The 72089-nt window shown below is 32.9% G+C and overlaps 1 protein-coding gene and 1 long non-coding RNA gene across 2 annotated transcripts; both read left to right on the top strand.

Moving 5' to 3' along the window:
* Positions 1-3375: 3375 nt before the first annotated feature.
* On the top strand, positions 3376-7714 carry LOC127723885 (uncharacterized). Its single transcript, XM_052230601.1, has 4 exons — positions 3376-3582; positions 4625-4802; positions 5438-6295; positions 7702-7714. Exons 1-4 carry the CDS (start codon positions 3453-3455, stop codon positions 7712-7714), a joined length of 1179 nt encoding a protein of 392 aa, XP_052086561.1. The 5' UTR covers positions 3376-3452.
* An 8783-nt stretch (positions 7715-16497) lies between these two features.
* Positions 16498-53804, top strand: LOC127723297 (uncharacterized). The gene is made up of 3 exons (XR_007991989.1): positions 16498-17193; positions 51826-51993; positions 53350-53804. It is a non-coding gene; the product is annotated as an uncharacterized LOC127723297 (long non-coding RNA).
* Positions 53805-72089: the final 18285 nt, after the last annotated feature.

Genomic DNA, 72089 nt, shown 5'->3' with positions numbered 1-72089 from the left:
AAAATGAGTTTGTCAGTAAAAAATATTCATAATTGGACATGAAATAAGTCATTATAGGATTATATTTGGTAGTGCTACATTTTTAACATAAGACTGAATGCTGTTTCATGCTTCTTTGGGACAACATGTTACAGGCTCGGCCAAAAGGGGAGGATTGATATATTCTGAGTCAGGAGCTTGTATTTCAGTACTTTTCGGTTGATTTAGTCTATAATATCATGAATATATGTTTTTCGTTTATTATTGGTTTTTTTTTTTTTTTTTTTGTTGTTGGTTAGGCCGTCGGTTCACCTTTGAGTGATTTGCATTTTGTCATGTCGGCACCTTTTATGACTAACTATATGGTATTGGTGTTACTCACCGTTGAAGTACATACGGCTACTAATACTCAAGTAAAGCCACTTTTGTTGGTATCTATTGGCAATATCATATCTTTTCATTTGAAGTATGCTTTTTTGGCAAATCTTGTTCGTAATTTAACAACAACATTTACTAAATGTTCGTATCGTCATACATTTTATAATACCTTATCCCTGAAATTATAAACGGATCGAATATAGCAAAATTATGACTTGTGTCTAAAGACACATTCACGGATAAACCGTAGGAAGATATTTTTTGTGAATTACTGTCGTGGATTGCCTCGAATGCAGGAAATCGTGGGTTCGAACACCGGTCGGATCAAACAAAAGTCTTTGAAAATTGATACTTGCTATTTCTCCGCTAGGCACGTGGCATTAAGGATTAATAGCAATGACAAGTAGGCGGCTAAGAGTCAGAATAATATGAACGGGTAGGGTGACATGTCTTTCTGCGTGAACCAGTACGTAATAAATCAGGCTCAGCGTCTTGGTCTAGTAAACAACAGGAATAATATTTATCTTATATTAACTTGTTCACGTTCTCAATATGCATTTGATATGTCGCTGAACGTTAAGCAGCCACATGTCATCATCATTTCCAGGGGTAGTAACTTTGTCAAATGAGAGAGCGTTTAGTTCATCGATTTGTCATGATTTGGTACAGTTGGTCATGGTTTGGTTAGGTCACTTCCCAGAAAGATTGCCTTTGAAAGATGTTTTCAAATAAGCAAATACAGGAAAAATAAAATGTTTTAATCTATCATGTGAGTCAAACGATCTACATTGAAATTGTTGCTTTTAAGAAATTAACCCAGGATGAGCATTTTATCGAAATTGATATAATTTGATTAAGCGATTGACATGATTCCGTTAACATGGTTAAGTGTCTATAGATTCGTTATTATTTTGATAATATTTGCCATGGTTAAGATCCAAATGAATACATCTTCGTTCTACCTAAATGTTGATAGTTTATATGAAGGCGCTTTTAAAAAAAACAAAGTTACACAATATACCAATTTACTTACAAGGGCATAATCCTCAAGCGTTATTTGCAAACCGTACAAAATAATCTGTTTAATTTTGTGTGTTTCCTAGGATAGAATAACTCACAACAGTTTGATTTGTATGTAGCCATAATTCTTTTGAACTGTCATTCAGTAAAACATATTTAAAAACACAGAAAGCGTTGCTTCTGATCCGCCTAGCATCGTTTGTTCGTATGACGATGATGGACTCTATCGGAAATTTATAGTCATTGTGAGTGAGTGGCATCACTAGTCAAAAGGTTAAAGAGGGCTACTTAAATTTGTTAAAGCGTAGTTGCTTTTCAAAAATCGTACTTGTTTCATATTTTTTTTTCTAGCAAACTATTCATCAGTTGTTTTTATTTTTAACCAGATATTTTTTTATAATGCATAAAAGGAGATACGGGGTTATATGCCAATGTTACAGTAATCCTACTTCAACACTAACTACGCCCCGAGTTTATATAGTTGAGAATAAATGAAATAGAGACAATGAAAATGGTTTACAACAAAAGTTTGTGTAGCCTTTAATTGCTTACATTTATTTCATTTGATCCCTTGTGTATAATTTGTCTCACTGGACATCATACCACATCTCCATATTTTCATTTAAGACTGGTGCATACGTTCGCCTCAACATCCTTTCTCGCGATTATCTAAACTGTACTTGAAGTGTTTTTGTAACTTGTTGATAGTACTGCATTTGAACAGTTGGAAGGACACAATAATTAGATTAAAGATAAAGAGCAATGGAAACCAAATATTCAATAAAGTTTTGCCTTGGGGTAGAAATATATTTAATCAACGATGAATTTACAGAATATAATTGCATGAACGATAGTTATTGTCAAGAGTGTTGACTACTGGGCTGGTGATACCTCGTGACGAAAAATTTAAATTAACAAAGCAAGATATTTCTTTACACTGTTTGTTGGTTTTTTTTGTCTCGGGAACCTCCATGATATGTTCATGACTTTGTTGTTTTTTTATTCCACGATTTTTATTAGATATATTATAAAGACGGTCAGTTTTCTTAAAAAGTAGTACAGATAAAACTTTTGAATCTGAGTATGACAAGATAGGTTATATATTAAGGAAGAATTTATCTCGCAAACGTGTGTTGATTTATAAAACTTCCGTGAGATATCACCAATGCAATTCAGACCTGCTGAACGTATTGAAGAGAATGTTTATCATATATAAGTCCGAATTTAAAGAACGCACCAGGAAACATCTTAGATCTTCAAGTGATAACTTTGACAACTATAGTAGATAAGATATTTGCATACATTAATAAAAGAGATAATCTTATTTTCTTGTTTCTTTTTCCGTTTAGACAAGAGAATAGGACTAATGGGATGCATTATTAGCCTCCGTTGTGAGTATTCGTATTATTAAGATATATATAGGTTTTACTAATTAGTTCTACCCTTCTTTAATGAGACTGCTTACTGATATCTTATTTAAAAAAAGAATTTCTCACAATAACAAAATCAAAATCAAATTCAAAATTACGAAATCATTGGTTGATGTTAAAATGAATCTTACGTGTTATGGACACTAATTTCATTAGACCTTCCAATGGTGATAGTATATTGATATAGGTAATACAAGTTACTTTAAGGGCATCCGATACAGTTTCAAGGGAGGTAACTCTTGGCGCGACGTTCAACGTTCAAATTCCCAAAAACGTTACTTTCGGCGGGACGTCATGCGTGTAATTTTCCTTAATAAACTTCTCCTTCCCATTTGAATGCCATGACGTCATTGTAACTTGAACAGGTTGCAGGAACCGCCATTAAAAATGGTAAACTCCGGGCACTTTCTTAGCCATAAAGAGAAAGAGAGACGAGAAAAAGTGAAACAGTCGAAGCAGAAAACGTCAAATAATTGTCTATCAGAGCATGTTATAAAACTAGCGAAAACAGAAACGGTCACAGTTGATGAGGAGTCATGGAAAAAAGGAAGAAGAATGATAGATCTTTTTTATGTAGCCAAACAGCTCTTTTGTCGACAATGCAAGGAGGCACTTGCTCTGATAAACATTACATCAGAAAAAAATATGGGGTATGCAAGCCATTTGTTTATACAATGTGAATGCGGGCAAGTTAATAAGATTGAGACCAGTGAAACACATGTACATGGAAAACGTGGCCCACAGGTGTATGATGTAAACACAAAAGCAGCATTAGGTAATTTAATAATAGAGCTCTTGAATTGATATATCTTAGTTGCTCATTCTCTTGCGATTCCATTCTTTAAATATTTTTTTTTAAAAACAACACTGGAACAATATTTAGTATAAACGATTCCCGAATTAATGTTTCTCGAACAAATCAGCTTCTACGTCTTTATAATAGTGCATGTTATTCTTTAAAATGAGAGGAAGCGGTCACAATGGTATGTAGTCAATCTATACAAAGCTCATAATATAACGGCTTTAATTTGAGCTTTCTACATATATTCCATAAAGGTCAACGATTTCGTGATGGCCTCAATAACCAAAATTCGAAGTGATAAACTACTGTGCGGTTTGTGAAAGAGACAGCATCCTACCAACTAAAACAATTTACAGAAAAATACTAAATAACTAATGAAAAAAATCACCGGGAAATCCTCCTAATGTCTTCACCAATCTGAGTTGCGTGTGTAACTTTTACTATTACAGTACCAGTATGTCTAGCTCTAAATTGCAATTAATCTAAGAAATTAAAAAAATCCACAAGTACCTGCGATATTTCTTACTTATTGCATGAACCCGTGACGAGGTTAAGATAGTTTTATTATATGTAAAATCGGTAACAGAAAGCAAAACACCAAACCGAATCGTATAAAATCATACTGCCCTTACATTGTAATATCGGCGACTGAACATCGAAATAGATTTCCTATAACAAACCCATATACAATTTCCAACAAAAAAGGTTCCTGTATATACCAACAGATCTTTCATTTTTATACCAATTTCTTCTTTTCTGAAATTTATAGGACGATGTTATGCTCCCCAAAGAAGAAAAATAACAGAATCAACTGTATTATTTTCGTTTTATTCGTCAGTCCGTCCTCCTCCGTTTTCAAAACCAAGGATACTTAGTCTAGTATTCCGAACTCGTGATGAAAATGTATCTGTAAATAAGTATACCAGTGTTAGCTTTATTGATGTTTTGATTTGAATTAAGTCGACTATAATCTAATTTATGTATATACCTCTATACATGGATATTTAAATTTTAGCAATGATAGATGTTGGCATAGGTGTTCGTCAGCTTTCCAGACTTATGACAATAATGGGTGTCCCTGGTAGTTCTGAAAGAACGATGAAGAAGAGAGAACGCGAGCTGTTTAAACCAATGGTAGATGTAGCACGAGATTCATGTCATGAAGCAATTACAAAGGAATGTTCAGAAACAAGGTAATTATGCATATACCGGGCCGGAATTATTTTTAAGAGTTTAGATTCAGCATATCAAAATAACCATTGCATTCATCTTTTTTTTATCATTAAAATCGAACAAAAATTTAAATGCACAGTTAAAATCAGTATATCAAATAACCCCAAGAATTCGGTTTTTGAAGAAATCAAATAAAGTTTAATTTTGGAATTAAAGGAGGACCAATTAAAGAACGGGCCGAAATTCCAAAATAAAAGTACACAGTTAGATTCAGCACATTAAATAACCCTAAGAAATCAAGACTTTGAATTTAACCACATTGGAATTGGTCAAGAAATAAGTTGATGTCTTAAGTTGTTGGGTTCACTTCTAATTGTCGCCTATACACAGATTCCCTTTATTCCTGTACGAAGCACTTTAAAAGTACATCGTCTTGAATATGCATGAAATAATTGCCACTGGACATCAAGCAATCATCAATCAATCAATCCCTAAAAACTCCACGTAGCTCATAGTTGGCATTAAACGATTTTGCCGCTATATCCAGTTTTGCTGACAATACTAGTCTTTTTTTATATACTACGTAGAATTTATAATTAGAATTATAAAACCAATATAATCAAACATAATAATGTAAAATTAATTATCTTTTAAGAATTGCAACTCCAGGAAAAGGATTGTCAGTAAAGTATGATATGTGTTGGCAGAAGCGGGGATCAGGTCGCTCGTACAGTAGTTCGTCGGGCGTTGGAACAGCAATTGGTCAGCTTACTGGGAAAATATTAGATTATGACCTTCGTGTTACACATTGCGCCATATGTCACAGTGCTGAGAAAGCCAAATTAGACGCAAAACCACACAACTGTCAAAAGAATTGGTCAAAAAGCGCAAAAGCCATGGAATCGTCAACAGGAGCATCACTGATGGAAAATATTGAAGAAGTTTCTGGGGTTCCTGTTGATGTGCTTATTATGGATGATGATTCAGCTACTTTGTCTAGGGTAAAAGAAGCTTTGGACCACGAGGTAAAAAAATGGAGCGATATCAACCATTCAACAAAATCACTCGGTAATGCTTTTTATAATTTGAAATCTAAACACAAAACACTGAGTACAGATATCATAGAATATTACAAAATGTGTTTTTCATATGCTATTCAACAGAATAAAAACAATGCAACTAAGCTCAAAGAAACATTAACAGCAATTGTTCCACATTCATTTGGTATTCATGACAAATGTGGCAATTGGTGCAATAAAAGCATTGAAAATAATTTTCATAAATATCTCCCTCATGGTAAACCGCTAACGGATGATGCTTTACGACAAGACGTCCAAATCATATTTGACACAGTCGCTAACAATGCTGAACGTCTAGCACCGGCTGGATCAACAAAGGATGTTGAATCTACAAACAATATATATGCATCTAAAGCACCTAAACGGTTTTGTTTCAGTAAAAGCGAAAATCTGAAAACACGGGTGAGCGCTGCAGTGTTGCAAAAAAATATAGGGTATTCTTATATCTCATGCATAAATACACAAGCTAACCTTTTAACGGATGCAATCACTAATAACCATTCTGAAAAATTGTCAAAAGAGAGAAAACGGAAACGGAAGTACTCCCAGCAACCAATTGTAAAAAAGCGGCGTTTAGAAAAGAAGAAATTTAGGAATAAATTAATACAGACAGAAAAAAAATAGGGTGTTACTTATAAATCTGGATTGTCTCTTAGTTTAGTAACTGAAGATAAAGAGATCCCGGGAATCAAACAGAAACCAGCATTATTGCCCTTTTCATCTTTTACTGGTAGTTGCATACTTTTTGACCTGGAAACATCTTCGCTGAAATTAGATTCCGAAATTCTGCAAATAGCTGCACTAAACATAGTCTCTGGTGATAAGTTTGATACGTATATTCAGCCGAATAAATCAATAGCGCCGAGTTCCAGTGCTGTTACTGGTTTAACAGCAAATGGAAATATCCTTTTTTACAATGGAAAACCTGTTCATGCAGTTACTTCGGAATCAGCTTTCCAGAGTTTTGTACTTTGGTTAGAACAATACGGTCAGGTCATGCTTGTTGCACATAATTGCAAATTATTTGATGCAAGGCGTTTGATTAATAACATGTCCAAACTAACCTGCTATGCAGCTTTCAGGAAATATGTTTTTGGATTCGCCGACACGCTTCCGCTTTTCCGGCAAAAATTTCCAGGCCTAAATAGCTACAGTCAGCAAAAGTTATTTGAACATTTTTGTAATGAAAAGTACAATGCACATAATGCCGTTGATGATGTCGATTCCTTACATAAGTTAATGACTATTTCCAAAGTAGAGAAACAAGATGTACTTGAATTTTCTTTTAGCGTTGAATCGATTGCTGAAAACATGAAATATGATACAATCGTAAAGGTTGATGCTGAGAGTTTTGGAGATCTTGTTAAGGGAAAATATATGTCTGCTCAGATGGCTGTAAGATGTGCCCAATCCGGTCTTAAGAAATGTCATCTGGATCTAGCGTTTCATAGAAAAGGCTTTCAGGGTTTACTTGATTTGTTATCTCAAAGAAGACAGGACGGTTCACCTCGTGTTACGAAAACAGCGGCCGTCATAAAAAAAATAACTGGATATTACGATAATAAGTAATTGAAAAAAAAACATTGTTTGGAATTCTTAGTTATTCATTCAAATAACAAACATTTTTTAGAACTATCATCTATTTTTACAAAATTTAGCTTTGTAATCACAAAGTCATTGAAAATTGATGAACATTATCAGATAATCTTAATTAATCATGTTAACAAAATGCGTTTGCAGTTCGTAATTCTCCAATAAATAGTTTTATCGCCTTTTTTTAAAGGAATGCTAGTTTATATATAGTTAAGAAAAAATAATGTAATTTTGATTTGTTTCTTAGGGAAAATATATAAGTATTGTGCTTTTATTAATGTGTAAAAAGAAAAAGGAATCAGCTTCTTTGATAGTAACTGATAACTTATAAATCTTGTTTGAATGATCTTTGTTCGTTTATAGTACATACAATATTTTGTACTGATAAATGTATAAACACATTTATTTCTCGTGTTGTTTTACTTTTTTTTCTTAAAAAAGAACCCAAATAATTCTAGAACAATAAATAATAAAAAAAACAAAGGATACGGGGAATTAATGATCCATCACAAAATCAGCACATGCGCAGTAAAAAAACCCATTAAAAGCAAAGGAACAGCGCTTTTATTGCTGTTCTTCATCTCAAAGTCGCAGTTTGCTTTTTATACTAATCATGAGAAGACTTGTCGGTAAAGTACAAGTGTGTATAGAAATGCTAAATAGTCCAAGGTTGGTAAGTCGATCAACATGCGGGAGGGTAATTTTAATAAGTTATCAAATATAATTGTGCTACTATATATACACAGTAAGTATTCATACAAAATCAAAAGGTGTACGTTTGAAAATTCCGTGACGGAAGAGGAGTTTACTAATATGCATATGGTGTATAGCTAAAGAATATTTAAGCTAATATTTTCTCGTGGATTGTTTGGTCTTGTGTTTGTGACACGCGGCATAATTCTATAAGTTTTGTATCTGTTTGGAAAGAAATTATAAAAAAAACGTACACACCCATTAGTTCATATTGATTACAGGCTCCTGGCCGGATCAAACTAAAGTCTTTAATATTGGTATTTGCTGCTTCTCCGCTAAGCACGCGGCAAGGAGTAAGTAAAACTAGTAAACTTGGATTCAGGTTAAAATGTAAGGCTATGGTGACATGTCTTCTTCTGTACGGTTACTTTGTAAACTAGAACGTTAAAACTAGAACGGCCCATAGTGCATGTCTGTCTATAGTATAAAGCATGGTTAACACTCATATTGCATTAACATTTCCTCGTTCTGATTAAAAAAATAAGAACATGTGGTATGAATACCAATGAGACAACTCAACACGAAAGACCAAAGGACATAAATTAACAACCATATGTCACCGTACGGCCTTCTACGAATGCATTTGATTTGCCACTGGACATAAAACAGCCATACATCAACATCGTAGCTAATACCAGGTATGTATCACTAATCAACTAATGAAGTGTATAGTCACTTTGTAGCTTTTCAAAAGGTGAATGTGCATCTGTCTGTCCTTCCGTCCATTTCTCTTTTTACATTTCTTTGCTTCTGAATAACTGGGCGTAAAACATCAAATCATGTATACAAGATCTAGTATGAAAAGTTTCAAATAATTTTCTTCATAACCATATGCTTGACTGCGGTTTGTAATTCTCCTATGTCGATTTTCAATGTTTCCGTTGACTATAAAACTTTATTACATTAAAATGGAAAAAAGATGGTTCATTTTTTGTAATCACTTGATAATTCTCCTGAACACCAAAATGATTAAAGGAGTACTCAGGTGCGGATCGTGGTTTTTTAAGAGAGGGCACTATAGAAAGTCACCAATTGGAATGATATTTGTAAGAAGTTTATATATTTATCATATATTTAGCTCCTTAAGGATTACCCGGACCCCTGCCCCCTAAATCCAAGTCTGGAGAGGGTACATGTAGGAGGATGTCATCTCAATTCACGATAATAAATTAACAAATCCTATTTCTAATGAAGATAATAAGTTTCCGCATCACGATATGAATAAATCTCGACTTCCTGTCGATTTAACTTTCTGTTCTTAAACTCCGTCAAATTAGATGTATCTATCCTAAATTCATGAATATGGCCCTTCCACCCCTCGAAGTAGAGAGAAATTATCATTATACACCTTAAAAACGACGAAGATGACCTTGCATTGGTATAATTGGCGGGAGATGTCGAAATCTTCAGCCAGCGACGTCGTGCATTTTCGCGCTAATGGCGAGGTTACCAAAGGGGAACGCAATTTTTAGTATTAATTGCGTTTATCTTCGAATCCAGCACGGTGACATATACTTTTCATTTGAGATTTGGAGAAAGCATGACAAAATGCAGTTAATGTAGAAAAATGAGAAAAATGACATTTTCAGAACCAGTTTATTTCCATATTTTTCGGTTAAAAAATATGCCACTTTGAGCATCTTGTCCGCAATGTCAAGCAAGGCTTGAATAAATATACAATCATTCTTGTAGGGTTTTATTTTTCCCTTATTGTTACTTACCACAGCTTCAGATTGAACCCATTCTTACTAATTTACGACGAAGAATATCTTCTCAAAAAATTTTATAATATTGTCTAACTTTTTTACAAATTTGCACAAATCCCCAATTTTCAGCCTCAATTTTCTCGAAAACAAGCACGGTGACCTATGTTTTATTTTGTGTTTTTTTTTAAAACTCGCCAAGGCCTACAACATATTTCAAAATTATAAAAATGACATTATATCGAGAAACTGTATCGGATGCCCTTAAACTATGAAATATGTTTGTGAATTCGATTTATCAACCGCGTTTACAAATGAGTAATCAATACATCGGATAGTAGAATTTGCTGCATGAAAAAACTAATTATTCCCATAATTTACAAATCAAATTTATTTTAAAAGAATGAGAATATTTTTTTGAATAAAATTACCATAACAAAACCGGAAATATGTTAGTAAAAAGGTAATACGAATCATTTGAATGAACTAGTATACGCCTAAAGTAAAACATAGGAAGCATGTGTATGTCATCGGAGACTGGATATACTCAATATATATGATTGGGTAATGATTAATCATGATAATGCTTTTTTTTTTAAAGTGTCAAAAGTGAAAGAAATGTATTGTTGTATGCTCGAAATTATTTGTGTATGTTGTATGCTTGATTATTTTTATTTACTAGCACTGGACCGATACCTCTGCTGGTTGACTGTTAGAACGCGTCGATATCATCTTTTCATGCAATACACAGTGCTTTGATACTAATATCATTTAAAACACACTTTTTTTATTCCACGTGGCTAAGATTCTAAATGATTACGAAGCTAAGCTTCTGACTTCCTTATGCAAAAATGACTTTAAATGAAATTGGGTACCTCTTGGTAATTTATCTCCTAATGTACCTACCAATTTGTCATATCGGCTTTTAAATTGTAATGTTAAACAATTTCTGTAGAAGATCCATTCCAGAACAGTGCTTCAGCTGAACGAAATGTTTGAAGTGTTCTTTTCTTTAACTAGCACTGAATCGATACTCCTGCTGCTGCCTTACTTGTCTCCTTATATCCAATATTTTAAGTTTCAGGATTTTTAGAAGGAAATCCAGATATATGGGGGGAGGGGGGCCAAGAAATGTATTGATTGTTAATTTTATTATAGCAACAGCGAAAAAAAAAAATATTGATAAAAAATCAATAGGTTACATAGCATACTTTTTTTCTGCAAACAAACTTATAGTCATTAAAACCATATGTGTTGGTATCACGTATCTGCCTGCATATATATGCGCAATGAACAATATTAGAGTGTCGTGGTTATCAACGATAATGAGTACATATATATATACACTTATCGAGCAACTATTAAATGTCTTACATTATTATTTAATGTACAGCATTTCATTTCCTGTATACAGTAATTTCCAAATATGATATTGTCATATTTGTTTTACAAGAGAAATAAAACAATGATGTCAAATCTTGAGCTTAGTATAAATAAACATAAGTTCTCTCACCTAAAACAATTTATTGTCGGTAATTTCTATAACAATGAAAAAAACATAAATATATCTCCAGATTTATTGCTTGCGATTTTTTTTAATAAAGACAATTCTACGCATACAATGAATTGTATAAAGGTAGTATGTACCGTTATTTTTTAAATCTCATAATTCAAAGTAAAAGGCAGGCATCATGAAAGTAGAACAAGGTCGATAGGGTTTGATAAAAGTATGGTATGCTATTGTTTCTGTACCCTATTCTCCAGGGTAGGAGGGTCTTTATCGCATAAACAAACATTCTTAGGTTTTTGAGTTGTGTTTTAAATTGATGATTTTTAAATCAAACGAACTAGTAATATTCGAGTATTTTCTTTTTCTTATAGGATAATGCTGCTTTTATTGCTTTCGGTAGTATACCTTCCAATTAGCCTGTTGGCACAAGGTATGTTCGTCTAATTTATTTCATGGACTATTGTTTGTTTCTACAAAAACGTTTTAAATAAAGGCAACAGTAGTATACCGCTGTTCGAAACTCATAAATCGATAGAGATAAAAACTAATCCGGGTTACAAACTAAAACTGAGGGAAACGCATCAAATATAAGAGGAGAACAACGACACAACAAAAACACAACATTAAAATGTAACACACACAGAAACGAACTATAATATAATAATGGCCATTTTCCTGACTTGGTACAGGACATTTAAAAAAAATGGTGGGTTGAAACCGGTTTTGTGGCAAGCCAAACCTCCCGCTTTTATGGCAACGTTAAACACAACACCAACACGACAACATCACATGACAGGACCATAATAAAAATAAATGGGAGAACATATAAGACAAAGAAACACACAAATAATAGCTAACAAAAGGTACTAGGCTTAACATTCAATACGCCAGACGTGCGTCTCGTCCACACAAGACCAACCAGTGACGCTCAGATGAAAAAAGTTTGAAAGCCAAAACAAGTACAAAGCTGAAGAGCACCGAGGACCAAAACTTCCAAAATGTTGCGCCTAACACGGCCAGGGTTTTCTGCCTGGGACAAGAACATCCTTACTATTTAGAATAATTTATAATTTTGCAAACAGTAAATTTTATAAAATGGCTATATAATAGATATACATGATGAAACCGAAGTGGGGACTAACTACAGAATAAAAACGGATACATTACATAAAACAACTTAATACAACACATAAAAATACACAGCCGAGTTAGCCAAAGCCTCAACGCACAAAGTGACGTCACATTTGAAATTCTAAAAAAAACACACAAAGTGACGTCACATTTGAATTTGTAAAAATATTTCCCAAAATAAAGATAGGATTAGGATTGATTCAAGATTAGATTTGTAATACTGACATTACATTTATTAATAACAATGAAAATTACAATACTTATTAATATCAAATTGTGGTAGTATTTAGATAATTAATTGTATTATCTAGCTATGTCGGTGTTTCTTCTGAATCAAACTGTAAACCAAATATATCGTATAAATGTCGTTGAACCAAACTATCCCATCGAACTAGAGATAAAGGATACTACAGATACAGTTAAGTCTGCCTCATATCTTGACTTACATCTAGAAATTGACAATGAGGGTCGGTTGAAAACAAACTTTTACGACAAAAGAGATGATTTCAGCTTCCTAATTGTGAACTTTTCATTTCTATGTAGCAACATTCCAGCAGCGCCTGCATGCGGGGTATTATCTCCCAATTAATACGATATTCCCGGGCTTGTTTTTCCTATGATGATTTCCTTGATAGAGGATTGCTGCTCACAAGAAAGCTATTAAACCAAGAGTTCCAAATGGGGAAGTTGAAATCATCCCTTCGTAAATTTTACGGACGCCATCACGAGTTGGTTGACCGTTATGGAATAACCGTGTCACAGATGATATCGGATATGTTCCTTATGTCGTAACTACAATACCCTTCCCTTTTCACGAATGTGACCTACCGACTATTTACCGGATTTGTAATAACATAAGCAACACGACGGGAGCCACATGTGGAGCAGGATCTGCTTGCCCTTCCGGAGCATCTGAGATCACCCCCATTTTTGGTGGGGTTCGTGTTGCTTAGTCTTTAGTTTTCTATGTTGTGTCATCTGTACTAATATTTGTCTGTTTGTCTTTTTATTTTTGGCCATGGCGTTGTCAGTTTGTTTTCGATCTATGAGTTTGACTGTCCCTCTGGTATCTTTCGTTCCTCTTTTAAAAGAAGTCCGAGTCCGATGTCTGAATAGGTAAGCAAAACGACAATGATACATAAATTAACAAAGGACTACTAGCAGTTACTGACATGCCAGCTCCAGACCTCAATTAAACTGATTGAAAGATTATGTCTTCATCATATGAATATCAGGTACAATCCCTACCGTTAGGGGTTTAGTATCATACCATCATAAAATATATGAGAAGAACATAACCCGTATCATGCCAACAACTGTTTTTAGATAATAGCATACTCTTGTACAATAAAAAATAACTTTCCAGACAAGTACTTTTATATTTTAGATAACATACGCTTAGCTGGTGGGGGCAGATTAGAAATTTTGTATAACGGCGTATGGGGAACAGTATGCGATGATTACTTTGACGACAGAGACGCAGTGGTAGCATGTCGACAGCTTGGATTTCGGTAATTGCCATTTTACTTTAGATAACAAGTCGGAAAAAATACAGATACCAGAGTCATGAAAACATATAAAAACAAACAAAACGATGAAAACAAAAACGCTAACCAAAAACTTTTCCGACAATTAAAATGGAAAGACTAAAGATGAATTTGGATGTTTTTCAAAGAAATATTCTCTTATGGTTGTGGCCTGTTATCTATTTCTTGCCCGAATAGATATTTCTCGTATCACACTGCACGGAGTGTGATACGAAAATCTGTGCTAATTTGATTAGTTTGTCCAGCATCACAAGATGGTATTACGGCATTTCCATTGGTTATTCGTCAGGTCAATGATGACTTTCAAAGGTTAAGACGATATACATTTCGTCCATGGCAATGGACATTGTGATTTCTTCAATAATATACAAAACACTCACACATTTCACTTGACAATCTTCTTTTTGTCAAATTTTATTACATTCTGAAGCGTATGAAAAGTTTTAAAATGTCTTATGTTAAAGTTTGACACCGGAAAAGGACATATGACTTCATACTGGAATGTACAAAAGACTAGATCATCATTTTGCGGAAATTTTAATTTGAAACTCTGACAGTGTTAACTATAAGAGAAATAGGTTTAACAACTTGTATAAATTGGATATCGCTTGATATCAACTCTCGTAATTTAATTAAAAAGGAACTAATAAAGGCTCGTTTATTTTTATATTGAAATTAAATAACTCGTGTTGATATCAAGCGATATCCCATTCTCACTCTTTATGAAACCTATAATTCTCCTACCCATGTTATAACATGCAACAATATCAATGTTGAATATGACATAAATCCGTTAATATATATATACATATTTTTAATGATTGAATAATCTCACGGAGTTCGATTTGAAAATTTATGTTAAACTCTTTGAAAGTTAAGGATCTGGGGTAACATTTGAAACAAGAAGTACGTCATCGGCATCTCGGATGGAATTGTAAAAAGTAGAAAAACAAAAATAATTTATTATATCATTGCGTTTGAATGTTTCAGGAAATATTTTGCACCAACAAGCACAAAAAAAGTCACAATTTTTGTATAAGCAAAAATGTTGAGACGTCAGTAAAGATTCCATGGCAGCATTGAGTCTCAAACTGGAGAGCAAAACTCCCTCTCAGAGATCAAATTAAAATAGCTTTTCAAGACGTCGTATTTATTTGGAATAGTGCTGAAATTGAGAGTATGAGAGTATAATTTCAGTTTTCCAACTGCATGATTGTGTGAACAGTGAATTAGACCAAACTTTAGTGCGCTTTTGCGGTTCTTATGTTGATTGAACCACATTCACAAAAACTGGACATGCTTGTAAAGATGATATGTTGGAGATTGCAAGGAGCGATGAATCCCTTTAAAAATATCTTAAAAGGGGTATCTTTTTGTTGAAAAACTCAAAATCAATTCAGTTTCTTTTTAAATCAGACCCCCACTCGTAAAATTGAATTCAGATACATACAAAATTTAACAATTTTCAACTTCTTGATACAGCATGCAAAATGTTCATGTTTGTTGACATTTCTATAAACAGCACGAGGTCACGACAGATTATTACATGGTTCCATAATAAACTCATCAAAGTTATTTATTGAGAAAAATAAACGTTATAGTATGTGTCACGAGGTTCTCATTGTTATAAGCTTTAGATAAAAAACAAAGCTAATCTGTACCACTTTAAGTCTAGTTTAAAGAGCTAAAATTTAAGTTTCCTGTGATATTAAATGGTGAAATGAAATCGATTGAAAAGGGCTTTTTTTAACCAACGTCGTGAACATACAAACATCCATTATAGCAGAAATGAGTTTGTTGACGTTTATCTCCACTGTGTCCCTACTTTTACACAAAATTGTAAAAACTTGTAAAATCTCATGAGAACTAACTGGCAGTTTGATTATCAATTTTAAATATTAATACAATTACAATATTGTAATATTAGAATTTTTTTTTTAAGTATATCAAATTTATCTTTTAATTTAAACTCAGTCCTACAACTCGATTAAAATGTTAAATTGCATACATACACAAATACTTAATTATCCTACCTTATCTCTATGTTTATAGATGTTCTCTATAACTATGTATTTTGTAATTTTATGAGAGATCAAGTATGTCGTTCAAAATTTCATAAATCACCTGTCCCCACGAGACTGAAGAGAATAAATATACGTAGCCTTAGTGTCGGATATTGTTTCCTTCCTTTTGGACATACGTTTTATAATCTTCCGGTTTTTAATTGCCACTGAAGTTTTTTGCTGAACGAATTCCCGTAATGTACGTTGGCAAAGGAAATATTGGAAATAACATCTCATGTAAAAATAGTGTATTGCAGATACTTAAAATTAAATGAACTTCAAACCCTTAATAATACCTTTAAAGCAAGCAAATACGGTCTGTTGGATAATGTTCTATACAAAACGGACTTCATCATTTGTTATAGAAGATTGATTCTTGACCTAAAAGGTTAGTTTTAAACTCGTAAATTATTTTGAAATATACAAAACAATTGAAATAACCGGTGTTATCAAAAGAACTCCAAACGGAACGAGACCTGTTTGACAGTGCTTACGTCTGCTACTATAAGTATTGGCTACTTGAGAACTATTCTAAATGTTCGACTACAAACATATTTTTCGTAAGAAACAAGTTTACATTCAAGATAAGGAACAAAACTTTTACAAGAAAATAGCACCCATTTTTCAACCTTAAAGAAAACTTAGCATTCAGTGATCATCACACAAAATAAGAAAACACATCAAATATAAAATATAAATATCAACTTTTGTACATTATTGTTTATCAATTTTGTATTCTTCATTAGAGACTTAAAGTATTATTTGAATACTCATTAAATGTTGATCTTTCAACATTTTGATGAATTATGATTATCTTTTTCTATATATTTTACTTCTTTTTTATAAGAGGCGGTATTTCCATGGGCAGCTCCGTAAATGATGGCAGCGGCAACATTTGGTTGGATGATCTCAGGTGTAAAGGTTCAGAAAAGAAACTGGCCGAATGCAGAAGAAATGCTTGGGGAAATCATGATTGTCATCATTCTGAAGATGTTGGGATACGTTGTGACAGTTTTGGTCGAGTACAAGACGGTAACGAGATCAATTACAAGTTATTTGCACTTTCTATATTGCCCGGTCGTAAAAAATCCGTACGTTAAATTCCAGTTAAATCAATGTCATGAATATATATTTACCTGTATCTAGAACCCCAAAAGCAGATATTTGAAATCCAAGAACGTATAGGAAACTAGACAGTTGAAGAGCTATATGATAAAAAAGAACATAACATAAAAGCCAAATCCGTCTAAAGTAACCTTTGCATGAGGAAGTTTAAACCACGGTAATTTTATAGTTAACTAATTGATAATCAGAAAATTTTAAAAAGGTATGTTATAAATTTTGTCAGTATTGACGAACGGACAACTAAGCTGAGGATACTTTCGGAGACTGATAGTCCACCAGCAACATTATCGAACAGGCACTGTAAATATTAAGGCAGCACTTTATAAATGGCATGCGTTTGATGTGCTTTTCTGGATTTATCTTCATCAGGAACGCTCGAAGCCGAATATTTGAAAGCAAAAAATGCATGGGAACTGAAACAGTGGAAGATCTATATGACCAAAAACAACTTAAAAATAATAGCAACATTCATCTAAGCTCAACTTTGCATGGAGGAGTTGAAATCTTGGTTTCTAGGTAATTTCAAAATCTATAATCGAACAATTTTAGAAATGTATGGTTTAAATCCTGTCAGTGCCGACGCACTGACTACTGAGCTGATGATACCATCGGGAACTGATGGCGCACCAGCAGCGATATCGATCCAGTGATGTTAAAATTAAAACAACACTTAATAAATTCCATGTGCTTTTCTAGATTAACCTTCACCAGGAACGCTCGAAGTAAAATATTTGAAAGCCTAGGATGTATCGGAACCGAAAAAGTTTAGAAGCCTTAGCTTCTCAACTTTTTTTGGTTCCGATACATCCTTGGCTTTCATATATTTAAGCTTCTTAACTTTTTCGGTTCTGATACATCCTTGGCTTTCAAATATTTAACTTGGAGCGTTCCTGGTGAAGGTTAATCCTTTAGAGATCTAAAATATAAAATAGCAAAATGTATCTAAGGTCAACTTTACTTGAAGGAGTTTAAAGCTCAGCTTCTTAATAATTTCAAATTTATAATCTGACAATTTTAGAAAGGTATCTTATTAATCATTTCACAACAGAAAGAAGTTAATTGTGCTATGATTGCAGACAAATTGTATTTCTGAAAAATCCTCGTGAAATGATCAAATTGTTGGAAAAACAGAAAACAAAATATATCTTGGGGGATCAATATTTATAATAGAAGATAAAAAAAATTGTCGTTTAGGTGGTACAAAACACCTTGATTAAAATTAATTTGGCTCGTTTAAAACATAAAATTTTGACAAAATATTAACTGTGACCCTTTGACAAAAATATAAAATTTCAAAAAACTTGAACCACACACTTTCTAGGAAAAATTTCATTGGATATATAGCAGTTTGACAAACACTAATTTTGATCATTGAGAAGCTTAATATTTCCTTAACAATAGAACATGATTAAAACGTTCAGCTGATTTTTACAGAGTTATCTCCCTGTAGTGTTATGTACCTACCAAACATTGTTTTACCTATTTAGACTGCGGTAATTTGTGGTATATTGTTCTGGTAACAGGCGTTCATTTAAGCTTTTGAAAATGCAAAAAAAAAATCCCTCTGCAAATAGGGCTTACTTTATATTTCAATAATACATCGATCTTTGTAAAATAGCAAAAATAAGAAGTTGCTATAACTTAGATAGGTGCTATAAAATTGCAAAGAGGAATAATATGTTCACATAAAATGCCAAAACGGCCTTGCTTTTTAATTGGAAGCAATTTGAATCAGTTACTAGGTTTGAAAGTACGTCCTTTTCAATATATCAACAAACCATATACACCAGTTTGTAATCCAACTGCTGTTTTGCTTTAAAAAGAAGGTGTACTATATGTTAAGAAGTTTTAACTTGTTTCATATTCGAATGAATACTGTTTGGATCATGACCTTTAAAACCACAAATCTTTATAAGTTTGAATGTTATCGCACTAGTTTATGATTGTTTTATCACGTATGACTGAAACATCAAAATGTGAAGGATGGAATACCCTTTTCAGCACCTCGGATCAATCCTTGTTAAAATAGTGTTCGTTTCTTTATTTCATTGGAGAGTTTTGCGAACTGTTGGTTGTCTGTTCAACTTGTTTGCTTTTATAATGGTGTTAGAAATGTTTCTTCGACAAACATTTGACTACAGGGTTGAGATTTTTTTTTTATATCTTTCTTCTTTTTTTAAACCAAGGTTAAAGATAATCAGTTTGTTCAAAGTTCACTAGTTGATAACACGCAACGGAAATAAAAACCAAGATATATTTGTGTTTTTTTATTTGTTTTGCGGAAATGTAGAAATCATCTCTTCCCTTCATCAGCCTGTCCTGAATTTTAAATAGATATGTCCATGTCTTTGTTAAGACATGTTTATAATAAGCAATACTCCTACTACAGCGCTTTCAAAAGTTTTGTTAACGTTCACAATTTTAAGCTGCGCATATCAAGATGTACTTGAAGGGATGTCATTCAGCATCAACAAATTCAAAAAGAGTAAAATATGAAAACAATTTAATCCGACCGTGCAAGACTCTCATGGGTAGTCAAGGTCGTTAAAAATCCCCCTCGTCAATTTAAATTCACCATAACAGCCCTGCAACTGACATTTTAAGTAAAAAAAAATGTACACCTGACTCCATATTTATGCATCCCTTCTGTTGACTTGTTTATGTCAATCTCATGAGGTTTCTGTTGCTGAAATGCAATTAGCACAATAAATGATAGGTTAGAAAGCATTACAGTGTGAAGAATAGTTATTTTGGTAAAGATCACATACAACCAATTCAAAAGCATGCAGGATTTATCCGCAATTTTCAATAAATACAGCTGTCTAAGTTTAACTTTATTGGAAGCATAAAAATTCTCATTGTTCATGTATAACATATAAATAAGCCAATGCGCAATCAATGTGTGATAAATATCCATCTGTGATTCACCTACATTGTACTCGAAATGGTTAGAAATATACACATTTGTAACCCCGCCGCACTTTCTATGTGCATATTCCAAGTCAGGATTCTGTAGTTGAGTGGTTGCCGTTGTTGGATGTTTGTCATATTTGGGTTTCGTAAATTGTTTTGTTATATATTAAGCCGTTAGTTTTCTCTGATAAATTGTTTCATTTTTCTAAATTAAATGTATTTGACTTTTATAGCCGACTATACGGTATTGGTTTTCTCATTATTGAAGGCTGCACGGTTGCCTAATATTGCTTACATTCACCTCATATGAACTTAAGTGGATAGTTGGCTCATTTGCAATCATAATGCATCTCCTTATTTTCATACCATTACATCTTTTGTTAACGTTTCCTTTTTGCAAATTTTGTTGTAACCTTTAGTTTTATCAAATAGAAGCATAAGAATACTATGTTTTGCAACAAATGGGGCAACTGGTAGATTGATTGACAGTTAATAACTAGCGTTGATGCGGTCAATTTTTTATGTCAAAAACTTCATTTGCACTTTTGTCGTCTTTAGCCTTTTGCCACGGCGTTATCTGTTTCTTTCTGACTAATGAGGTTTGAACGTCCCTTTGAAATCTTTCGCCTCTTTTTTATGTTGTTTGTCATAATTTAACAACGGTTGTTCTTAATGCTACATGACTGGATATCATACGGAACGACTTTTCTATATGCTGTTACTTACTCTTGTAGTGAATTTAGATTGTGCATACGTCAGTCGAGGCAAATAGGAAATTGCATAATATTATGAAATATCCTAATTAAACACATTATTATGAAATTCAATAATATTAGTTATTCGAATAATTTTGTTGCTATATTATGAGATTTCGTAATTCATAAAATTATGGAAATCCATAATATAAGAAGAAATTTTGATTTTCAATTAATTTTTTCGTTCGTTTTTTGGACCCCTTGACTATTTTTGGGAAATTCTTCGGAGAAAAAAGTTATTTCTGAGTGGCGTTTATATCAGGGCGTTAGGAACAACTGTCAGATTTTCTACGAAACGCCTAAAATTCTCCCGAATCCCCGCTATATGAATTATTTCGAATATTTGACAATGGGAGGTAATCCATATCGACTAAATGGGCAAATTGCGGTTATTGCTCTTTGATAATTATATTTTGATCTTATGTTGATGATGTGAATTTTTAAAATGTCTTTATTACTTTGCAGTGATTTACATCTGTTTACATCTGTTTACTTTAATTACTTTTATTCATCTTAAATCATATAGTTAGGCCACACCAATTAAATTCCTTGTTCGACAGACCTGTCTAAACAAATTTTTATTTTTTTTTTTTTAATATTCCCGCTTCTAGCATCTGGAAATGTAACTGGGTGTATTTCCCGCGCCTGTTTTTTTTTGTAAACATTTAAGAAATGACTTTAATATGTTTTCTGTCTATTCGAAATAACATAAAAAATGTGGTGCACACTGAATAACCCGCGTAGCGGGTTATTTAAAAGTGTGCACCACATTTTTTATGTTATTTCGAATAGACAGAAAACATATTAAAGTCATTTCTTAAAATTTAATTCTAAAAAGAAGTAAATCATGATAAAAACGTTGATAACGTCTCGGTCGCATGACAAAATTATGTCTATGAGCTGATAGACAAAACACTTTCAGCCAATCAGAAGACGTGTTACATCCAAAATTAAATTATTACTAAATTAATTAGCGATCGTCAGAGCGTTTTAATCTACGTCAAATCGCGATCCTTTAAACTGTCTCGAGCATAAACACATATTTCTTATCAAAGTCACGACGAAGAAACACACAACCAACATACATGTATAACACAAAAAACTAAAAAGTATACACATTAACGAACACAATAAATCCCTAAAACCTTGGGTGAACTCAGGTGTTCGGGAAGGATAAACAACTCCTGCTTCTTGCAAGACACCCGCCTTGTTTCTAATTATAAGTCAGGTCTTGTGAATGAGGAAAGACATCTATGAAAGTTCAATGAAAATCATTTAAGACAGTTAAAATAATTATTGAATTATTCAGTTCGATATCTGATGTTCTTAGAAAGTAACAGTAATACAAGAAGCCATAAATATGATGCAATTAAAAGTGGGCATTACATGTTGGTGAACAGAAAAAAACACATCAGCAGTTGATATATTAAAGAAATGCCAAAGTTCAAGTTGTAAATCAAATTTCATACCATCTTGATCAATATTGTATGAACCTATGATTTTATTTTTCAAAAAAAAATATAATTGGTCGCCTTTACTTTTGAAGCTTCTCTTCAAAAATTTGTAATTTTTTTTTTTTTTAATTTTCAAATCGCTCGCTCGCACTAATTTCTGGAGTGGAAAAATCCGTAGAACAAGAAATTAAATTGTTGTGGCGTTAAAGACGTTAAAAATTAAACGTAGTTGTTAAGACAGTTGTCATTTTGAACAATAAAACATTGATAAAATAATAAATACATTTGGTGATAATGGTGTAATTTTTCCAAATAAAATAACGACAATTAACAAATGAATTTAACAGTTAAAAGTATATTTTGTTATCAATTTTGTATATGCAGATGTTTACTTTATTTATTGCGTGTATAAGACACTCTGATAACAACAAAATAACGATAAAAATGGTTTCAAGTTAAATTATAAATGACATTGCCTTTTCCCTATTTTGTTGGGGTAATACATAACCTTTTGTTAAATGAATCATTGGTTAAACTAGGATTCACACATTTTGAGGAGATTCAAACCAGTTTTCAATCAACAAATAAAGTTGTAGACATTTTTCTTGTACATGGAAGAATCCTAAAATATAGCTTTGATTTATCGATAAACTCCAGATTTAGCATTATGTCTTTTTTTTAAACTGAGCCCTATCCGTGATCAAATGATTTCCTAAATAGTATGCAGTTGTCAAATTAATGGTCATAATGGAACGTTAAGAATTAAGACACATACAAAATGCAGGGCATTCGTAAACGAATAGTTATCTTCTGAACGTACACTATCTAAATAAAAATCTAATCAGATTAAGTAGACACACTTCTGTATAATATCATTCCGAGTGATAAGTTTATCCGACCAGCCTACAGTTATAACATCACAGTTGTTTGAATTATTACAAAGAGATGTCTCACTATGCCTGTGATCTTGATTTAAAGGGGAATTAGTTAATATTTTTATCGTTATGAAAGTGTTCATTATACAAAATATAAATATTTAACTAAACAAATGACAAGAAGGGATACTGTGCAACGATTAAACAAATTTACACCGTATAAAATCGATATATTAAATTATTTCATATATAATGTAAAATGTATTCAGAAAAAAGTTAATTTCTTAATGAAATTTATTTTAAAATTGTTACTGATAATCTTATTTTCACAAAGTCTTAAGATTGTTAACCACAGTGTGTTTACGCACACCGGTCTATTCACTTGCATCAAACTTTAAAAAAGTTTTAATGTCCTTATGAATGTTATAAATTGAAACTAATTCTGATCTGGTCTCCAAGATTATTTTTTTACGAAAGCATTATCATGATTAATCATTTAAAACTGATTTTAACAATAATCAAAACACTAGAGGTTTTCTTGATTTGTACGATTTATTCATTCAATTATTTATTACTTATATCCAACAAACAGGCATGATGAAACATCATTGATCCTGTATGTGTTCCAACAATGTTACAAAAGAGTGTGCGTTCAATAAGCATGATAAGTGATAAAACCTTTGAAGGACAAAATTAATGTACCTGTCGGATATTTTTATTATAGAACAAGTTGTCGTTGTGATGCATCGTTCTTTCATCACATTTAAATAAAGAAGTTATTCAAAACATCTTCGTTAAACCTGGTTTTACAGCTAGCTTAACCCCCCCACTTGTATGGCAGTCGCATACAATTCCATTATATTGACAACGATGTGTGAACAAAACAAACAGACACAATAGGTAAAAATGTCAAAAATTGGGGAACAGCAGTCAACATTGTGTAATAATCTTAATCACTATAAAAACAAACCAATATATAATAAAGAAATACAAAAAGGCATATAGACAAAGCACATAAGCAAAAATGAAAGACAAGAATACTAAAATTGACCATAACACAATGACGGGATGTATAAGTACAGAGCCACGTCATATGTAACAAAGAAACACAAAAAGACATATAGACAAAAAACATTAGCAAAAACATGAAAAAGGAAAGACAAGAATACAAAAATTTACCATAGCATAAAACACAATAACAGAACGTTCCATCTCTTTTGAAATTCGTCTGCGATATCCCTCAAATCATTTGGGTCAGTTGGTTATGAAATCACCTCATCTTTATATTCTTCAACTATTGCTCGGCAAACCTCGGGTAAAAATTTGCTTACAGTATTCCGAGCAACTCTTAAGTCATACTGCTAGGTAGAATACTTTTCACCAGTAGCTTATTGTCTTAATGTGATGGTAAATTTGAAACCAGGCGACAAGGCTCTTCTATATAGAGTATCTGTCTTCTTGATTCTTGGTTTAACTCTTTCAAATATAGTGCATCGAACATTTCTGGTGGCATTCTCAGAAAATTAAAGAAGGAAGGTTCATCCTCGAATCGTAACTCGTTCATCAACTGACCATAATGACCACACTGGAGCCTCCTTTCGGAGGAAAACTAAGATCAACCCCAACAGGCCTAAAAGTCTAAAGTTTCTTTTTATTCTTCTTACATGTATATATTCGCTTTCTCAATAACAATATCATGGCCAGGTCGTTAAGATTGTGTTTCTGTGTTAATGATTGTAGAAGAATAACTACATTTACATGGTCTTGTATTTTCATGGTTCAAATGAAGTTGATGTTTCAAACAAAACCTGGAGAGCTTTTTTTATATTTTATCTGACAATGACAATGAGCATGACTAGAACTCGAAATGGTCGTGGTATGAACGTATAGTCAGGTCGTAAGAAGAGCGTGATGAGGACGGCATGGGCGTGCTAGAATCGTACTATGGTCTTGAACAGGGTGATATAAACGTGGTAAAGTCGTAGTAGAAGCGTTGTTCGGTCGTGGGGAGAATGTGATTGTCGTAGTAAGGTCGTAGTAACGTCGCTGTGAGATCGTAGCTCAGTCTCTCCGACTAGAATCGCGCTTTTGCTACGATGGTACAGCAACCTGTACGATCTTACCACGACCTTACTGCGCTCTCACTACGCTTCTACAACGACCTGATTTCTCCACGACCGCACCACGATTGGGTTGAACATGTTCAAAGTTGTTCCACGCTCATCACGATTATGAAAACCTTACCACGACCGTCGACATTTGAATTTATTTTTCAGAGATCGAAGTACGATCCGGTCTAGTGTGACGGGGGTTTATCATATTTTACTATATATATATATATAAGTGATAACAAATATTTGCCACTGGACGTTTGTTTAATTTCAATCACTTGTATAGTCAGAATAATGTTTAGGGTAATTATGAACTCCCTACAAGAGACCCAATGACCAAGAAGTTAACAACTATACGTCACCGTTAGCCTTCAATAATGAGCCCACACCGTTTAGTAAGCTACAAAAGGCCCCCAGATGACAAATGTAAAACAATTCTAACGAGAAAGAAAACGGTCCGATTCATGTACAAAACAAGGACCAAAAAATACATATTATTACAACTACAAACGACTACCACTGAAATACATGCTCTGAGTATACTGCATGAGACGGAGTTAAACTAGTTTTCTGGAGCCAAACCTTCCTCCTAACCTGAAACAGTGATGAAACAATACAGCATAATAACAAACTATAAATGTTCCCGAAAAAGGGCTTAAATCATTAGATATGAAATTTAGTTGATAAGGGCTTTGATCGTTAGATCATTACAAAACAGAAAAAAAAAACATCTTAACAAAACACAGACCGGACGTGGCAGGATATTTATATATACCTACAACAACAAGAAAGTCACTAAGAACAGATATGAGAGGACTCGCAGTTACTGACAGTTTATTCAAAACCAATAACAACTAATAAAAAAAACATGTTTCTAAGACTAAAATATCAATCAGTACACATCCAACATCTAATCTATTTAGTGTAAAGGTGTCATTAACAGTCAGAAAAAATCATGAATTCGTGAAATGCTGAGATACAGTGAATTTGCATAATGATATAACAATTATATTTAGATTGGTTTTATTTTAGCGGTAACAAAATCACCAATATTCAAACAACACAGCTGTCTTTTAATACGCCTATGCCAGACCCAAAGACCTCTAAATTTCTATTGGCACTATCATTCAAATGGTTTCTGTTAGATTGTCACAAACTGACCTTGTTACAAGAATAATAAATGTCGGTGTATCGCAATATTTATTAATATGGTAATACAAGTTTCAAGAAAGAGTTTGTCAATAGAAATGGATGTTTTAATATCAAAATCTAATTTCATTGAATTTTTAAAGTTTCATGTTTTTTATATGATTTCTTCAGTAGTTTTAAAATTAAAAAGATTTGTACAAAAAAAGTGCCAGACAAGTATACGACAGTGAAAATGCAATCACACGACACCGAATAACGAAAAATGTATGACGAGATTAATGCATGAGTGTCTACATTATACTAATGTTTATTATTAATAACTCAAAAATCCAAATGGACAAAAACATGATTGACAATGTGACAACTATCCACCAAAGTTTAAATCAAGTGGATGAAAGCAATTAAAGGTAACCGTAGGGAGGGTTTATATCCCTCCTTTTTCTCTAATATCAAAAACAGAGTTTCTATTGTTCCGGCTAAAAATCTATGAAAATGCACTGATATGCCTGGACTGGCAATAGGATAACAGGGTTGGTGTAACCCCTCTTCCTTTTTTATTCTGTTTTTCTTTGAATTAAAAATAATGAATGTTTTTTCTCTGTTAGATATTATCGTAAACACAATCTTACTTTTGAGACAGGGTTACTTGTGCCTACTATTTTCTCTTATTTCCTACATGTATGTGTTAAAAATCACAGAAATTTTAAATGAAAAATCGTTCAAAATCATTTCACGACCTGATTTGAACCAAACTTCAAGGAAACGATAAATTCAGGAACCTCTTTGGGAATCAGATATTTCCATTGAAGCCATAAGTTAGTGGCCTGATTCGTAACCTTTCAGGAAACGGACTCATAGACCAACAAAAAGGAGAGTGGTTTTTGCCCCCCCCCCCCCCCCCCCCCCCCCTACATGTATGTGTTAAAAATCACAGAAATTTTAAATGAAAAATCGTTCAAAATCATTTCACGACCTGCTTTGAACCAAACTTCATATACCAACAAAAAGGAGAGTGGTTTTTGCCCCCCCCCCCCCCCCCCTACATGTATGTGTTAAAAATCACAGAAATTTTAAATGAAAAATCGTTCAAAATCATTTCACGACCTGATTTGAACCAAACTTCATATACCAACAAAAAGGAGAGTGGTTTTTGCCCCCCCCCCCCCCCCCCTACATGTATGTGTTAAAAATCACAGAAATTTTAAATGAAAAATCGTTCAAAATCATTTCACGACCTGATTTGAACCAAACTTCATAGACCAACAAAAAGGAGAGTGGTTTTTGCCCCCCCCCCCTACATGTATGTGTTAAAAATCACAGAAATTTTAAATGAAAAATCGTTCAAAATCATTTCACGACCTGATTTGAACCAAACTTCAAGGAAACGATAAATTCAGGAACCTCTTTGGGAATCAGATATTTCCATTGAAGCCATAAGTTAGTGGCCTGATTCGTAACCTTTCAGGAAACGGACTCATAGACCAACAAAAAGGAGAGTGGTTTTTGCCCCCCCCCCCCCCCCCCCCCCCCCCCCCCCCCCCCCCCCCCTCCTTAATTCTTTTAGAATAAAACAAATCTGGATAAGCTGTATACTTTGCAGTAAATTAATTTGCATTTTGATTTGCTTTAATGATAAAATGGAAACAATTTGCACAGTTGTTTTCCTCCAATACTAATAGTGACTTTAATTCAAAAATGTATTTGCTGCATATCAATATCTAGATGTTTGTATGCTTCTTTTGATCTCATTTGAAAAACAGTTTATTTTGACGGAATCGGTGTGTTTCATGGATTAACCAGTAGAGTATGGCCGGAATAACAGCATATAAGCAGGGTAAAGCTATCCATCCGTATGGCCAGAAGAATAGACATTTTTGCTATTTTCCGGCTAACCGGAAGAAAAGCCACTGCCTAACAAAAAAGACACTAAGTATAGATCTGAGAGTACTCGCAGTTACTGACAGCTAGTTGAAAGCCAATGACAACTTATAATAAAGCATGTAAACATCCTAAGATTATCATATCAGTACATATCCAACATGCAATGGATTTAGTAAAAGCCGTCATTAAAGTCAGAGAAAAACCGTGTGTCATGCAAAAAAATAGGTATCGACAGAAAATTTTAGTGATAGCATTGGAAACATATAGATAACTCGAATGTCCTAGATTTTATTGTTTACAAAAGGTCTTAAACAGCCTGAAAAAATACAAACAAACTTCGTGCTGAGTTACTTTAGTCGAGCGCGTCCGAGAATGTGTACTTAAATTGGTCCATTTTTTGTTCTTGTTACCAACTAATATTTTTATTTAAAAACTTGTTTCAGAGAAATTATTTCTTGCAAAAGCCATGCAAACAAATGTATCAAATCGAAAGAAAAGTAAAATAAAAAGGAAATCAGAAAAAACAAATACACAGCTGATACGAACCAACACATTCGTTAAAATAAAAGAATTCGGGTTTGTAAAGTAGGAGTGAAACACAACAGATTTCTTTCCTAAATTGTTAAAAAAATCTAATTTGTAGTAACCCCTGGGGAAGGACGAGTGAAATGAATTGAGTGCTAGGGGTGATCCGCTGGAATCAGACTCTTTCCGATGCTATATATATAATACATGATATGGGTGCACAGTTCAGGGGCAATATACCACAAGGTCAGATGCGGATCTGTAAAAAGGGGGAGGAACCCCGACGAGACGACGTTCGGAGATAAACTCAGAAAAACAGTAAACAGTCTGTATAATTATAAATGTAGCTAAAAAGGATGAGCTGGGGCACCCTGCCCCTCCCCTCTCCCATAATCCGCCTTTGAAGGTTAATATTAACACAAAAGTATTTGTAAAATTGCATTACCAACTCAAATTATATTTTAGTATTATATATTGATATGGCATTATATCAGAAGCGGATTCATGCGGGGACGTAGCGGGCGTGCATCTCCCCACCTAAAATTTGCAAAGCATTGGGTTGTCTTCAGCTTAATAAAAGACATTTCGATAATTATAACTTAAGAAAATGTTCGCATCGCTCCGCTCGGCGAAAGTTTAAGTTTGTGCCCCCCCCCCCCCCCCTTCCCCCTCACCTAAGATCCTGGATCCACCAGTCTTATCTGCCTTTTGTAAAATAAACCACATGCGAATACATTCTAAATATTAGATAAAATATGATACGGCTGCGATAGCCTCGAGGGGAGGGGGACACTTCAATATTTTTTTGGTAGGGGTGAGCAGCTGAGACATCAAGTACCCCACCCTTTTCATATAATTTGTTTGTCAAAAATATATACCTTGTCATATATCAATTAAAAAAAAAAACCTATAGATGTATTTGGATATTTTTCATCTTCTGGTACATTAGTATAGAGATTTTTTTTTGGTCCCGCTCATCATCAAGTTTATGTTAAGAAGCAACACAATTGTACACACCTTGCTTTTCAGTTTCCTCTATTTGACCCTTTTATATCTTTCATTTTGAAGAAATTTCAATTTCAATAGACAATACAATTTGTTTGGTAAGATAAATGTGGTAACACTCCCAGAGAGTTACACTTTCACAGGGTTTTATATTATATAATGAAAAACTGATAAAAAGTTACATTGCTCTTGACACTATGGAATTTCTTTTAATAATTGTTATCATGTTTCATTCATACAAACCTTTGAATGTTAATTAGGTGCACATGTCAAAATGGTCGGATTTAGAGCATCTAGCTATATTATAACTACCATCAGTGGAAATACCACATTGGAATAAATAGAGATTAGTGGATTGACAAATAACTAATGCATTTACGACTCTGATTTTACCGCACCGAAATTAAATACTGACAACTGATTAGTTTCAAATACTTATGATATAATCAAGCAACCTATTGATATATTTAATCTGATTTTCTCACCCTTTTCATATATCATGGAGCATGAAATAGTGACCTATTCCAGCGGCTCATCCCTAACACTCATTACATAGTAAGTGCTCCCCCCCCCCCTCCCCACCCTAATCCTCTTTAAAACTTTAAAAACACAGTGACATTCCTAGTAAAATCTTACAATCCCCAAAGTACAAACGAATTAAATAAACAACACAAAATTACTAGAAGACACGTTTTTTTTTAATATATTATTCAGTCAATTTTACACATATTTAATTTTTTTCTCTCGAAAATCAATCAGCTAAAATTCATTTTTCAAGAAGTAGAAGAGATAATAAAATAAAGGTAACGTAGTTGGTGTCTCTTGATCATGACAAGTTGTTTATGAACAAAATAAGTGTGTATGTTATATACTTTTTTACGATTCACATAACTAAGGCGGTTGTAAATTCTTAATGAAAATAAACCGAAATACTAAAGTTTGTAATAAAACACCTGTGACTTGTAAAAACTTTCTAACTACAAAGAAAGCATATGCCAAGTCAATCTTGGAAGCAGAATTTCTAGCAGAATCAATAGCAAACATCGGTCGAAACGTCATAGCTGGGTAATGAATATTCATATTTTAGTAGATTAACAAAACATGCAGCCATAGAAAGACAATAAAAACCGATACAATCTACAATATACATGTTGTATAAGAGATACAATATAGGATAGCTGCGTTCACATCCGTGGATATGGATATTTTAAAACCCTGAAGTATCCAAGTTCACCCTGAGGCGAAGCCGTACAGAAGGGTGTTAAAATATCTACAGGTATGAACCACCTGTGAACATATATAACGAATTCATCCCCGGTCTTAGTCCAAATCTGGCGTTTTTTAGATAAATTCGACCACAAAGTGTAACGTGAAAGCAACGTAGGGTACTACTTTTGGTACAACCCTTCAGATGGTCAAATATAAGACGTTTTTAATCCAGAGACAGAGGAACTGGAATGGGTCAAATTTGGCGCCCAATGATGTGAAAGTCAAACAACAAGGAACAACCATGGAACTAAGGAAAACGCGCGTGAAGTTCCCCGGTGTAATAGGTAGCAACTTCCGGGTATATGGATTTGGAACAACCCGGGGCTATGGGTTTTGTGACGACGTGCGTTAACCAATAAAAATTCTAGAAATATACTAGTACCCGGCCACGTCCCCTCTTTGAATTTGTTAGACGTATTTCTATGTGTATCCTTCTGATGAGTTAAGCCTTTTTCAACTGAATTTTTATAGTTCGTTCTTATGTTGTACTGTTACACCACTGTCCAAGGTTAGGGGGAGGGTTGGGATCCTGCTAACATGTTTAACCCCGCCACATTCTGTATGTATGTGCCTGTCCCAAGTCAGGAGCCTGTAATTCAGTGGTTGTCGTTTGTTGATGTGTTACATATTTGTTTTTCGTTCATATTTTGTACATAAATTAGGCCGTTAGTTTTCTCGTTTGAATTGGTTTACATTTGTCATTTCGGGGTCTTTTATAGCTGACTATGCGGTATTGGCTTTGCTCATTGTTGAAGGCCGTACGGTGACCTATAGGGGTTAATTTCTGTGCCATTTGGTCTCTTGTGGAGAGTTGTCTCATTGGCAATCATACCACATCTTCTTTTTAATTTAAGCCGGGGATAAATGCTTATATTGTTGTTTCAAATTTTGAACAGAGTGTGATCAACCTTTGAGTTGGAAAATGAGTTCCAGTTCCAGTTCGAATTTAAGTTGAGTTCAAGTTCGTATTCGAGTTTGGGTTCGAGTTTAAAGTTTAAGTTATACTTTGAGTTCGAGAAAAGGTCCGAGTAATAGTTCGAGTGAGAAATCGAGTTACAAGACGAAGTAGAGTTCGAGTTAAAAATATTGTCAGACAGTAACGAGATATATAGGTTTTGTTGAAACATGACTAGAATGAATACTAGTATATAAAAAGATGAAGTTGAATAACAAACAGAGAAATCGTCAATATTAACATGATTATGAAAAGAAAAGAAAAATGATTCTAGAGGAAACGGGAAATACATACATATTAAACTTAATCGTTAGTCACTAAATAAGTCTAATTTATAGTGTGTTGTTGGTGGTGGTGTTTGGGTCTTGTTTCTCTATTTTTAACTTCTTTGCCGAAATTCTTTATTCTGAATACATTACCACACCAGCATTCTCTTTTGTTTTGAACTATTTTCCTCTATACTGTTTAAAATTTTCGCCTTTTACTTTATTCTCTATTGTTTGCCCTGATATTCTGTAAACCCTATCCAGACTCTTTGATATGTATTCACGTAAGCATTATTTCATTTTTAGTTGGACTTGAGACTTGAAAACAATGTAATGATTGCAGAAGAAAATGTTGTTTTTTTCTTCGTCGTAATAATTATTAAACAACGTCAAATAGTACAGTAGCGACATTTGGTAACGAAAATAAATCTAGTATTAAAAACAAAATTAATATTATGTTAATTTTGAAAGAGTTTCCATGAATATCAAAATTAGAAATGCAAGTAGGCTACAATTGCAATTACAGTTTCATATAAACGCCTCGTTTTGACGAAGGAAATGACTTGTTATAGTTTTTTCCAGATTTTATATAGCTTGACATATGATATAGACTAGATTACATTCACTTCATTTTAACTTTGATGGATAGTTGTCTCATTGACAATCATACCATATCTCCTTATTCTTTTATAGGACTCTTATTGAAGACCATTTCCTAAAGATACTTGATAGGTTTTTTGTTTGCTTTTTGTCGTTGGATTGACTTCTTTTTTCATATAATTCATGTTTTGCAAATCTTCTTGTATTCATACCCTGAATTCTTCAGATTTAAGACTTCAAAGATCAATGTTTGCCACTTTGTGATTGATTGATAGATTTGTATTGGATAAGGCCACATTCAGCACTATTGACTATATCTTGGTGGCCGGGTTGTTGTCTCCAATATTGTATTAATGGAATAAACACATGTTATTTACTCTGTAACGCCGACATAATCTCATGCGAAAAAAAAAACCCTTTCTATTGAGGGGCTTCCGTTGATTGTTCGGGATATATAAAAGAGGGACAAAAGATACCAGAGGGACAGTCAAACTCATAGATCGAAAACAAACTGACAATGCGCAGCAAGGAAAACAGTCAGAATAAGTTAAATCAGATGTCTTGTACAGAATGCACTTGCATGTACTCGATCGTAGTTATTACTCTTTGACTGATCGGAGATGGGCCGGCCGGTGGCGAACCCCTCACTGGTTGGGGACGAACCACGGAAGCAACAGATTTTACCTCATGAACCTGTTGAATCCTAAGAGTTCACCGGACAACAGTTACCGATAAATCAATAAATGAATGATATATACTCAAATCCGAACGGATGCTTACAACTTTCAAGTGTTTACTAGAACCAAGCCTAATTACCAACTGTGAACTGTGAATCGTGGAAATGCATGCATTTTGAATGTTCTAAAACAACTTTAAGTTTACATTGTATTAATCTTCAATTGTTTAAACCTATATGCATAATTCTAATAGTATGGCAAATTATATAACCGAATATGAAAAAAGCACAAATCTACAACGATTGTATCTAATATGTTACTTATACTATCCTAACGTTGACTGATTGATGACTGACCGATGACTGATCGCTAATTCTGTTTTACTAAGTACTAAAGGTTGCCACGGTTCTAAGCGTATAGACCATTTTCAACAACTCATGTAGGTGGCTATTGCAGAGCAGCAGGTCCATTCCTGTAAAACTCTTATGTATACTCTTTTTAAATAGCAGTTTTTTTGTTCCCCGAAACGCCTGATTTTCTCTAGACAAACTGTATTAAGGGAGTAAACACATGTTATTAACTCTGTAATACCGAAACTCGGTCAACTCCGCTATACAAAATAGAAAGTTACTATTCTTCCGGTCAGCCGGAAAAATAGACAAAGCATAGAATAAAACAGACTAAATAAAAAAAATGACGTATATATGATTTTATCATTTCTCTTTTATATAAAAACAGAAAATGTCAGCAGATTTGATAATTTCGTGTAGAATTCAATTTTGTTTGAAATGTTGCTTATGAAATACGTTCCCACCGTACTAAGTTCAATGTATATTTCTCAAATAGCTGTATACTTCGTTGGAACACGCCCTTTAAGGGGTAAAAAGTTTTATTATACTAAATACTAGAAAAAAACCGCGTCTTGAGAACTAATTGAAATGTCCAGTTAGTAGCTTCTATCTCTGTGCTACACAGGTGCTCCTAGAACGGAGGAAATAACTCAGGGAAGAAGACGACAACCAAAACATTGATGATTAAAACATTTCTCAGTGGTGTTAGGTCGTAGTATTTTTTATCTTCGAAAGGTGCGAGTCAAGTTCTGTCTCTGTGTGATACGGGTGCTCAAAGAACGGAGGAAATAACTGAGAGAAGACCATGATTTAAAACATGTCTTCAGTGATGCGAGTGTGTTGTATTTTTTTTTTTGTTCGAGTTGTGCGAGTTTTGTCTCTCTGACATGGGTCCTCCGAGAAAGGAGGAATGTACGCACAGAAGAAGAAAACAATTTAACGAATAAAACACATTTCTTCCGAGTTTGAGTGGTGCGAGTTTGTGATGCAACTTGTAATAATTAGTAAGAGTGTTTGAGTATAGCGAGTTGGCCGTTGGCCGAGTTGTCATAAATTTAAAACAAATTGAATACAGAAACATTTCCGCCTGCTTACAATACGTAGACGGTAAGGAACCAGCTACGGAACTTTATTTGGGGTTGAATTAATTAAGCTACGCTAATTAGATAATTATCTATATTGTCATATAAACAAATCAAAAGAAATTACTATTTGAAGTTATAAAGTACATTACATACACTAACTATTTATTGTTATATAATACTTCAGACGATCGCCGGCTCGGAGACAAACCGGCTAAAAACATTTGTTAACAAATGTAATAGTTTACATGCAGATAATTATCATATTCCCCATTTCCATTCTCAATTTTATCAGGAACAGACCGAAACTTAATCACTAGACCAATGTGTTGTAGAAGCTGTTCATTTTAAGGGCATATAAGTAAATAAACATTAAAAAATGAGGGGACAACAAAGCTAACAATGCACTATTTATTTTGATTCAAGAGCTACACGATCTTCCAAAGGTAATTATTTTTCTATGTGAAACAAGTGTTACACGAGCTTCCGAATGTAATACGTACATGTTTGCTTTATTTATCATTATGCATGTTATACTTTGGTATTCAGATATGTAAATATTCGGGGAAATCGTATGATCTAATAAAATAATCAAAAAGGAAAGAAGCCCCGGAAAGATTCTCAGAGGAAAGATTAGTTTCGTTGCCAAATTGTTTAAGGTCTGTTTGAAGAAGATTTTGATAATTCATGTACATGATAAGAGTGCACATCAGAATTCAGATGAAATTTGGGAAAAGGTTAATATTTACATTATATTCCTGGTATACGGAAATGACCCTATATATATGTAGGACTCTAAACCGCGATGGTACTCCGAACTGCGATGGTCACGCTGAAGTGCGATGGTTTGACGCTGAAGTACGTTTTTGATCACGCTGAAGTGCGATGGTGGCATTGTAACGCTATCTTGTTGATAGCTACGCCGAAGTGCGATGGTGGTTACGCTGAGGTGCGATGGATTACCCAACCTTTATTGTTAATGTGTCCCATGTCGACGAAAAGGTAAATTTGTTTGCTAGAAGCAGCGTTTCATGTTTATTAAGTAAATTATCGAGAATAGTAACCTGTTTAATTAAAAACAGTCATAACTAGATTTGTAATTGCAAGCAATAACGGATGGCACCCTTCTCCACATTGCCACGGTAACGGCAGCCATTTTGAAAATTCGAAAGTCAAAGAGCGCATCTACACATGCCAAAAACATTGTTGTAAAGTTTCATTAAGGATGGAGCATTTTGAAAGTTTAGACATTTTTGCTGTTTTCATGGTAACGGCAGTCATCTTGATTATGACATACCCCGATTGCAAATCTGCACATGCTGGTTAACATTATGGTATAGTTCCATGACAATTGGTTCATACAATTCCGAGATATAAGCTGGACAAAAAAAGTGGAAGAAAAATAATAAGAAAAATAAGAAAAAAGAAAAGTAGAATAAAAATATGTCACCCCGACTCCGTTAAGGGAGCCATTATAAATATTTCCAGTCATAATTGTAAAGTTTTAGTTCACTTTTGGCAAAAATAAGCCAACGTTCATACAGTCATTCAAGACGCTACATACAAGATTATTTTCCATTAAAACCAGTGTTAATTTCAATGACTGATATTGTGATAGCTGTTTAAGATGCAATTAAATAAGGGCCTTATATTAGTTTATTACCGTCGGTGTGTTTTTCTGCAACTGAAGAAAATATGGAATGTTTTTGCATATTCAACATGAATACAACTTGTATTTTTTAAATACTACCGAAAAAGGGATATAATTAGTAGACAGGGAAAATGTAAATATGATTCTTTTTCGAAATCTATAGAAGTTTTGTTTTTTTATGTACGATGGAGCTTGGAATTCTCCAACTACATATGGGTCCGCAGAGGTACTCCCCGTATTATGATATTACGGTTAACGTGAAAATCATGAGAGCTGAGAGTTGATGTTACTTTCAGTAATCTCAGATGAGAGGAACAAAGTAGAGATAAGCTGTTAACGCAGAATAATGTCCTAATGCAGCAAATTTAAAGAAAACAATCTATCATTTAGTATGGAACTGTAAAAGAGAGGCGAAAGGTACCAGAGGGACTTTAAAACTCATGAGTCGAAAATAAACTGACAACGCCATGGCTAAAAAAGAAAAAGACCAACAGACAAACAATGATACACAAAACACAACATAGAAAACTAAAGACTGAGCAACACGAACCCCACCAAAAACTTGGGGTGACCTTAGGTGTTCCAGAAGGGTAATCAGATCCTACTCCACATGTGGCACCCGTCGTGTTGCTCATGTTAGTACAAACCCGGTAATAAGTCTAATTCGGTAGGTCAAATTCGGGAAAAGGGGACAGGATTGTAGTTACGACATTAGGAACATATCCGTTATCATCTGTGAAACGGATATTCCAAGTAATGGCTTATAAAGACCACTCGGCGGAGACCATCGCACTTCAGAGTGACCATCGGACTTCAGCGTCCCCATCGCACCTCCGAGTCCTACATATATATAAAATTTATGAAAAAAGGGAGCGAGATTTACTGTTTATTTTCATCTGTCAGTACTCATGCTTATTTTTTTCCGAAAATTTATTTTCAATTTTATATACACTATATAAAAATAAGGAGATGTAGTATGATTGCCAATGGGACATCAAAGTTCAAAACAATTTCCGGAAAACAAATATGACAGAAAAGAACCAACAACAACCACTGAAATACAGGCACATAAAGAATATGGCGGGGTTAAACATGTTTGAAGGCGCCAACACTCTCTTTACCTGGTATAGTGGTGTGACGGAACAAAGCAGGAACAAACTAATTATGCAAAATAATAAACGAAAAACACATATTAGAAACAGCAAAAAATGACATTCGACGATTTATAGGCTTCTGATTTGGGACAGGCACATATAAGGTGTTGCGGGGTTAAACATGTTGGAAGGCTTGCACTTAAATATCAGTCTTGTTGACTATAGTTTCTTGCATTGTGTTTTGTATAATATTCTCATCCTGCCTTGTGTAAGATTATTTATTTACAGTTCTTACCAGGCCGGCAGGATATTCTTTTCACCCCCACCCCAAATAAAATTAGTTGGATACACACTTCGGAGGTATGAATGGGTGGGGAAAACTATAAAATATATGGTAAAGTTTCCTTAAGTGTGATATGAAATGCCCTGTAATTTTCTTGGTGTTAAGGCTGTTTTTTTATTCACAAATTTCCTTTCTTTTGACACTTTTGTATTCCACTTTTCCAAAGCACCACACACGAAACTCAACCAATATTGATCAATATGGGAAAAGTTTACGTTTCTAAAATCTCAAGTATTAAGAAAAAGGTAGAGCAACAAAACCCCAGCGGCACCAACTATCAATAAAGTATAAAAGTGCAACGTTACCCCCAAAACAAACAAAAAACATAAGATAAAAAAAGAAAAAAAAGAAAAAATTGTTTCCCTACACGCCAACTAATTTCATACATTTTATATCGTATGTTTTTTTTTAGTTTAAGAAATACAAGGAATAATAAAATGCTCCGCTGGGCGCAGCTTGATACGACCGCAGAGGTCGAACCCTGAAAAGTTGGGGCAAGTATGGACACAACATTCAAGCTTGATACAGCACTGAATTTGGATTGTGATTAAATATTTGACACAGCATAGGTTTCTGACACAGAATAAATGTGGTCTAAGTACTTAAAAAAATTTAATTTACCTATTCAAACCATATCATTATTATTTGCTTTTATATATAAATCAGAAATAACCAATTTAAAATTGAAAATTTTAAAGAAAAAAATAGGAAAAAAAATCCCCCCCATATTTTTTGAACCCCCTTATGATTCATCACCCCCAAACTCAATCCCAGCCTTCCCTTTGTGGTATGGTACCTTGCAGTATATTTCATAGAGATCCATACACTTGAACACAAGTTATTGTCTTGAAACTAGAAAAATGCTTGTTTTTGGCCCCTTTTTGGCCCCATATTCCTAAACATTTAGGACAATTACCCCCAAACTCAAACCCAGCTTTCCCTTTGTAGTATGGAACCTTGTAGTACAATTTCATAAAGATCCATAGACTTACACACAAGTTATTGTCCTGAAACTAGAAAAATGCTTGTTTTTTGCCCCTTTTTGGCCCCTTATTCCTAAAATTTTGAGGCAATTACCCCTAAATCAATCCCAGCCTTCCCTTTGTGGTATGGTACCTTGCAGTATAATTTCAGAGAGATCCATACACTTGAACACAAGTTATTGTCTGGAAACTAGAAAAATGCTTATTTTTGGCCCCTTTTTGGCCCCTTATTCTTAAACGTTTTGGGCAATTACCCCAAACTCAATTCCAGCTTTTCCTTTGTGATATGAAACCTTGTAGTACAATTTCAGAAAGATCCATAGACTTGCACACAAGTTATTGTCATGAAACTAGAAAAATGCTTGTTTTTTGCCACTTTTTTGGCCCCAAATTCCTAAAATTTTGAGGCAATTACCCCCAAAATCAATCCAAACATTCCCTTTGTGATATGGAACCTTGCAGTACAATTTCAGAGAAATCCATACACTTGAACACAAGTTATTGTCTGGAAACTAGAAAAATGCTTATTTTTGACCCCTTTTTGGCCCCTTATTCCTAAACGTTTTGGGCAATTACCCCCAAACTCAATTCCAGCTTTCCCTTTGTGATATGAAACCTTGTAGTACAATTTCAGAAAGATCCATAGACTTACACACAAATTATTGTCATGAAACTAGAAAAATGCTTGTTTTTTGCCCCTTTTTTAGCCCCTTATTCCTAAAATTTTGAGGCAATTACCCCCAAAATCAATCCAAGCATTCCCTTTGTGATATGGAACCTTGTGGTACAATGTCAGAGAGATCCATACACTAACACACAAGTTATGTCTGGAAGTTACAAAAATGCTTATTTTTTGCCCCTTTTTTGACCCCTAATTCCTTAACTGTTGGTACCATAACCCCCAAAATCAATCCCAACCTTCCTTTTGTGGTATTAAACCTTATTGTAAAATTTCATAGAGATCCATTTACTTAAACTAAAGTTAGAGTGCGAAAACCAATGTGTCTTCGGACGACGACGACGCCAACGTCATACCAATATGCGACCACAAAATTTTTTTGCGGTCGTATAAAAAACTAAAGTTGAGGAACAAAATTCTTTCATATAAATGCAGGGGAAGATGTCCATAATATCGTAATAAACTAATTAAAATATTCATATTTTTATTATTAATTTTATATTTTTTTCTTATGATAAAAATAAAATTTATAAAAGTTTTCATATTTGTTTTCAGAAAGATCTGAAAATACAATGAAGCAAGTAGGAATGACAGAGACATATTAATTTATACAAAACTTTTTATGATAAAGACAGTTGAACATTTAGATTACTAAGTCAACATCTGGTTATAATTAGTGAACCATTGAGAAAGTGTGACCACATAATTTATCTATAACAGATTACTGATAACATGCTGAGATAAAATTGTAGAAATATATTAGTAAATCCGGGCTAATGTCTTAGAGTGATTTTAAAAGTAACGAAATAAATGAACAGTTTGCAAACGATCATAGTTTCAAACATTTTATTTAAAAGTTAATTATATATATATATATATATACATAAGTATACTTTTCAAAACTGTTTTCTGCCATAAACTCAACTTTTTAAATGTAATTTATCTTTTTAAGCGCAAGAGAGAGAGAAAGAAAGAAAAAAAAAGGGGGGGGGGGGGGGGTTATATCATTCAAAATATGTGTGCATCATTCTTCTTGTATAATTTCTTTTTTTTTTATTGTATCAATAATCAATCCATCTATTTTGCAGAGGATTCGTTGTATTTTTCATTGTGATTTCTAAAAATTAATAAATCAAATGCGACTGCAAAATACATATAATTTTTGTTCTTCAAAGTAACACAAGTACATATAGTGTGAGAATATCAAAGTCAGCAGTTTATCTTGATTACATCAAATTAATCAAGTCAAACCTATTGTAAACGTATGCATGGGGTTTTTCTAACCACAAAGATATCAAATGCCAAGCCTATCCTTGATGTAGAAATTCTGGCGGGATCTATTCAGTAGAACAACTTGAAGTACAACTAATGATTTATTTTTTTATTTACTAATCAATTTAAAGTAGATATTTTGTAATGTTTTGGTACAAATTCATTCGTGTAATTTAACAATATCATAGCTGCTGTGCACATATTATCTTTAAAATTAATTTTGTGTTTCCTTGTAATTGTTAAATCATACTTTTCAAATTGGAACACTCACAGTGAGGGGACGACCATTTGATATTCTTTTGGGTGGGTGGGGGATGAGCAAATCTTTAAAAAAAAATGTCATAAACGACAGACTAAGCCTATAAATAAAAAGACAATGGCGCATGCATTAACAAGACAATAACCCAATGAAAAAAAGAATGACAAAGGAGCAAAAAAAGCAGATGAACTATACAGTTAATAGATAAGAAACTACAATGATTTGTTTGCATTTCCACTTGATTACAATATCAATAGTATTATCGATTTAGTTTTGTTTAACACGTTTATAGATTTTGATCTCATATTAATTTTTATAATAAAAGACGTGTCCATTACCAATCCAAGCAACATTTTACATAGAGCGCGCCAAGTTTTTAATTATATGTCATAGATATTAAATATAATTTTCTATTTTGCTATAATATTTTGATTGACTATATGTCAGTGTCTTTCCCACTCAAGTGTTTCGGATCTCAATTTAGGTCAAAACTGTCGACCAAGACCGTTCATCCTCATCAGGTGCTGTAGCCTTATAATTATTTGTATATAATTGTTAACAAATGTAACTAATTATGTCGTTCTAAATATGCATGCAATATTTGCCACTGGACGTTAAGCAACCAACAATCAATCATACATTAAGGAACATAAATGTGTGACAACTTTTGTTAACTAAACGAACTAAACGTTCCTTTTTTGGGGTTAAGGTTTGGTGGGGGGGGGGGGGGGGGGTATTCATGCAAAGCTGGCCATTATATTTCTCCTGCAACCTAAATATTTCGTCAAATTAAAACAAAAATAGACACAAATATTTCTAAAATCCAGTTGACTGAATGAATATAAGAAATCTAAAGGAAACACGGGACATCTAAAGCACTTGTTTAAACCATTTTAACCTATATACGTATGTATTTTAGTAAGGTATATAAGTAAACAATTGCAGAGACATTTGCCTGTGATGACATCTAGCTACACAACTGTAACTATCAGAAGATGAAATCATCTGAAAAAGGCAAGGTGACATTTTGCATCTCTTGACAAATACACACAATTTTCAAATTGTAACGTCGAAATAAAGTTTTGTACTTTTAATAAATTTAATTTATCTATGTCCGATATAAGTTGGACGCAAAATAACTGTCAAGGTTCTTAAAAACTGTGTTTTTTGTCCGTAAGTGAACAAAAAGTAGGACGATTTTGCAATTTATAGCCTTTTGACCAAACGAAAATGTTATCGAAATGAAAATGTCAGTGACTTGATTAGTTACCCTCATTTTTATTAAACATTACATGTATTCAAGAAACCTCCGACTAGCTTGAAACAAGGCCATTCGTTATTTAAAAATATGGTTTTGTGGTATGACTGCCAATGAGACATCTGAAGTGAGTGTATGCAATTATAGTCAACAACACGGCCTTCAAAATTGAGGAAAACCCATACTGTATAGTAGCTTATAGAATATAATTTATTTTAAAACTAAAAACATGAAAAGAGTATTGTGTTATTACATTACTGTAACATTACTGTAACAACACGACTGTCACTGGTTGAGGGAGGATGAAGCGTTCGAATATGATTAACAATGCTATATTTCGTATTATGCCTGTCCCAAATTAGTAGTGGTCGTGAATTACTTTTTCTTTGATTAAATTTTCGAGATGCATTTTATTTTTCAATTAATCGGAATTAAGTTCGTGTTTGAAACAGCAAAGTGTCTTAAATTTCCAATTAAATGTTAATTATTCCTGAATAGCAATCGATTTTGTTTACATTATTTTCTGAACTAAGTCTTCTGGACGTCTTACGTTCTGGTATTAAAACCGTGTGGGATGGATAGATACGCAGCCACGTACGATCGGAACGTGTACGTTAAATCGGATGGTGCACGAGTAAGGGCCCTTGATGGGTTGGTTTACATGCTGGTGAGTTTTTGCCCTATCCATACCCTAGTGCTTTTGCCCTATCCATACCCTAGTGCTTCAGTGGCAGTCTCTAATTCATAACATTCATACAGATCAGCTCCTACTTTGTAAAAACAACATATTCAGCATTTCGTATCTTGTACATGCATGACATATTTGCCACTGGAGGTAAAACCACCAACTTTCAATCTAGTATTGCTGTAGCGTACACATCAAGTAGAAAAATAAATGAAGATTGGAACGTAACGATTTCATTGGCACATCAACATTGTTTTTATCACATATATATTTTCTCGCATCTTTCTATTTTCATAGGGTATCTATTGTACAAACATTTTTATTCGTGTATTGTTTTGAAGGGTTTCTATTGAACTATGGCCGATGCTGAATTATGACAGATATAGTTGCTCATGAAATTAGAAAAAAAACGTCTTTTTTTGCTGTATTTTTATCCAATTTAAAAAAAATTGCATTGTTGACTTTTTTTATGAAAATTGATACAAATAAACTTCATACGTAATTAAACCAAATGCCATTTTTAAAAGAGGGGTCAATGAACTCGTTTTCAAGTTAAATCAGAAAACTGCATCTTTTCCCGATATGTCACAGTTTGACGTCGCGAAAATAAAAGTTTACGTTAGCAATGTCATTACCTCCCCTGTAATTGTATCGTATGCCCTTAATACGAAATTCTGTCTGATCTCTGTCGGATTACATTTGGTAGAATCGGGACAGATTCGGTCCTTTTCTACCATGCGAATGATAAAAATCGGATTAGAATCGGATTGAGAACGGGATTGTCGGGACAAATTCGCTTGGAAACGGTTGAATATCGACGCTTCCTGAATAATATCTGATTGTTGTCGTGTTTAAATTAAATATATTTTTTTTTTTTTAAATTTTAATTTAAGTTTAGAATTTCCATCCACGATTCAGAGGATTTTGATCAGACTTTTGACAAATTTTAATCGGGAATGGTCCTGTTAAGGACGGCATTAGAAAAATCGTAAATGTGTGACCCCAGCTTAAACTGAAAGACAAGACAAGACTAGACAAGACATATCACATACTTTTAAATTATATATACTAAACACAGATCCGCTTATTGAAATGATGGATTAGTGAATTATTGCAAACATTACATGAATAGCATGCGAAGGTCACGAATTAATATGTAGGTCCGCAGAGGTTAGCTAAACACCCGACAGTTAGGTGAGTTCCGTAACATTCAGGAAGACTCAACTGATATTATCTATAATCGGATTACAATCGTAACTATGTCGTGACAGTTTCTGCTGTATCGGATCGAAATCGTAACAATCGTTATTATGTTCTGTGTTTTCTGGACGGTGTCCTGTTGAACGGACATGATCTGGAGAAATGTGTCATTGCTGTTTTTTGCCGATTGAGTCCAGATTGCAATAAGATCTTGCCTAATGCGAACAGTCTTTGCCAAAACCGTTCCGGATCAGTCCCGTTATTAATACGAAATTTGGCAATAATACCCACGGATATGTATCTTCCTTTAGCGTCGGTTCACTGTCTGGTCACTCTATGAACTCTGTCGGATCACATTCGGTATAATCGGGATGCTGTCGGGACATATTATGTCGTTCTTTACCATGTGAGAGATACAAATCGGATTAATACTGATTTAAAACCGTATAATCGGGACAAATTCGGCTGGAAATGGCCGAACTTGGACGCTTTCTGAACAATATCTGATTGTTATGATTCAATATATGTTTTTACAAATTTTAATTAAAGTTTCAATTTCCAGCCCCGATTCACAGAATCTTGATCAGACGTTTGACAAATCTTAATCGGGAATGGTTCTGTCAAGGACGGCAGTAAAAATCGTGAATGTGTGACCCCAACTTAATGCCGTTAGTTTTCTCGTTTGAACTGTTTTGTATTTGTCGTTTCGGGGCAATGTGTAACTTACTATGCACTATTGGTTTTGCTCATTGTTGAAGGCCTTACGGTAACCTATAGTTGTAACTTCTACGTCATTTGGCATCTGTTTCAAACCATATCTTCTTATTTTCATATCGTAAATCGAAATCAGTCAAAATAAACTGTATCAACCAAATCATGAATGACTGTATAAGTTTTATACATATACGGTCAAAGTGTATGAACACATATGTAGTACATGGATGGAAAATAGTTAAATTTAGGCAGCTTAAGAAACGTTTAAAGGAAATGGCGCCTTTGTTTGTTTATTGTCAATAGGTTTAACAAAAATTCCATAAGAACATAGGCATGAGAGAGATGGTAAAGTTTGTTAAATAGTTAAATGATTAGGAACACGTTTTCCTTCATTGACAAATTCATTAGTAACTAATAAATAAGATTATAAATGAGATTAAGTTCAGACATGTAGTTAGTATTAAGGAACAGTGTTTTGATACGTCTTACTTGACACGTATGGTTTTTTTTTGGGGCATTCAACTTCAGATCGGGATACCGAGTAGTAACTATATTATGTTTTTAATCTTCAGCTGGAAATATTTAGATGAACATTTATCTAATCTTTCTGAATCTATTGAAACTTCTTATTGGATGGTGTTAAAACTCTATTTTACGTTATTTTGTATTGTGTTGTTTGATTTGTTGGTCTGCAGTCGAATTAATATTTTATCTTCAAATCATTCTATGATTTCATTGATCAATTATTATTATTAATTTATTCACTATAGCTATGCTTTATACGTGTATTTGAATATTTTATGTTATTCTAGTGGCGATACTTTTTTTTTATTTAATCTGAATCTGCAAACTGTATAAAAACTTATAAACATTGTGTGTGGACAAATTATTACTTTGAAAAATGCACGGTATTTACATTTCAAATAAAACCCTACGAGTCATGTTATGCAATTCATGTATACCTTCAAATCTAATTTCTTTCAATCTTTTCCAATGTAGATTATTATACTATTCTATAAAACTGCACTAGCAGTAAGCCTGGAACTGTGTCACTGGTTATTTATATATTTTGTTAAATTATCAGGAAGTACATCTCTCCCAGCAGGTGCCCTTAGATAAGATTACCAACAAACACAGATGTGAACCGAAGAAAATTGTATTCCAAATTATTTACATTTCACATTATAAATTGTAATATGATTCATATCATGTGACTATTTCTGCAAAGGTTACTTAGTAATGTATTTAACGCCTTCAAATGTTTACTCCATTGTGTTGCAGAACCACAAATATGCATATGAAGGACGAATAAGATATGGGTCCCTTGTTCATACGCATTCGTCTTTTTTTTTCCTTCTTGTTGGAACACTTTTTTAATATTGTGTTTTTTTTATTTTTATCTTAAATGACTGCGAATTATTAAATTCTCTAACTTAAATTCTAATGAATGAAATCAAAATATGAAAATCATTTAAATTTAATATACTCGTTACCAAAGTATCTGATCCAAATGATGCCATGCTCTACTCGTAATCGACAGAAAACGACTCCCTAGCCACCCACCCCACTACAATAACAGTACTGATTATCTCAGATCTTGTTCTGATTTTTTTTTAATTTTAATTAGCTTGAAATATCACTTTGACTAAGATAATTTATTTTGCCTGGTCAGAAGTCATCAATACGTGATATCCTGAGGTGGGATTGCCGTGAAGAGACTTTATGACCTTACTTCTGCTCTGTTTTTAACTGATGTAACTGTTTTGAATCAATACTTTTCAGTTTTATCTTGCTTTAACTTAAGCATTTGTATACAATCACTTCTTTCATATAGAAATATCTGACAAATGTACGTAGAAATATGCACATAATACGCATTTAAATGTACAAATAGTTTGACATTCAACTGGAACCATGGTGAACAAATTGTCATCGATCAATTTATGCTGAGTAGTTTCAGTCCAAATAACAATAGGTTATTTGCCAAATGTGTTTTATCTCCATGAGCATGTGCAATTAAAAAAGATTAAAGGTATAAATATTCTTTGTTACAATTAATTCACCTCAACTCAGAATTCTACGTATATATAACATATTATGGACATTTTGCTGTTTGTTTTTAAGCTTTTAGTGAATTTATTTTCTTTATCAGATAGCCAATGTCCATCATTTGGACATTAATAATTTGCTATGATGCAAAGAATTACTTTTCAGCTTTGTAGATTGTTAATGTTGTAATGTCAGATCCGCATCAATCGCATAACTGTCTATGCTTATTTGTACACAGGCTATTGACAGAACGTAATAATTATTGTCATAGTTATCAGTTTTTGTAAGGAATTCGATTGTTTGTTTATCTCCCGTTGTTAGATTTTCAAACATATTTTACAGTGTTTTTTTTAGAAATATTTTTCTGTGATTTCGCAGGATTTTACGGTCTTTAATTTGTTTACATAATAAATAAACTGTAAATAAATTCGCAATTGACCTCCACATGCATGATTTGCTATGTCGGAGACTGATAAAATAGTAATAAATATAATGATTCTTTCTAGTGCATTACACCAGATTTTAAATAATCTTTAGTCAAGTTTGATTTATCTAGAGTTACTCCTTGTGTATAATAAAACCCATAGTTCGAACACAATTTAATAAATTCCTAAATTGTTATACAAATTTATATTTTAAATGTTAACTTTTTATAATAATGAGTTGTCGTCCTTTCGACGTCGTTTAAGACAAAAGTTGTTATCTCCCATGTCCATTTTGACACTAGGCGTCTAAGAAAGACAACTCCACTTTGATCCAATATATCAATAAAATTATGAAATTTCATAATATTATGGTATTTCCTATTTGCCTCGACTGTACGTCCTGATTGCATTCAGACAAATGCAAGACATCTTTAGTCACTCTGTTCAAATTTTGGTGTAAACATTACTAAGACAGCTCGACATATACGGATATATTTTGATAGGACATTTGTTATATTATCATTAATGATTTGTTGGAATAATGTGTCACCAGTTTGCTGTGACAATTATGATTAATTCAATAAATTCCTGTTCAAAATAAGGAACATTTATATGTTTGACATTTTATAATGTCCGTTTCTTTAAAAACACATTTTCCTTGTAGTGTATGGAATGTTTTCATATATTATAGTTAAATCCTTGATAACCACGTTTGAATTTTTCTCTCAAGTTCTTTGCCATTATGTACATAACTTGGTCATTAAAGAGTAAAAAAAGCACGATGTATACTTAATTACAGCCCAATCAAAACAAAAGTCCGGTTATAAAGGCAATTCCTAATTTGTCATACGTATTCTGTTAAGCTGAAGCGAATTATTTGCATTCATTAGAGAAGTTATGTAATGCAATTCTTACTTATATACCGTCAAAATATTATTAATATCTGCTAATATTTGTAGGAATCGCATCATATTTTACCGACCAAAGTGGGATATTCTTGTCTGGTGCGTTGTGGTTTCAATACGTCATACGGCTCATTTATAATGTGAAATATAACTAACAAATTAATCTAGATATAAAATTTAGAAATCTTTATTCAGGCACAATATAATTATATCAGTAACTGCATAAAGAAAGTTACAGCCCGATAACGGTACATGCAAAATACAAGCCACTTTGTAGGTAATTATTTGTACCAACTTATTTGATTAAAGGGGAATGGTATTTTTCTGGTGTTTTTTTCATGACATATGTATACCGGAAAAGCAGATTTATTTTCAACATATTTTAACGAATTGAACTATTCAGAATATTTTTCTTTTGAATGGCAATACAATTTGTTGAATCAGACTTAAATTTTATACTCCCCCAACCCCATTATAAAGTACGTGACTGTTATTCTATAGAAAATAAAAATATTTGTTCGTTTGATCATTTGATATATGATATATATGTAAAGTTAAGAACTGGCACGAAGAGAGCACGAAATCGTGATACATGTACAATCATGTAACACGAAAAACGAATATCCATACATGTAGGTCAGAGTATGATTTCCAATACAGTGTGAATCAATAAGATTTTCAAAATCCTACACAAGGATGTGTTAAATTTTGCTTGTTTTAAAAGTGTTACGAAAAGTTTTGCATTATTAGATTTATATCACATAATGTACCTTTATTGTAGCGATAAATTAACAAAACTTCACATTATTTGTTCCGAAAGTTAAAATGTGCGTCAAAGACTATTTTTAGTATTTAAGTCTAATGATCGGAGGAAAGATTTGTTTCCGCCTTAAATCTATCAAAGATGGATTATAAACAGGTAAACCCCCAATTGACAACAACACACGATAGCTATCAAACGAATTAGATGTTTAAGTAAATTATAGTTTGCATTTTAATCAGGGAATAATGACCTTACACAGGTAACTATTTTATGCCTTGAAGCATATTTCATTGAAACTTGGTAACGTCCGGGTTGATTCTTCGAAAGAATGACATATTGTTCTGAAAGAAAATAACTCCATACAGGTAGATAAAGAAGATATAAATACTCCTTAATCTGAATTGATCGGTTGTCTAGCAATACTGCAATCTTGATAGATAAAACGCTAAAATGTAAACATAGTCAGTTATTGAAAAAAAAAAATACAAACAGTGTGACATGTCTATATGTTGGCCTCGAACATCACTTAAGGAAAATAAACAAATTGTCTAAATAAACATATGATGTAAAAACTATTCGACCTGTTAATTTTATTTGGATATGTCATGTTCCTAAACTTTAGAAATACTAAGGGAATTACGAAGTAGAAATATATCATATATAGGACATAAGGCACTATTTGGTATATATGTCGTGTACATGTTATCATTTTGTACAAGTTAATACTTGTACATAAAACTTTGTACTAGTAATTACTTGTACAATGCCATCATAAAAGTTATTACTTGTACAGATATAATTGTACAAGTAATTACTTGTACAATTTTTGTTCAGAAAAAGATAATAACTTGTCCAACTCTTTATCTTTGAGTTATATTTGATTCTTCCTTCTGTTTTATTCAAAAACTCCTTTCTTTTGGTTTGTTATTTTGGTTTTGTCATTTGTTGGTCTTTTTTGTTCTTTTACGTTTTTTTCTTTTTTATTTATTTGCTTATTTTTGCTTAGGAGACATTATTCAGCGTATGTATTTTTGAAATTTATATTGTGTTTGTTTTCTTTCTTTTTTTCTGACGCAGTTAGTATAATTTCGGTTAGTGACCCATTTATAAAGGACGCTTCACTATGGTAACGGCATGCATGATGTCACAAATCTTTACTCTGATTGAACGAAATAAAAGAATTGAACAAAAGCCGACAAAAAAGATATATGCTACAATAAAAGGAAAATATTACGGACATAAAATTAAACCTAAAACTATTATCCAGATAAACATTAATAAAATCAGGTAAAGAAAGTGTCATTAAGGTAGGCACGGTAGTATTTACATTCAGGAATTTAGGTTGCTCTTTTGTGTACTTAAGTCAATGTATCTGAACAGTGTGATTGGACAAACAATACAATATCCACTGAACAGACGTTCCCAAACTGAGGGATGAATCAGGTGTAGATAAATATGAAATAATTTTGCATACGGGTGAAAATTAATTTTTGAGAATTTGTTGAAATTTTGTATTCACTGCATGATAAAAGACCTAAAATAACTAGCGGCCTTAGGTTTCTAAAAATAGCAAAAAAAAAGTAAACCGTTATCATACATATTCAAATTGATTTCTGAATATAATAATGAAAGTACTTCAGTTAACTGTGTATGTAGAATTTTGGGCAATGTAAGATCTACCAGGTCAATGTACTGATTTGTTGTGAACATCAAATAGGCCAAGGTAGAACAAGGATTTGTACAAGTTATTATCTTTTTCTCGACAAAAATTGTACAAGTAATTACTTTGTTCAATTGTATTTGTACAAGTAATAACTTGTATGATGGCATCATACAAGTAATTACTAGTACAAAATATGTGTACAAGTAATAACGTGTACAAAATAATAACATGTACACGACATATGTATATGTAGTATCACATAGTCCAGCAATCCTGTACATGTTGTGTGCCTTTTGTATATGTGCATGTGTAGATGCGTAACGGTCTCGTGGATGTATTGCACACATTTCCGTTTACAATACACTATGTTTATTCCAAGTATTTGATTCACACTCTTTGTTTTTGTATACCCATTTTTATATCTGTTATCTGAAAGGTGTTGAGCAAATAAATTCCTTCAAAACCAAAAACAAACCAACACAAACGATCGTATTATAACATATATAAAAATGATTTACATTAGGACTGGACATATATTTATTAACATCATTGATGAAATATCGTAGCTTATGTTGGATAACATGTCTTTTGCTTTCAAATAAAAGTTAAGCCTACATGAATTCCAAAATATATGAAAATTACATACTGAAAATACTTGCAAAATGCTTTAATCATAGTATAATGTTAAAACATAATATAGATAGAGTTATGTTATTTTTTCAATTGCAGTGGGTTTCTGGGGTGATTGGTTGGATTGGTCGGTATGCTCGACAAGTTGTGGTAGAGGAATACAAAAGCGACAACGATACTGTGACAGCCCACCACCATATTTGGGTGGAAGTTACTGCTCTGGATTGCCGCTCGAAAGTCGTTCCTGCAATAACATGTGTTGTCCAAGTATGTGTTGATTGTGTTACACGTATACGTGTATGTATGCATAACGTTTTAACATAAAAACGAGAACACAAAGACTTCAAATGTTATACTTTTTTCTAAGGTATAATCCCACAAATTGTGTTTTCTGTTATATAAGGTAATATAAAAAGTATCAAAAGATTATCAATTACCAGTTTAGCCTATCTATCATTAAAGTAACACTATCAATGAATAAGTTTAAACCATTTCTTGTACCCCGGTAAGAGCTACAACTAACAGTGCCAATATGGCTATAAGAAAATAATCCTCACCGGCAGTAGATTTAACTACGTTTTTGTCCTTCTGTTTGAGTTGTGAGCAAGGTAGCAGCTTCACTCAAATTGTTATAAAATTGTTTATAATTGATAAATTATGATGTCTTTCTATGTGTGAAATGTAATCGTTTTTCCGACTGACAATTTGATTTTTAATAGAATATAGCTATTATTTTATACTCAGTTGCAAATCTTGTATTCTTATATGAACTATTTTTACATGCAATAACAAATACACCTAAATGGTTCAACATGATGCAAACTTCTATGGAAATACAATGATTATGACATTCATGCAATTGGAATTGTAGCCACAAAAATCGGCGGAAGATAAGAAAGAGTCAATCAAAACTCATATGTCGAAGGAAAAGAAATCGACGAGAACACAAACAACAGTTTAGAAAAACACAATGAGGATCATTAAAGACTGAGCATTGCAAAAACTATGGGGAATACGGAATAAAATAAAGTTTATTCACCCCAGACAATGTAACATATGTGTTAAAAAGAGAAGCGAAAGATAACAAAGGGACATTTAAACTCAGAAGTCGAAAATAAACTGACAACGACATGGCAAAAAAAGAAAAAAAACAAACAGACAGACAAACATACAAATAACTGTACACAAAACACAACATAGAAAACTAAATAATGATCAACGCAAACCACACCATCTCACCCTCAGGTGTTAAGGAAGGGGATCCTGCTCCACATGTGGCATCCGTTGTGTTGCTCATGTAAGTACTAACCCGGTAGTAAGTCTTATTCGGTAGATCACTTTCGCGAAAACGAGGACGGGATTGTGGTAACGACAATTGAAACATATCCGTCTTCATCTGTGAAACAGATATTCCATAACGGTCAATGTTTAGTTATGATTAAGTAGTACTGCATATATATATATATATATATATATTCACAATGTTGAATTTCAAAATCTACAAATACGGGTTATAAGTTGCACACATTTTTCTTTCAATAATATAACTCAGATAAACATAGAAATGTCATTTTGTATTAGTTTTGGGCTCTGAAATGGCTTTCTCACATTTCATAATTCAAGGTACCTGGTCTGAATGGAGCACCTGTCCAGTTAGTTGTGGTGGTGGTATTCAACAAAGATTAAGAGATTGTCACATTCAATCATCAATTTGGGAAGAATCCTATTGTAATGTGTCAAAGGAAAGTCGGTTGTGTAGCAATACATGTTGTCCTGGTAATTAATACCAATTTGTGGAAGGAATGTTTACAAAAAATAATGTACATATTACGTAAATTCCATTAAACAATAGTATTAAGAAACATTTAAAACCAGGCTAAGTGTAATTAGTGAAGGTTTCTATAGACATGGGAATCCATTGGTTTTGACAAATTATAGCTATTATTTTGATAATACGCAGTCATTACTGTTATTTAAGTTAATCACATGTCAACTAAATTGTTTGAAAAGTTTGGTTTTTTTTTCAGTAAAAATCAATAATCAAAACTATATTCCATATAATTCCTATCTTTATAATGATCTCGTAACAGTGATATAATGAATTGATAAAGAACTGTTATCCTCATTACAAATAATATACTCATAATTAAAGTAATTTTATTAAACACGAGGTGTGTTTTGTTTTCAATGAATATTGAAATCGTTAATTCACTTATAATAATGAACTTATTAATGTTAATGATTGCACGTTAATTTTGTACATTGTGAACTTGTATTCGTGCGTTGCTTGCCAAGCTTCAAAGCTAATTGCATGTAATATATATAAATATATATGTTTATGTAAATAAGCTGTTTACATATACTGTAGGATTGGAAAACAATTTTAAAGAATATTCTTATTTTACGGATATATGAACTAGACTTAATTACTCTATAACAAATTAAGACCAAAAGTTTTTGAGAGACAGTCCTTGGATTGTGTAAACTTCCCACTAACACCATACACCATTACATCATTCACCATACACCATTACAACATACACCCTGTGCCATTACACCATTCACGTTACACCTTTGCACCATACACCGTACACATTACACCATAATACAATTTAATTTCAAAGAAAGCGTGCGACTACTAAATTATTTAATTTATTTTAAAAAGCGAATTTTGATCACAATATTGTAAATTAATGTATAAAATTAAAAATCAGTTCTTATCAATATTTTGCATAGTTTTAAAATTCGTACACCATTCATTCACACCATTCCCTATCCCACGTTACACCATTACACCATTCCCCTTACACCATACACCATAGCACCAAACACTTTTTACCATTGCACCATATGCCATACACCATTACACCATACACGTTTTTTTTGGAAGTTTACACCATCCAAGGGCTGTACCAATGAACTAGAAAATGTCATATATCCGAATTGATTTAATTTGTTTTTTTCAACAATAGTTCAGTTCTTAAAATGTCGGTTATTTTATACGGATAACTTGAATTCAAGCCACTTCGTTGTTAATATAGTTTGTACGAAAGAAATCTGGTGAACAAATTCTATCGAATATACACTTCCAGGAATAATTACCGGAAACAATTTTAACCAAATATGGTGAATAATGTTTAATTATCCAAAAAGATATAACGTATTATTTTGTATGCATTAACTGTATTTTCATAAACAATGGCATACACTTTTATTAACCAAAGGATGTTTACAGACCTTGCCAAAACATTGATGTATTTAATTTTTTTGCTACAGTATTTTTGCTTACAGATTACATGTTGTCTAAATGCAATACAGCAAACGTAGGTTTTTGAAGATTTTTCCTTCATGTAATTTTTTGTTTAAAAATAAGATATATTAACAAAAGGAAGTAAGTTTCATATTATTTAAATATTCCAAAAATCTAAAAAAAAAAACAAAAAAAAAAGAAAAATTTCATTCGTTAGAAATTATAAAATCTAAATGTAAAGTCCATAATGCAAGATATTGTAATTGCTTTTAAATTGTATATCTGATTCGTGGACATTAAAGTCACCTGAGTTCAATTGTCTATACTTTTTTTTTAATTTATTTATGATTTTAGGTCGAACACTTATACGGCGAAACAAATAAATAATTTAAAGATGATAAAATGCGGGAACCATATCAATATTTGCACTAGCTTTAACGGATGGAATGGTGATTTACAGAATAAAAGTTATATTATTTCTTTCAGAATTCGCTTAGATAAATATTGTTGAATTTTAGACTGACGAATGTTTGATTTTAATCTTGCAAGAGACAGGATGAAAAGGAATCTTCATCAACACAAAATACAGAGATCAATCATGTTCAAAATTGAAAAATCACATTTGCGCGGCACAAATAATATAAGAATGCGTCGACAGATAAAAAAGAATAGCCAATCAAAAAAATTCCTCCTGCTCAACCCCCCTTCCCGCCCTCCACACACACACGTAGAATATCAACTGGTCGTCCCCTAAGCTTTAGTATATTCGACTGGTTTTATGACGCACATGTTTTGTCTACGAACACAAATAAGGAGGAACTTGTTCTTTATTTTCCTCTAATGCAAGCAGTTTTTTTCCTAAATTTTAAAGCCACCTGTGATCATGGAAATTATAATTTCGATGATACATATTATGAGGTGATGTCACAATCAGGAAAAAAAACGGACTATGTTGTCAATATGATATTTGGAACATCTCGGTGGTCATTTGTAAAACAGAAATTCCATGCATTCGAAGTAATTTCTCTCAAAATAATGATTTTCCCTATTGATGATAATAGACATCTTCACCAAAAGCCTAAACAGAAACCGGTGTCAATGCCGTAACCGAGACAAACACTTAAAACCGAAACCGAAACCGGGGATTGTTAAATGAGTTCAAATTATCATGTTAACATGTTATTTATTACGTTTTAAAGAACTCAATCCGTATATTCATTTATATTTTTCCGAAACTGAAAACACCATTTTACCATCTCATGTTACTACAGCAGACCACATTTTCTTATTTTTATAATATTACGTCGATTTCTGCATATGAAATATCATATAAATATAGTGAACATTATTAATTTAACTATTACTGAATACTCGTATTAAGTAATATACAATTAAATATGTCATTTTAACTTTATCTATGATACACATGAATCATGAAGAATGTTTTGTCGAATGTACATAGCTAGGATTATATTAACATGATTAAAATTAACTTTTCTTTTTCAAATTTTTTCGTTGACAAGTTTGTGTTTATATCATTAATCGCATCATGCCGTAACTTTCTAAAAGTATATGGTATAACAAGGTAGTGTTCAGCTAGATATGTGTGGCAACAAGCAAGTGACAATCACGAGGGGATAGCAATATCTGCTCTGGAGATATGGACTGCATCAATCTATGTAAGTAATCACGTCATTGTTGTGACCTTGAAAACCAGATTTCAAATGTATTATTTTCATTAAGATTTCTGCAACGTTCTATAATAACCTGCGTATAAATGCAATATATATAAGGATGTTCACTATGCACATAGCCTATTTTTTGTATTTTCGATACGAGGTGCAATCAATAGATCCTGTCTATATTCTTTTTAACTCTTGCATTCTTCAGCAGAAGGCAGTGGAAAAATTGTTTTAAAAACGATGAAGATTTGGCCAAATTTGGTGGATAGCTTTATGCACAAAATTTTGGTTGACATCAAAGATAGTTGTTGGAACGTAGTAAAATGAAGTGAAACGTAGGTTAATAACTAACTCATATAAATGCATCAACAAATATTATTCTGTAAGCTAAGAGATCTGCTTATTTATTCATCAGTCCTGTCCTCTTTAGTGCTCTCGTGAAGATGCAATATGTTTCATGAAAACTATCCTTTTTCCCCTGGTATTTCTAAACAAGTAAAATTTGTATGCTGTGAATTTATGGGAAACATCATGTAGTTTTGAAACCTGCTTGTTTCATTATGTCCAACCTGTTTAACCCATTCAAATTATTGTATTTATAATATTACGCTTTCTCCTTTTAGGTATGAGCGTTCGTGATAACAACTGATAAAAAAGCGCTTCGGCAGCAACACAATTCTATCGTGTCCACTTGATAGGGACAAGTAATTTAAACAGGTATGTATCGGGTTTGAAAGATCTGGGTAAATCATATTTAAAGATATACATTACACAAAACAAAACATTAATCTGTGCCTTTACATTTTCTTCTTGTTTGCTCAACATTTGAAGTACCGAAAATACTTGATGTAGACATCATAACATATAATGGTTGATACTCTCTTATACTATATACTTACAAGACAATAAGGTATCTAAAATCTGACTTCTTTTGTGACAAAAAAAGACTCGAATACTTACAGATCGATTGACGACATAGATCGAGAGGAGGTATATCCGTATTCTCGTAGTTTTCCCTTTCTTATTGACACCATATTGCTTTGTGAACACCCCCGTTGTTACACCGTTTACCATGCCACGGTTCAACTATCAAAATAGGATTATCCTCGATCGACACAAACTTAACAACGTCAACGATCAGATTTGAGCAAGAAGTGTGTGTGCAAAACATCTCTGTAGCCGAATGAAATAATATGTCGATATTATGTATTCTTTACTAAACTGGGAAAAAAATATTACAGATGCTTTTCTTTTCAGTGAAATTATGGAAATTTGGAGCTCTTTTATTATTCGTTTTATTATAAAATCACTCAAATCCCATAATATTCAATTCTTCTTTCTTCATTTGACTTTGAATTTTATACCATTAAACATAGGTCTTCACGGCCAAGTGGTCTAAGTAGTCGAAATACTGTATCATTAGCCTGTCAAACACTGAGGTTGTGAGTTCTAATCCCGTACGTGGCATGTACACTCGAATCCAATCTAAATTGACTAGGGTTGTCAGGTTTCTACCGATGGTAAGATGGTAGATGTTTCTCTCCAGGTTCTCTGGCTTCCTCCACCAATAAAATCTGGCAATCATGAAATAGCACAATAGTGCTGAAAGTGGCGTTAAACACCAAATCAATCAATTAATCAATCAATATACTACCATATATGCACCTTAACATTTTGTTTTCAAATTTGTTAACAGGTATAATTGACCAAAATTGATCGATGTCGCTTTTACCATTTTTCTGCAATATTGAATCACGTCATTACTTTTGGAACACAGCAGGAAAATGAATACAAATATGTATTATCAAATACTGGACAAGCATATACCTGTAGAGGTATCTATATGATAACTGAAACTTGATACTGTGTATTCCAAACATCAATCTACTTGGAGTTTACATATATGAATATTTCGATTTCTTATAAACCTGTAAATGAATAGAAGATTTGGACACAATTCTGGAATCAAGGAAATGTGTATTCTTACATTAAATGCTGGTGACATGGTGAACATTTATATGGATACCATGAAAACTGTAATATCTACACTGGTGATTGTTAACGTGAGCTTTAGAATTTAAATATATGGTCATACAAAATGTATAAATTTGATTGTTACAGTAATTGTTTTCAGGTTGCTACAGTCAAGTCATGAAATATCATTGGTAAGGTAATTGAAAAATATACGATTGTAGTTATATGCACATAAGGGGCTGTGTCATTATTGCTAATGTAACAACTAACAATAAAAAACAAAATGACGCAGGTTTAAGTAAATAATGGTCAGCGTTCTGCCTTGAACAATGCTCGTAAATCAAGTTGTGCAATGCGGCGACATTAAGCAGGATAAAACAAATACAACGGAATTTGAACAGCAAAAATATATATTTACTATCGTTCATCTTGCAAAGGTATTTAAACATTTAATTTTTCTACTCTTTACACAAGTATAAATCATTCCATACTAAAGGACAAATCAAAAGCGTCGGTCCTGCTTTGTTTAATAAACAAGAATGACCAACGTAGATACAATTATCTTGTCTTAGGAAGCGGTAAATCATACTTGCTGAAAACTGACTTTGATTTAAAAAAATTTCTGAAACTAACCCCACCTTATTCTGTATGTGCCTGTCCCAAGTCAGGACACTATAATTCAATGGTTGCCGTTTGGTGCTGTATATCATATTTGTTTATCGTTCATTATTTTTTACATAAATCAGGCCATAAGTTTTCTCGTTTGAATTGTTTTACATATGTGATTTCGGGGCCTTTCATAGCTTACTATGCGGTATGGGTTTTACTGATTGCCGAAGGCCGTACGTTGACCTTTAGTTTTAAATTTCTGTGTCATTTGGTTTCTTGTGGGGTGTTGTCGCATTAGCAATCATGCCACATTGACAACATATTTGCTACATTTGGAGGACGTTATTTGCAACAAACAATCGACATTCCCATGGAAACCAACTTTGCTCCTCGTCTTGCTGACTTGTTCCGTCAGTCATATGAGGCTGGCTTCATACAGGAATTTCTTTGGATGAAGGAAAGAAGTTAGCAGTACCCTTTCACTTCACTTTCCGCTATTCAGATGATGTTCTCTCACTAAATAATTAGATAGTTGGTGACTGTTTTGAAAACATTTATCTCATCGAACTTGAGATAAAGCATACAACAGATACAATATCAAGTCTGTATTATATCTTAACTTTCATCTAGAAATTGATAATAAGGGTCGATTGAAAACAAAACTTTACGACTAAAAGAGATGATTTCAGCTTTACAATTGTAAACTTTCCATTTCTATGTAGCAACATTCCAGTAGCGCCTGCATACGGAGTATATATCTCCCACTTGGTACGATATTCAAGGGATTGTATTTCCTATCATGATTTCATTGAAAGAGGGTTGCCGCTCACATGGAAGCTATAAAGATAAGAGTTTAAACTGTTGAAGTTGAAATCATCCCTTCGTAAACATGGTTAATTTCTAGGTTAAATTTCATTATATTGACAACGATGTGTGAACAAAACAAACAGACATAAAAGGTAAAAATGTCAAAAATAGGGGTACAGCAGTCAACATTGTGTTATAATCTTAATCACTATAAAACCAAACAATTTAAGAAAGAAAACCATTACGACGTGAATTAATTTCAGTTATTGCTTTATAGGAGGTTTAATCAATTCAAAGTAAAATGTCGTATAAATACAAATGAGAGAGAGAGAGAGAGAGAGAGAGAGAGAGAGAGAGAGAGAGAGCATATGCTTCTTTTTTCTTTCAAAATAGTGTGATACTGTTCAGGTGAATACTGATACGACACTACCTATTTTAGCTGTAAACAGTAGGTGTTATTATATCAGTCGACGTCGACAGTCATTACTATTTCTTATACAAACATAGTTATTCTTATTACTACTAATTACTACTAGAATATATCGACATTTTGGTTTGTACTTGATTTTGATTAATTTGAGTAAGAATTCCAAAATATACAAGATGAATCTTTATGAAATATATTCTTTGGTACACATTTCACGAAAAAAAAACATTTCAGACATGAAGTAATATAATAAATAGTTTCTATATCGAACATTAGTTAAAAACAAAATAAATCAACTGGCAAATCGAAAAAAAAAATATATTTTTAAAACAAACCTGACGACTTTGTATTTAAATACACCGATATATGAAAGCTATGAAGACACACAATCAAGTTTAACAAACACAGAACATACAAGTATGCTCAGCTTTGATATTAACTTTGTATTATTTTATAGGACCATGTGTTCTTTCTTTTTTATAACGTTAACATAGTTTTAAAAATCACCAAAACCAATGTTTGCACAATATTGTCAAGTCTTTAAAATGAAAAATGCTGCTAAATAATTGACTATGCTTAGTAAAGTACCTGTATACGATATGAATTCGTATGCATGCCGTGGGTAAAAATTGTCAGAAATGGCAGCGTTTTGTACGGAATCATCTTTTTCGTCGTATAAAATTGTAACTTTATGGTCCAAATATGGTAAAATTAAGAAGGAAACGGCAATAGTACGAAATGGTCATGTTACGACTATGTTCGAACTTGAGTAATTTTTTTTCTAAACGACAAATGGCCTATGGTGTTGCCGTACATAAACTGGATTGAAATCAAACCAAATTGATTCTGGTCACCGCATTATGATAACGATAATTAAAGGTTCATTAACTTGAATATAACGCAACAACTTCTAAATTCTTACTTCGTGTGGATAGTCTGAACAATTTTAGATGTCAGCTGTAAAATAAAAGAATTTAAATTTAATTCACGACAATAAACAAAGTGACTTACTTGTCTAATCATCACTAAGGTAACTACTCTTCTATGAAAATCACCTCTTTAAACAGGGAAAACTGTTACACGAAATAGTTGGATTAGAATATTCGGCTGACCAATGCTGCTAGTAGGATTGTTATAAGATCGGTCAGGTTTGAGACAGAAAAATGAGTTTTATAGCAGATATGTGACAGAAGACGATACGTATGCATATAATGAATGCACACGTTTGCAAATGAAAATGATTTAATCTATATTTAGAAATACGAAGATGTGGTATGATTGAGACAACTCTCCACAAGAGAACAAATAACACAGACATTAGCAAATATAGTTACTGTACGGCATTCAACAATGAATAAAACCCATACTGCATAGTCAGCTATAAAAGGCCCTATTTTTGTTTTGTTTTATCTATTTTTAGTATCGAGTATACTAAATGTCAATGAAACATCACCCGTATTAGCAAATAAACAGAACCTCTGATTAGTTATCAAAGAGTCGTCCACGACGGAATCGCACCCTTAGGCGACGGATGCATAGCAGGTAAAGGTGACATGAAAAGGAACGTTTCATAGGTTAAGCACTACATTAGTGCTGAAGATAAGTTGGTTAAGCTGCATATATGTACATGCACATGCAGCGAGATCCAGTCCGATTTTTTTGGCATGGCAACGAATCTTATATAAACATCGAACGTATGCCTAGATTAACGGCTGTAAGATAAATTATGTTATTACAAATTTAAATTTTAATTTTATCTTTCACAACTAATTGTTCCTGCACTTTTTAAATGTACATGACTATTTGTACTTTATAATATGTATTGCCTTTAATGTGCATTAGTGTTCGAGGTAGAATGCATATCCTTCAAAAAGTGATTCAGAAACGCAGACAAGCCATATGGAAACTATATAAAGATACTCTTATAGTTTAGTACTCACACATTATTTTCTTAATGCTGTAAACTGTTATAAGTTAAGAATGTTGTAAACGTATTCACAATAAATCTTCCTATTTAAAAAAAATAAAATACATCTGACTTCGATATCAAACAAATAATTAAATATTGACTTCATGGTTAGTGTTAGTATCGTCTATGAGAGAGAGAGAGCCGAAAGATACTAAAGGGACGTTCAAACTCATCAGTCGAAAATAACCCGACAACGTGATGGCTAAAAAGAAAAAAAAAACAGACAAACAACAATACACAGAACACAGAACACAGAACACAACATAGAATACTAAAGACTGTGCACCGATAACCCCACCAAAAACTGAGGGTGATCTCAAGTGTACCGGAAGAGTGACCAGATCCTACTCCACATATGACACCCGTCATGCTGCTTCTGTAAATATAATTTCGAAGATAAGTTTTATTCGGTAGGTCATTTTCGTGGAAAAGGGGAAGAGTTAGAAGTTATGACAATTGGAACATACTGAGCAGTTAAATTATCCGAAAGAATGTAAAGAAAAAGTAGACCACACAATATTATGCAAATAGTTATTAAACTGTACTAATATTATTTTACTCTATTCGGTTTTGTATTCATAGATCATTGACTGTTCACTACTTACAACTATATACCACTTTTAACAGTTAATCAGTCACTATCAATAGTTGACCACAGAATAATGGCTGACTGTTTATCGGTGACTATCAATAGTTAATAACGGAACCATGGCTGACTGTTTATCAGTGACTACCAATAGTTGACAACGGAACCATGGCTGACTGTTTATCAGTGACTATCAATAGTTTACCACAGAACGATGGCTGACTGCTATTGCTATAAACATACTGCCTTTGGGTGAAGGTTTTATGGTAGATTAACACACGAGGGAAAAAATATCATCCAAGACGAAGTCAGAGTACCAATGTATCAAATGCCGAACGCAACTCAAAGCTTCAGGAGTTACACTCAGTTAATGAATCAGCACTACACGAGATTGAATTTGTCGCTAATACCTTACCGACACTTAAAATCATTTACCATGAGATTTAGATCAGACAAAAATATACGCTAAATATATATTAATATCAGAACTGTATGCGATAGATGTTAGTGATGTAAGTGATGCAGCTTTCTCAAAGATGCCTTCAATATCATCATTATGTCATCTGACTATTCAAAATGCTACTATATGTAACAAAAGTCTGTCAATCATCTGCCAAAATGCCAAAAACTTGACATATCTTAGCACATAATCTGTTAGTCGTTTAACAGAAGATAGAATAGATCAGGTGATCGGAAAGTGCCTGAAACTTCAATGCATACGCTTTGTGTTTTCGTCGCTTATAAATACTACATTAGCAGACAACTGTCATGGCAAATTATTGAGGGAATATCGATTGACATTCATATATTTTTCAGACGCTTTTAAGTCATGCGCAAGAACGTGTAGTCATCTTTGTGGAATAGGCCTAATTTTTTTTCAGATTTGAACGCTTCAGCAAGGAAAACTATTTCTTACAATTGTTCTCTGCTACAGGAAGGCTGGTTCGACCATAATAATCATATGACGTTTAAAGTGAGAGTAAAGAATCTTCTTATTACATGTCTTCAGTTAAATTGTTTGTCGCTTACAAAATTGTGATTGTCTGGATAATTTCTGTTCAGATCGACAGGGATCGAAACAAAGTAATAGTGACGATACTACATTATTTGTACAGCACACAAAAAAGAAACAAGTTTCGTTGTTTGAACTTGAGTTCCTGCTTTATTTTTGACGGCAGAATAGATCCTTAAACTCACTGATCTATTTCCTGATCACAGAAACACGCAAACTGACCATAAATGCTGAAGCGCTGCTTAATGAAGTATTTACAAATTGTTGCTTTTTGTGAACTTTTCCTCTTAATCAGGATTACTTTTCAAATTGGAATGCCAACTAACACATTTGTATAGTTGTATCATAAATAGTATTTATACAATCAAAATAACAAAAACAAAACAAGCATTGATATATTAGTCATTGCTAACCCTTCTGAGGTTCATTAACAGTTGTGATGGCGTTAGCGTTGATCAATCTTTAGTGTTCTGTTTGATTTTTATGATCTTCTGTTTTCACATCGTTTATCTTTTTGGCTATATAGTACCTGTCTGACTTGGTTGGCCTCCTCAGTATCTTCCTTCCGTTTTTCTCACGTTCTTTCCTTTGTGATTCATTGAGAAGACAATATGTGCCTTGAACTTTCAAATGTAATACCGTGGATGTGTTTGTGCTTTCTGTTCAGGATGGATTACTTACATCGTGAAAGCAACTAATACTGGTATACATATACTGTTTTTGTAGGCAGTAATTACGATAGCCAATATTTCCGCTTTTTAATGAAATCAAATGCCGATGCTGGAAATATGTAATCATGGAAATTAGGTCGGATTATTTACATTTGTCTTTAACAACAATTGGTTTACAGTAAATGAAATGTTTTTAACATTTATTCGGACTGTCAATATTTTTTTCTCAAATTGAAAATCATGTAGTGGAATGAGAAATCAATTGCAGTACAGAAGATGGGACCAAAGCAGTGTACAATTACAAATAATTTATGTTTGTCTGTGATGCTAAAAATATGAAATAAATCAAGATGGCAATCGATATTCAATTGACGATTGAATTGACGTAAAAACAAAGAGCAGTTTACAAAACATTGCATAGCAAAGGATTATTCATGTTATTTTCATCTCAATTCCTCAGTTAAATTGTTGGTTTTCTTACTATTGATAACGTTCCGATTCAACATCTTTATCAACTGATATCCAAAATAATGGATGTAGACATGCTATTTGTAACTCTGAGTACTCTTATTACGAATACTTTGTATCTAATTATCTTGTCCAGTTTTTTTTGTATATCATAATCTCATGAGTCAAGCCATTTTCAACTAGTTTGTGCAGTTTGTTTCGTGGGTTCTGCTGTAAACTCATGTACTGTTCATTTTAAGGGGAGATCGTTGAGCGCTCAAACACATGTAGAACTCTCTTCCAGTCTATAAGTTCATGTCACAAGCTAGGAGCCTGTTTTCAGTAGCTGTCGTTGCTTTTTTGTTAAATTTTTGATTTTCGTTTATTGTTTGAGAAAAATCCAGTCGTTGGTTTTGTTGTTTTTTTTTTCCGCATTTTTTCATGACCGAGCCTTTAACAGCCGACGTATGGGTATAGCTCATTATTGCAGGCCGTACAGTGACCTTTGAAATGCACGCCATTTGAACAGTTGCCTCATAGGCAGGCCTGCCACTTATCCCTATTTTATTCTTAAATTTTACAAAATGCCGAAACATATACGTAGCTCAGAGCTATTTTTGAAATGTTAAATTAATGTTTATACTAACTAACGCGTTGTGCGTAACTTATTTCAAGGATTGTATCTTTGGTCTGAGTTTCCAACCACTAGAGCAGTTGCACTGCATGTGATATGATGTAGTTTGATTGAAAATGGGATAACTATAAACAAAAGACCAAAACCCATAGGACAAGTGATAAACCACTGCCAGTTACTGTTTGGTTTTCAGCAATACAGAAAACGCAAATCGTATAGCGTACTTTAAAAAATGACACAGTGAAATAGAATAGGTCGTTCAAAAATCAATTTTATTTGACCGATACGAAGACTGTTATAACAATATTCGTTATTCTAGAACCTGCACAGTTTCATAACAATATTTGTTATTTTGAAATATTTTTTTTATTGGTTTAACATGTGGGTTTTTTTTGTTTTTTTTATTTCAGTGGCAATTGCAATTGGACTATTTTTTATGGTTATTTTGTTGATTTTACCACTATATATTGGTGTTTGTGTCAGAACAACTGAATGCAAAGGTAAGACGAGAAACACTTGTCATGACAGTGACTCGTCCTTCCAACTTGTTGCTTGGGACACCGTCTTATGTCATATTGATAAAAGCTTAAAGTGGCATTGGCTGTCAAATTCATGTTCATCGATTTGACTCAAATTCTCATCTTTGATTTATAACATACTAAAACGTATATCCAAAAGGTGAAAAGTCTAAAATAAACAATTTACAAGGCATGGGCTCGATAATATGTATCATCGTTTCGTATGTATTTCAGTCTAGACGCCATCTAATTAACTGACCTCCGAAGACTGTCGACGGTCATATAAGCGATATAAACATAAATATAGATATAAATAGATAGCGAACTCGTGCAATTGGATTTTTCTAGGTCTGTTTGATTTCATATTAAAGGTTAAAAATATATGTTAATCATCGTTTTTACCTGTATAAGAATGATTTTTTATGGATCGAATCAGTCGATCAAGTGATTTACCTTTGTTTTACTTTCAATGTTGACATTCTTTTCCTTTTAATAACTGATCACGCATAATTCATGCGTAATCCATCTCTAGCTAAAGAGTTAAATTGAAGATCATGAATACGGATTCATTGAACCATACTGTCTGTTAAAAGCGAATTATTATTTCACTATTTCACTTTCATTAACGATTGCACAAAAAAAAAATCATATTTTATCTCGTAGCTAGTGCCCCTTTAAAAGATATTGATCAGTATCATTAGGCAGATAAATGGCATACACTTAATTACTTCTAGAAAAGACACAAAAAGAAAAGCAAAAATCCACAAACACCACAAAAAAACTAAAGATTAAACTACAATTAAATTACCAATAAAACAATTGTCAAAACTTTTCGTAATTTTTGGTCCTCATTGCTCTTCAGCTTCGTACTTTGTTTGGCCTTTTTAAATCGAGCGTCAATGATGAGTCTTTTTATGACAATTGCGCCTGTGGTGTACACAAATTCAATCCTGGTATCTATGATGAGTTTATGTAGATAAACTTTACAAACAGTAGTACCGGTAGATGCATTGAAAAGGTAAGAAGTTCATTTAAAGAAGAGGAAACGTAAGTGGTCCCATCACAGTTATATAAATTATTGCTTTACTTCAATTTAAACGTTAGAATACTTTGAACTTGATTTAATTAAAAGCCTTCGTTTACGCTCTTTTTATTACTTTACGGAGCGAGTTTTAAAACTCAAAGAGAGTGAACTTGTTACATGCACACTAAACTTCACTTACTATTGTTGTGCCTATTTCAGGTGACTAGCCTCGTCAACTTTTTCTTTTCTTATATCTGACTGCTTTGTTAATTTTAATGAGATATGACAGTGATGATAATTGGTAGAAATAGATCCTTGTTAGCAAATCTAATAACACAAAACAAACAAAAAAGAATAAAAGAATAGACCGTAATTGAATTGTGATTTTTTTTCAGGACAGTATATATTTATTGTATATGGTGTCTTTATAATAGTTATCTTAGTTTGCTGGATGATCTGGAGTACAGGTGATCTTTCCGTTGTGCAGTGGGAAATCTAGTTTTTCTAATATCAATGATATTTTATCATTTCTCGATCGGTGTGAGAAAAATTATTTCTCATCCCAAAAGAACTTTGTTCTCGGCAAATTATTGGTCGAAATTCAATAAAGACGTTAAATGTTCTTAATTTCTTTTAAACTTCCTATTGTCACGTAATGAATAAAGGCGACCATGTATGATGAAGTCACATATAAAGAACTCATCTTTTTTGCAAATCTTTGAAAAGGAAGGATAAAATTTGTTTAGATATCGTATAAAAATCATTAAAGAAACAGAATCCATCCATCACTATATCTCGTGTATTGCGATATTTCTCAACCCTCAACCGTTTATTTTTTCAAATACTCGCGTTTTAAATTGTAAAATCAAACTGTCTCGACTGGAGAAATATCCTAACATGCATGATGCAGTGGTGGAATCTATATGTCCACAATAGCCTTGCAAATATGTATACTGAAAACTGGATATTTTCAATGTTTGATCCGTTTTAGCAAGGACGCCATTTATTTGTATTGTAGTCCTGTCATTTAATGTTGTCATTTTAATGTTATATTTAACATTGCCATAAAAGCGGGAGGTTTGGCTAGCTACAAAACCAGGTTCAACCCACCATTTGTTTCTTAAAATGTCCTGTACCAAGTCAGGAAAATGGCCATTGTTATATTATAGTTCTCTTCTGTGTGTGTTACATTTTAATGTTGTGTTTCTGTTGTGTCGTAGTTCTCTTATATTTGATGTGTTTCCCTCCGTTTTAGTTTGTAATCCGGATTTGTTTTTTTCTCAATCGATTTATGAATTTCGAACAGCGGTATACTACTGTTGCCTTTATTAACCATAAATTTACAAGAACCCGATCAGGTAAATAACAAAAAAACAAAATTATTTGAATTAAAAACAAATGCCCATGTTATGTTAACATTTCCTTTTTAATGTAGCAAACGAAAACAAAAGAATCGATTGATGTATTTGTTTTTTTATCAGAAGAGCTAAATTTCTTGTGTTCACCCGTCATCGGTTTTCCCACAGATGAGTAGTCTTTATTTGTGTCACATACATATGCATTATCAATATAACTCTGATTTAACGTTCATTGACATAAAACGCAATATATTATGAATTTAGTTTACTGGTAAATTTATGCGATACGTATATACAAACAGTTGTATAACTCTAAAGGACACCACTAGCATACTAATTTATCATATCTCGATTTCAAGTGTTAAGAATATGAATAAAATGAAAATAAATACTGATAATTCGTCGCAAGAGATACATGAAATTATTGTTTATCGATAGCTTATCTATCCATAATATGTAGATTATGTTTCCTAAAAATGCACAAGTTAAACTAAACTGATTTCTTAAAACAAATCTGATAAAAAATATAAGTGCATAGACACTTAGAAGACTAGAACACACTATTTTTTACATTAAGTATGATAATTTGACGAATACACATTTGATATTTTTATATTCAATCAGGATAGACTGTCGATCAATTGGAAATTGAATGTCCTTTTTCATAATTTGATTCAGGATCTAAACGAATCCCTGCGGAGAATCACGAACTTGCAAATTTCTGATATATAATGTACAGTATTGTCATCTTGTAAATCACATGACCATTGATAGCCTATCTCAATGTAAAGAGTTTACCTTATATACTGTTAAATGGTGCAGTTTTTAGTTAGAAATATCTAAACTGATTCAACATACTATCAACTGATAATATTGTTTTAAGAGCTCAACTTATGTGTTTCTAGACAAAACTACTCTTTCAGCATGATAAGGTACGCTTGCAACCTATACTAAAAATTATATTGCTAAAAACACGAGAAAAAGACCATAAAGATATAAACAAACTGAAAAAAAAACAAAAATCCAACCTCCGCAGGTTGATATCAGATGCTCCGGAAGAAAAAAAGTAGATTCTTCTTCACTAGACAAACCCTTCGTGAAGATACGTATCGTAGTTTATAAGTCATTTAAATGTTTGGTATTGTTGCATGACGATTTCAGTAACTGAGTTGTACTTTGACATTAAACACATATTCCAGCAACGTTATGAGATGAATGACTAAAATAATCAGTTATAACTTCGACTACCGCTATCATTAATTGGGATTACAGTGTCTCAATTTTGCCAACCTGCAGCACCAGTTTATCTATGTCACCAATTGTATATGTCTTCTATAGATATATTACTTGAATATCTGACAGTAACGATATAAATATAGTACAAAGCAGGATATAACCATATCGCTCATAAGTTTTTTGTTCTTACTATGCCTTACTGTTATACTAAATGACAAAAATTAATCACTGATCATTCATGTCATTCGATGACATATTTGACAGTCAGGTATCATATGTTTGGCGACTTTCAATGATGTAATCTTTAGAATTAACATAACTACTGTAGATCACATATGAATAACTTCTTTTAGGGATGCTGTGGCAATGTTATAGTAATTAGCTATTTGGACTAGAATGTGAAAAAAAAAACATATTGAAGAAGTGTGTTAGATTCAGAACTGTGGGCAACACCATTACAACAAGGACAACTGTTAAATTGAAGAACTGGATAATTATATCGACAAAAAATATCGAAATATGTTCAGTATTGTTAAAAGGAGAAGTCTGGGTTACTGTTTTCTGCTAGTCTTTTATGAAGAAAGGGAACTATGACAAACGGTATTGGTGTTCGTGTTATTACTATAGGTCCATGTTTCTACTCATTGTATCTTACGTTATTCATGTTGAACATCAGCACGTTATGTTTCTGATTTAAAAAAAGCATTACTTTTTTACAAGAAAGACTGTTAAAGTTCTTTTTTACAGAGATTTCGTCATACTGTACATACTGCAATATTGTCACTTCGGAAATGCACGCTATATGATAAAATGGTAAAACAGTATAACAATCTGTAAAGAAAAATATTTCTTTTGTGTAGCAATCTTTCATTTAATTGATGTTATAATTATACAGGCAGCTAACCTACATCAAGCTGGATTATAAATATTTTCCATACACCAAGTAGATTTTTCTTGCAACGAGTGCCTAGGCAGAAAATGAAGATGGATTTGGCTATTCTTGGTAATGTCCGTTTTGGTCATAAATCTCTTCAGATATTTACGTACTTGTGCATGTTTGACTCTCAAATAATTGAGTTTTTTTAGTGTTTATGATAAAGGGTTAATCCAGAAAACCGCCTTGGGTGCATCACAATTTATAAACATTTTTTCCTTTCATAGATACTTTATTCAAACTTGTACATGTTGTATGGACAACTTTTTGTTAGCATCATTTTCAATCATACTATTGATCTTTGTTCGTGTGTTTATGAACATCTCCATATGTTATAATGATATATGAACGCCAAGTTCTTCAGCGATATACATTCAAATTTGTTATTTTTAACAAATCTGAAAGATAGATGTATAATCCCGCCATATATGCATGTGCCTGTCACTCGTCAGCGATTATCTTATGACATTTCTTTTTCATGTTTATTGTTTATCATGTTTATTGTTATGTGTGTTTGGTGACAACTCTTAACTGTTGTAACCACAATGACGACATCTTTTCCTCAAATGTGACCTATCGAATTTTTATCGAGGTTTATACTTACATGAGCAACACGACAGATGCCACATGTTGAGCAGGATTATCTCAAGATCGTTGGGATGTTCAACATAGTCACAAAAATTTTAATTATTTAGTGAGAGAACATCATTTATATCATGTATATAGCCAAACGTGAAGTTAAAGGATAATGCTAGCTTCTTTTCATTCTTTCTTAGAAGATCCTATATGAACTCAGCCTGATATAAATAAATAAACAAGTCGACAAGAAGATTGTTTGTTGAAAAACACGTCCTCCAAACTTAAGAAATCTATTAGCAATCCAGAAATCAAGCATCTTTTTAATATCAGTTTCAGAAGATTTTTCGTTTGAATTAGAGTGATTTTTTACAAAGTACGACTTGTCCAACCCTTATACAAATTATATCCCATCGAACTAGAGATAAAGGATACTACAGATACAGTTAAGTCTGCCTCATACCTTCACATACATCTAGAAATTGACAATGAGGGTCGGTTGAAAACAAAACTTTACGACAAAAGAGATGATTTCAGCTTTACAATTGTGAACTTTCCATTTCTATGTAGCAACATTCCAGCAGCGCCTGCATACGGAGTATATATCTCCCAATTAATACGATATTCCAGGGCTTGTTTTTCCTATGAT

Source organism: Mytilus californianus, unplaced genomic scaffold (assembly GCF_021869535.1).
Source record: "Mytilus californianus isolate M0D057914Y unplaced genomic scaffold, xbMytCali1.0.p SCAF_13, whole genome shotgun sequence".
NCBI lineage: Eukaryota > Metazoa > Mollusca > Bivalvia > Mytilida > Mytilidae > Mytilus > Mytilus californianus.
Note: the sequence above shows the minus strand (reverse complement) of the source record. Positions and strands in the feature narration are given on the sequence as shown.

Bases quoted from the DNA above. Each gene is read 5' to 3' on its own strand.
- LOC127723885 (XM_052230601.1), top strand. From the start codon at position 3,453: ATGGGGTATGCAAGCCATTTGTTTATACAATGTGAATGCGGGCAAGTT. The intron at 3,583-4,624 runs GTAATTTAATAA...TTTAAATTTTAG, and splicing joins AAACACAAAAGCAGCATTAG to CAATGATAGATGTTGGCATA. The intron at 4,803-5,437 runs GTAATTATGCAT...TTATCTTTTAAG, and splicing joins AAGGAATGTTCAGAAACAAG to AATTGCAACTCCAGGAAAAG.